Source organism: Oryza sativa, chromosome 6, assembly GCF_034140825.1.
Source record: "Oryza sativa Japonica Group chromosome 6, ASM3414082v1".
Taxonomy (NCBI): Eukaryota; Viridiplantae; Streptophyta; class Magnoliopsida; order Poales; family Poaceae; genus Oryza; species Oryza sativa.
In genome coordinates, this window is record NC_089040.1 from 1,342,565 (window position 1) to 1,412,853 (window position 70,289).

General features: G+C 45.0%; 4 protein-coding genes and 1 long non-coding RNA gene across 13 annotated transcripts; 2 read left to right on the forward strand and 3 right to left on the reverse strand.

Moving 5' to 3' along the window:
* Positions 1 to 1,564: 1,564 nt before the first annotated feature.
* Positions 1,565 to 22,933, reverse strand: LOC107276359 (uncharacterized). Of its 8 annotated transcripts, XM_066311430.1 has the most exons (15): positions 22,350 to 22,933; positions 22,132 to 22,277; positions 20,864 to 21,921; positions 20,732 to 20,785; positions 20,522 to 20,561; positions 4,438 to 4,471; positions 4,283 to 4,357; positions 4,068 to 4,208; positions 3,889 to 3,983; positions 3,617 to 3,689; positions 2,745 to 3,511; positions 2,496 to 2,667; positions 2,332 to 2,418; positions 1,936 to 2,245; positions 1,565 to 1,841 (listed from the first exon to the last, which is right to left on the reverse strand). In XM_066311430.1, exons 6-14 carry the CDS (start codon positions 4,462 to 4,464, stop codon positions 2,216 to 2,218), a joined length of 1,467 nt encoding a protein of 488 aa, XP_066167527.1. In that variant the 5' UTR covers positions 4,465 to 4,471; positions 20,522 to 20,561; positions 20,732 to 20,785; positions 20,864 to 21,921; positions 22,132 to 22,277; positions 22,350 to 22,933; the 3' UTR covers positions 1,565 to 1,841; positions 1,936 to 2,215. The 8 variants fall into 8 exon arrangements, with proteins under 8 accessions (XP_066167527.1, XP_066167528.1, XP_066167529.1 ...); XM_066311431.1 differs by having other exon boundaries at positions 22,132 to 22,933; XM_066311432.1 differs by lacking the exons at positions 22,132 to 22,277; positions 22,350 to 22,933 and having other exon boundaries at positions 20,732 to 20,794; positions 20,864 to 21,180; positions 21,438 to 21,605.
* Positions 5,135 to 6,302, reverse strand: LOC136356891 (uncharacterized). Its single transcript, XM_066311435.1, has 2 exons — positions 5,651 to 6,302; positions 5,135 to 5,351 (listed from the first exon to the last, which is right to left on the reverse strand). The coding sequence occupies exon 1, from the start codon at positions 6,265 to 6,267 to the stop codon at positions 5,785 to 5,787; it is 483 nt and encodes a 160-aa protein (XP_066167532.1). The 5' UTR covers positions 6,268 to 6,302; the 3' UTR covers positions 5,135 to 5,351; positions 5,651 to 5,784.
* On the forward strand, positions 10,671 to 13,548 carry LOC9270251 (uncharacterized). 2 transcript variants are annotated; one of them, XM_015788157.3, is made up of 9 exons: positions 10,671 to 10,823; positions 10,900 to 11,040; positions 11,125 to 11,219; positions 11,419 to 11,491; positions 11,597 to 12,363; positions 12,441 to 12,612; positions 12,690 to 12,776; positions 12,863 to 13,172; positions 13,267 to 13,548. In XM_015788157.3, the coding sequence occupies exons 1-8, from the start codon at positions 10,704 to 10,706 to the stop codon at positions 12,890 to 12,892; spliced, it is 1,485 nt and encodes a 494-aa protein (XP_015643643.1). In that variant the 5' UTR covers positions 10,671 to 10,703; the 3' UTR covers positions 12,893 to 13,172; positions 13,267 to 13,548. The 2 variants fall into 2 exon arrangements, with proteins under 2 accessions (XP_015643643.1, XP_015643646.1); XM_015788160.3 differs by having other exon boundaries at positions 12,445 to 12,612.
* A 2,794-nt stretch (positions 22,934 to 25,727) lies between the features above and the next one.
* Positions 25,728 to 26,709, forward strand: LOC9268694 (uncharacterized). Its single transcript, XR_001546668.3, has 2 exons — positions 25,728 to 25,931; positions 26,043 to 26,709. It is a non-coding gene; the product is annotated as an uncharacterized lncRNA (long non-coding RNA).
* A 5,575-nt stretch (positions 26,710 to 32,284) lies between these two features.
* Positions 32,285 to 33,820, reverse strand: LOC4339955 (uncharacterized). Its single transcript, XM_015787345.3, has 2 exons — positions 33,514 to 33,820; positions 32,285 to 33,059 (listed from the first exon to the last, which is right to left on the reverse strand). Exons 1-2 carry the CDS (start codon positions 33,751 to 33,753, stop codon positions 32,415 to 32,417), a joined length of 885 nt encoding a protein of 294 aa, XP_015642831.1. The 5' UTR covers positions 33,754 to 33,820; the 3' UTR covers positions 32,285 to 32,414.
* Between the last annotated feature and the right edge of the window lie 36,469 nt (positions 33,821 to 70,289).

A 70,289-nucleotide genomic window follows, 5' to 3' on the forward strand; every position in this document is an offset into this window, starting at 1 on the left:
ATCTGGGTAACTAGACAAGGATAAATCTCCCAATCTACGGAAGGATAAGTCTCTGTCCTACACAAGGATAAATCTAGTAACTTAGAAGGATAAGTGGAGGTCCTGGTGAAGGATAACTCTTGTAAACTTAGAAGGATAATCTGGGTAACTAGACAAGGATAAATCTCCCAACCTACAGAAGGATAAGTCTGTGTCCTACACAAGGATAAATCTAGTAACTTAGAAGGATAAGTGGAGGTCCTGGTGAAGGACAACTCTTGTAAACTTAGAAGGATAATCTGGGTAACTAGACAAGGATAAATCTCCCAACCTACGGAAGGATAAGTCTGTGTCCTACACAAGGATAAATCTAGTAACTTAGAAGGATAAGTGGAGGTCCTGGTGAAGGATAACTCTTGTAAACTTAGAAGGATAATCTGGGTAACTAGACAAGGATAAATCTCCCAACCTACGGAAGGATAAGTCTGTGTCCTACACAAGGATAAATCTAGTAACTTAGAAGGATAAGTGGGAGTCCTCCTGAAAGATAATCGTAGTAAATTTCCAACTATGACGAAGAAGGATAATTCGGGCCACTGCAGAAGGCTAAATCTAATAATCTACGCAAGGATAAGTCTGTGTGCTAGGAAAGGAATAAGTGGGAGTCCTACAGAAGGATAAGTTGGAGTCGTACAGAAGGATAATTTCAATGACTGCAGAAGGATAAATATAGTAATCTTCCAACTCTGTCGACGAAGGATAATTCGGGTCACTAAGGAAGGATAAATCTTCCAACCAACCCAAGGATAAGTCTGTGTCCTACAAAAGGATAAATCTAGTAACTTAGAAGGATAAGTAGAGGTCCTCGTGAAGGATAAATCTTGTAAACTTAGAAGGATAATTTGGGTAACTAGACAAGGATAAATCTCCCAACCTACGAAAGGATAAGGCTGTGTCCTACACAAGGATAAATCTGGTAAACTTAGAAGGATAAGTGGGAGTCCTCCTGAAACATAATCGTAGTGGGAGTCCCATCACCGTTCCTATTGACCAAGCGAAAGTCGGTTTTGCCTCCTGAAACATAATCGTAGTGGATTTGCCTATCTCTGAATCAGAGATGCAGATGCTGGTAGCCCGGTTGTTTAGGGTTCTGGCCATAAACTTTCTGTTATCTTTCTAAACAATTTCACGCATTTTGTAATTTTCGTATACCAAGTTTTTTCTATCTATCGTTTAATAAAACTAGCGTCTAAGCTTTTGGCGGGCTTAGAGCAAAACAGGCCAAAAAACAATGCAAAATGCTCTCAGCTCAGGTCTAGTTATCCTTGTTTGTTATCCTACATCCAACTTATCCGTCTCAAGTTATCCTTCATCCAGTTATCCTTGTCTTCAGTTATCCGCATCCAGTTATCCTTGTCTGCCGTTATCCTTCACAAGCCCCAACAGCGATGATAAGTATATAAGCCATCACAGGTCGCATAATAGAGCTCACAAGGTCAGGTAATATAAGAACCAACAGCGATGATAATAATAAGTATATAAGCCATCACAGGTCGCATAATAGAGCTCACAAGGTCAGGTAATATAAGAACCAACAGCGATGATAATAATAAGTATATAAGCCATCACAGGTTCACGGTAGTATTTACCACAAATACCAACAGTTAAATAGCTGTACACATTGTTGGCAAAAAAGACCACAGTTCACATAGCAAAATACTAAGTGCTAAGATAGAAATTCATCTAGATAGCTATTCGAGCAATGCTAAAATTCCATCAGGCACATCTGCAGTGTTTTCCTTGTGCTGGATAAGGCATGTCAAAATCCCTCGACTGTAAGATTTAATGTATTGATCCCGCATCTGCAAATTGGAAAAAAAAACAGAGACAAATGAAGTTATAGACAGTATTTTCAGAACTCCATAACAGGTTAAAAGGGAAGTTCCGTCACCGGACCTTTTCATCCCAAGTCAGCTTGTTGAGCACTCCTGCCACACCTATGAAATGTTCAAGAAAATACATGGCTGCGAACACACTGTCATTGGGCTGTACACAAGACGGAAAAAATGACAGAGATTTTTCATCAAATGACACTGTTTTGTAGTTGCAGTCTCCTAAGACTTTGTTTAATTTCTTTCCCAAATCCAAAGCGAAATTTTTAATTTCGTCGCCACCGTTGTTGCAAAGAATACCGATCTGTTTCATATTCTTCAGTTGGAAACAGACCACAATCCATTCACCAGAGAAATAAGACAGGGCAGTATATCTGCAAAAACAATGTGTATGTAACACATCTTGGTTTTTGGAAATTAACAGTTCAAAAAAAAAACATGTATTGATGCACAAACTTACAAATCGATGAGGAAACTCCACTGCTGATTTCTTTTCGTTGGATCCACCGAGTGCATCTTTAATCTTTTTCTTCATACCTCCTTTGCCCTGCACTTAGGGGAAAATTAAGTACAAGATATTCTGTTATAGTTCTTAAATTTGCTGGGAAAGCAATGTTTTTTTACCTTGTATAGTGGTGGGACAAAGATCCTGCTGTCATCAGGATACGTATTGTTCTCCAGGTATTTAATAAATAATGAGATAATATCCCCGGCACACTCAACTTTCTGGAACGACTGTTCTATTTCAGAACCAGTCATTGCGATAGCTCCGAAATTCAATATTACTTGTTCCTTACTTTTCCAATTGGAAACATGACACATCAGTATAGCAAGTTTTACAGTTATATAATCATAAAGTTTCGAGATACATACCAATCAGTGGCAAGCTCATAAACCTCTTTAACTATCGCATCATCAGGCCACTCGCGTCTAGTAGTCTTTATAGCAGTCCTGGTAGTTGCAATTCGGCACCTCTTGCCCAGTTGAATTAAGTCATTATCCAAGCTTGACCTGCTCTTCTCTTTCCTTTTCTTCTCTTTCTTCTTTCTAGAATAATAAACTATGTCTTTATCGAGGGCATGGGATGGATTTTGTTCTCTGCGTGGTGGGGATGATGGCACCCCTTTTTCACCTTCATCCACCTCGTTGCCTCCAGCCTCATCATCGCTTGTCCTTGAGCGTTCATTGTCTGTTCTTGTATCCAGGGAACTTCCCTCACTGGATCTGTTGGCCTTCCCTTGAGCTTGGGCATCGTCCAGCTTCTGGTTACCATCGCTTGTCCTCGCATGATTCGCCTGGTTGCCTGCCTCGGCATTTTCTGCTATTCCCACACTGGATCTGTCAGCCTCCTCTTGGGGTTGGGCATCTTCCAGATTCTTGTTACCATCGCTTGTCCCTGGTGAGGATGGTGGCAGAGGGCCATCATTACGCCCATCTTCATGACTCATGGGGGATACTGTCAGATTTGGGCGTGGAGGGGAATTTCGCAAATCTGAAGGGGGTGGTGACAAACATATGGTGTCGTCCAAAATGTGATATTCATCTTGAGCTATGACCTCGTCACTTACATCCTTAGGATTGTTGTTAGGATTCTCATATATGTCCTTCACAAGTTTTTTGCGATACATTAATACATCATTCTGCATTTCTTTGGGCATAAAAAAGGAACAAACATGAGTTATGAATTGTCTAGGACTTTTAAAAGTAGCCAAAACTGTTAGTTGAATAAAAGGCGTTACACTAACCTCATTGATGTCATCTATTTTCATTCTACCAAATCGTTCCATATACAGCAGCATATAGAATCCACAATCGGATCTGCAATAATCATTTGCATAGTTAAGAATTTCGATCATTGACCATTTAATGCAAGGGAACTGACAGCATCGGTTATAAGTGAAGGATAACCCAGCATAGGAAAACTTGACAACAGAATCATATGATAATTTCTAAGGTAATTTCATATGAAAATTATTAAGTGAGGAAAGATAAGCTCTAAGTGAAGATGAAGAATTACCCATTCGTTTGGCTCTTAAGGTTTGGTGTTTTAGTGCTGAATGAAGAAAAATCAATATGTCCCCCCTTCGCAAAATATTTTTCCAACGCCGATAGCTGAAAGAATGCAATAAGGTGAGCTTCCATATGCACCCTTTGTAGAACATTTTATAAGTTGAAAAGTCATCTTCTTAATCTTACCACAGTTTCCGTCGCACTTCTAGTGCCCCGTGATGGAAGGGAATCCAGTATATACCTTATTCCATTCTCAATGTCCACCACGAGCAAGTACCAATGTAAACCAGAACCATCCAAAGCTCGAACGAGGATAGGGACAAATATCTGGAAAAAAATAAACTTTGTTTAATTCATGGCTTAATGCAAGAAACGAAACAGGATGGCAGAAAAGCACAAACCTGCTTCTTTTTGGCTAGGTTAGACAACTCCTTTTCCACATAGCCTCTGATTTGGGTTAAACCCAACAGTTCATTCTGGACACAATAGAAGATATGGTGAACGTTGACAATATAAAACATGTATAGACATTACATGTGCTTAAATTGATACTTACCACAGTTACCATTTTTGGAGCTACCATTGTTTTCCTGTAGTTTTTTTACAAGTTTCAGGCAATATACATCAGGTATGGGTAAATACAGTTTATGATCACTAAGAACATCTGAAGGATAAATGTTAAACCAGTGGAATGATCAGCATGGCTCAGAGAAATGGCTTCTCAAAGACAGACATAGATATTCCCCTATGTGGAATGATCTAGCTGCTGACTCTCTAGCAAAAATGATCAGCATGGCTCAGAGAAATGGCTTCTCAAAGACAGACATAGATATTCCCCTATGTGGAATGATCTAGTGAAAGTTAAACCGGTATACCTGCAGGGGATGGGAGGAAGACTTGCTTCTGGCAAGATAAATGGTGTGCAAAAACTTCGCTGGCTGAAAACTTCCCTGAGTCATTGCCTCTATCTATCCTTGGAATCAATCCCGATCCCGAAATAAATCCACCCCAGCCGAACAAGGCCTAAATGAGCTGGTGGCTAAATGCGACGGAAGAAGCATGAAGATGGGAGAGGAAGGGGAACAGAAAAAAGGCACCTTATGTCCGCGGGTTTTCCACCGCCGCCGGGGGTCGATAGTGCTGGAGCAGACGACTGAGCAGTGGGAGGAGGCTGATGAGCGAGCTAGCGCCACTGCCGCCGCAGCCTCCCGGCTGCCGACTATCTTTCTTGGTGCCATCGGATGCTGAACTAGTGCTCCCTAGTAAATAAGACGCACCTGCGAGCAGCGGCGCAGGCGGCGCGAGGCAGGCGGAGGCGCAGGCGCAGGCGGCGCGAGGCAGGCGGAGACAGGCGCAGGCGGAGGCGCAGGCGGCGCGGATTCGGTGGCGGAGACAGGCCATTCAAGCCGGAGTCCGCCGCAGCCATCGTAGTCTGTGCCGCCCCGGCCCAGCCGCAGTGATAAAACATTGCTGATAAAATGAGTTTTACAGAAAGGCCCATCAAGTTTCCAAATCCGGTTTTTGGCACTGGCAATACCGATGTAAAATTTGGTAGTACTCCACCCCACCCTAAAAAAAATGTACTCATGATGTGGCTACAACAAACTACAACAAACTGGCACACGGTGAGTACTGCAGCGAGATGCGGCGGCGGAGGCGACTGCACCGACGGGAGCAGCTGTTGCAAGGTATAACGGCGGGGCACCGGCGGCCCTTGCTCGCCGTCGCCTCCAGCCACAAAAGCAGAGTGAGGGAGAGGGAGAAAAAACCTTGCGTTTCTTGGTCTGGCACTCAGAGTACAATCTGGTTTTGCGAGCCCGCCTCTCCGGTTGCCGCCGAGTCGCCATGTATACAGGATTGGTGGGTGCATTAGCAGCCAGGAACAATTGTGATGTGACTAGGGTCAAAGGCAGTACATTGTCTTCCACGATACGAATAGTCCGGCCTTCGTTTTGCATTTGCACTCCACTTCGTTTTCGTGGTCCAATGGATGCTTGTGGCACCGTACAGGCGGGGGACCTTGCCTGTTCTCCAGAGTGCGCCGCGGCTGCGAGGCCCTCCCCGGCGACGGGTACCCTGCCGGCGTCGACCGCAGCTCGGAGCGGTTCCCCGGCGACCGGTCGGCCAGAGAGCGCCGCGGCTGCGACGACCCCCCCGGCGACCGGTCATCCCCTGCAGGCGTCGACAGTATGTGCCCCCCCGGTGACAAGTAGAACGGCGCCTGGCTCGGGCCTACCGTCGACCGCGGCTGGAAGGCGTGCCACGCTGGCGATGACGACGACCCCTCCTGGAAGGCCGCCCACGACGACCCCTCGAAGGCCGCCCACGGCGACAGGTCATCCCCCGCCGGCGGCGACCGCGGCTGGAAGGGGCCCCCATGCGACATCGCTCGAACCAGATCTGAGGAATGAGGAGACGCTCGAACCCTTTTTTTTTCAGTTTTTTGTTTTCTCTCGAACCCTAGGAGCCCACCGGCGTGAGCGAAAAGGCCAGCCCGCTAGCCCCTCGAAGGTCGCCCACGTTTGAATGCGTTTTGTTTGTTTATTTGTTACTAGCAATAACGAAAATTTTGCTTCTTTAAATGCCCACGTTGCAACTGAACATATAATTCACTACTCGATTGTATATTTTTTGTAAAATTTATCTGAGTCAATTTAGCAGCATGGCACTGTGCGTGTCGCACAAGTTCAGTACTCTATTCATGATATTCAGTATTTCTAATATTCGCGGTTGACTTTAGGAAACTTCTTTTATTTGTCACTTGTCGTTGGTAATAATAAGGTCGACCAGGCGTAGTGTCGTATGATTAATCACCTTGCTCGAGTTGTGACTCGCTAGCACCTAAAGGTAGAACGAGAAGATCGCGGGGGGCGGGGTGTGGTCGGAATATGACTTCCTACGCACTCGCACTAGTGCCAGCCGCTGCCCTTTGCGTCACTTAAGCCAGGCGTCCACACGCACTACGCAAGTTGCTCCGTGCCTTCGTTTGTCCGCAGTTCGCCATCACGGGACCAAGGTCACGAATCTGCCGGCTCGCCCCATCCTCTGTCCTTCGCGGCCAGCTCCGCCTTCTGCCACCAAGCCGTCCCACCGATTGCGCCTAGCGGGGTGAGGTCGGAATATGACTTCCTACGCCGTAAGTCTGACGTCCCCACCCACCTCTCACACCGCGTGCATCTGCTTGCGCTTTTATCGTGGACCTCCCACGATAAACCCAAAGTGTGCGTGAGCTATAAATCCACCTACCTCTCTCACATTTGCTCAAACCACCAGATTGTCACCCTGTTTACCCTCCTCCGTTTTACCTGTCACAACTGTTACAACCTATTTACAATCACTCGTATTAGTTTTTTTTTTTTTGAGATTACACTGGCACGACCAGCCCAAACAACTTTGGCACAGTCCAAGCGCGGCCCAGGACGCAAAATGCTCAACTCAGGCCTCCCTCAACTCAGGTCAGCTCAGGCGGGTTGCTTCGGGTCGTCCCCGGCGAGAGCACCGGATGTCTTGCGGCTGCCGGCGTCCCCGCAACCCGTCGCCGCCCTCGCAACCCGCCGCCGCCGCCGGGCTTCCCTGCCTCCCCCGGCCCCCTTTCTAAGTCAGGCCATGAGCAGAGCACAGCACGGGAGCAACGAGGCGAGCGGCTGCTACGGCGTTGGCGCGCGGCTGCCAGCTAGGCACCTGCGGCGCGGGCTGGCCAGACGCGCGGCTGCGGCGGCGCAGCAGGCCGATGGCCACCGGCGAGGGCACGGGCCTCGGCTGCGGCAGTGTTCTTTTTTTTTACACGCGTTTTTTTTACATTGTCGTTTTTTTTTGCGAAACAGAAAACCATTCCGATTCCATTTAAACAAAACCGCCAGTTCCCCACCCAAAATTTCGAAGCTTCCTCACCTCTTTGCTTCCTCACCTTCTTGCCAGAAGCCTCACCCGACGATCCTCACCCGACGCTCCGTGCCCCGACGTTCCTCCACGATTACCTCCGGCTCTCCTTCCCCGAGCGCACGGGAAACTGTGATCACTTTGGTAAGTCAAGATTTGGTTTATCCTTCGACTGTGTTCATCCTTCGAATGTGTTTATCCTTTTTCTGATGTGTTTAGGGTCTAGGCGTCTGATGTGAGGATAATCGGGGATGGCGTCTGTTTATCCTTATCTATTTATCCTTCCCCTGGTTATCCTTCGTCTGTGGTTATCCGGGCTTAGGGTTCAGGGTCTAGGCGTCTGTTTATCCTTTATCTATTTATTCTTCCCCTGGTGTTCCTTCGTCTGTGGCGGCTGGTCAGTACTTGCTTGCATCTGAATAGGAACTGGCACAAACACAAGGACTTATGTTGAGCTTCTCAAATCCATGTATTCATGCATTTATCCACGAGTTCATCCTTATTGCTTTCTGTCTTGACATTTATCTTGGATTGTGCAGAGAATCAATGGGCCCTTCTGGGAGGGAGGGATCTGGAGAGGAGGTGAATTTAGAGGTTGCAAATATGGGCGAGGCTGCTTCTACTGAAGAGGGGGATGTTGATGCTATCAAAGAAGACGAGGCTGCTTCTACTGAAGAGGGGGATGCTGATGCTACCAAAGAGGGGGAGGCTTCTACTGCAGAGGTTGAAATGAAGGATCCCAAGATTCATACGCGGTCCAGTCCGAACAGCGTCATTTTAGCAGCTCAGGAACTGTCATCAGATGCACGGAACGTGGTTATAACAGCAGGCTTTGAGCAGTTACTGTATATGTCCTTAGAGGGTTTTGGTAACAGAGAGATATTGAGGTTTCTTATGAACAATACACATACAGAACAAACATCTGAAGGTGTTGAGATTAAGATTGAAGGATCTAAGTTACCCCCCATCACGGAGAATGTGGTGGCACATGTTGTTGGTGTTCCTGAAGGTTCTGGTGAGAGCCTTGAATTTGAGCAGGACACTAAGAAGCAAGGAGAAATCAAGAAAGCTGTTCACAATTTGTTGAAGCTCCCTGACAGTGTTGATGATTGTGAGCCCATTGCAGATGAAAAGAAAAGGGATAGAAAACATAAAACTATTATGAATGGCAAGATTGGCGTTGATTATTTACGTGATGTGATGGAAGAAGCCAAGGAGACCAAAGATGTTGAGCTGGAAGTTAAGTGCTTCTTCTTCATCGCATTCCATACACTGCTGCTCCCAAAAAAGGATGGTTATCTCACTCTACACCAGATGCAAGCGGGTATGAACCTTGCAAGGATACAAAGAATTAATTGGCGCAAGGTTCTTCTCAACCATTTAAAAGATGGTGTTAAATCATGGTGGAAATCGCAAGCCAAATCAACCAAGCCTGGTGCCAAATCAACCAAGCCTGGTGGTGTCGCGTCTGTATACATAAGTGGTCCTGTGACTGTGCTTCTTGTAAGTATCTTTAAAACCATTATTTTTTCATCATTAATAGTAAATTTATCTAACGGTAAACTTATGCCTACAGTTATATTACTTGGACTTCCTAAAGTCAAAATCCGAAAGCGATGTCTCTCAGACGCCAAGAATTTGTTACTACGGCGAATCTATGGTGACCGATTTGGTGCAGGAAACTATGCAAAAGGATGGCAAGAGGTTTGACAACCTCAAGGTAAGAATCTGATTTTTAAGCATTATGCCATTGTTCCTGTAATGTTACAGTCAAACACACTTAATCCATGCCCCATTTTCAGTTTCGCACAACCGAAGAGACCTGTTATTCAAGAAGCTATAATGAATGTGAGAAGGTGAAGGTGCAGAAAGTGTCTGGAAAGCAGAAAGTATGTAAGAATATTGGTTCTAAAATCAACATATCATTGTTCCTATATAATACATACACTTGAATACACTATCCCTGCTCCTTTTCAGAAAAATAAGCGCACTCGTCTTGGCAAAAACAAAGGCGAAAAAGGGGATAAAGAAGAAAAGGGCACGCATGTCAACCCCGCGGTAAGAAGAAAGGAAGTTGTGAAAAGATATGGTGAGAGAGCTGAGAAAGACAGTGGTGCCAAGAACGACATGGTTGCGCACATTCCTGCATTAGAGGATTTTGTTAAATCTTCTTTGGAGCACATGCCTCGTTATCTGCACAGCGACGCTATCAAGACTGTAAAGCAAAATCATTCGTCGATTGTAGAGATGTATGAGAAGATCATGAAGACTCAGTCACAGATGCCCTCGAAAATGGAAAGCTTGGTAGACAGGTTAGTCTCTCATGAGCAATACCAGTTATATTTGGTCCTTAAAGTTCCAAAACCATTTTAGGCTCCTCTCTGATTTCTGTTGTTCAACCCACGAGCACACTTCCATCTCTCCAGTGCCATGTCTTGATTAGTTTCTTCAGTGGATAAGGAATAGGTCCTCCCAGAGCTTTGCCATATCGGGGGACTGATTGGAGAGAGAGTATGTTGGCTGGGTCTGGGTTGGCAAGAATGAAGTGTGGGGCAGTAGTGAGAATGGGTCAGATCTGACTAAGCATGCCGTGAGGGATTATCCTTTTCGGTTTTTTCCCCTTTACTATAACACAGTTTTCTTAATAAAGGCTTGGTTTTTTTTCAGATATAAAGATTTGGATGAGTTCTATTCAAAACACATTATGTCAAAAGCCGATTGGGAACAGAAACATTTCGGCAATAAGGCTGCGGTGGATATTAATGGCATTACCATTGCAGAACATGATTTTGTAAAAAGCATGAAACTGAATGGATGGATAAGTAACTTCATTGTGGACGTGCAATGCTCCATATGGAGGGAGGAGGAAGAATGGAAAGACAAAATAATCCTTAGTCAATCTGCTGTGGTAAGTATCAATTTAAGCACATGTAATGTCTATACATGTTTTATATTGTCAACGTTCACCATATCTTCTATTGTGTCCAGAATGAACTGTTGGGTTTAACCCAAATCAGAGGCTATGTGGAAAAGGAGTTGTCTAACCTAGCCAAAAAGAAGCAGGTTTGTGCTTTTCTGCCATCCTGTTTCGTTTCTTGCATTAAGCCATGAATTAAACAAAGTTTTTTTTTTTTTCCAGATATTTGTCCCTATCCTCGTTCGAGCTTTGGATGGTTCTGGTTTACATTGGTACTTGCTCGTGGTGGACATTGAGAATGGAATAAGGTATATACTGGATTCCCTTCCATCACGGGGCACTAGAAGTGCGACGGAAACTGTGGTAAGATTAAGAAGATGACTTTTCAACTTATAAAATGTTCTACAAAGGGTGCATATGGAAGCTCACCTTATTGCATTCTTTCAGCTATCGGCGTTGGAAAAATATTTTGCGAAGGGGGGACATATTGATTTTTCTTCATTCAGCACTAAAACACCAAACCTTAAGAGCCAAACGAATGGGTAATTCTTCATCTTCACTTAGAGCTTATCTTTCCTCACTTAATAATTTTCATATGAAATTACCTTAGAAATTATCATATGATTCTGTTGTCAAGTTTTCCTATGCTGGGTTATCCTTCACTTATAACCGATGCTGTCAGTTCCCTTGCATTAAATGGTCAATGATCGAAATTCTTAACTATGCAAATGATTATTGCAGATCCGATTGTGGATTCTATATGCTGCTGTATATGGAACGATTTGGTAGAATGAAAATAGATGACATCAATGAGGTTAGTGTAACGCCTTTTATTCAACTAACAGTTTTGGCTACTTTTAAAAGTCCTAGACAATTCATAACTCATGTTTGTTCCTTTTTTATGCCCAAAGAAATGCAGAATGATGTATTAATGTATCGCAAAAAACTTGTGAAGGACATATATGAGAATCCTAACAACAATCCTAAGGATGTAAGTGACGAGGTCATAGCTCAAGATGAATATCACATTTTGGACGACACCATATGTTTGTCACCACCCCCTTCAGATTTGCGAAATTCCCCTCCACGCCCAAATCTGACAGTATCCCCCATGAGTCATGAAGATGGGCGTAATGATGGCCCTCTGCCACCATCCTCACCAGGGACAAGCGATGGTAACAAGAATCTGGAAGATGCCCAACCCCAAGAGGAGGCTGACAGATCCAGTGTGGGAATAGCAGAAAATGCCGAGGCAGGCAACCAGGCGAATCATGCGAGGACAAGCGATGGTAACCAGAAGCTGGACGATGCCCAAGCTCAAGGGAAGGCCAACAGATCCAGTGAGGGAAGTTCCCTGGATACAAGAACAGACAATGAACGCTCAAGGACAAGCGATGATGAGGCTGGAGGCAACGAGGTGGATGAAGGTGAAAAAGGGGTGCCATCATCCCCACCACGCAGAGAACAAAATCCATCCCATGCCCTCGATAAAGACATAGTTTATTATTCTAGAAAGAAGAAAGAGAAGAAAAGGAAAGAGAAGAGCAGGTCAAGCTTGGATAATGACTTAATTCAACTGGGCAAGAGGTGCCGAATTGCAACTACCAGGACTGCTATAAAGACTACTAGACGCGAGTGGCCTGATGATGCGATAGTTAAAGAGGTTTATGAGCTTGCCACTGATTGGTATGTATCTCGAAACTTTATGATTATATAACTGTAAAACTTGCTATACTGATGTGTCATGTTTCCAATTGGAAAAGTAAGGAACAAGTAATATTGAATTTCGGAGCTATCGCAATGACTGGTTCTGAAATAGAACAGTCGTTCCAGAAAGTTGAGTGTGCCGGGGATATTATCTCATTATTTATTAAATACCTGGAGAACAATACGTATCCTGATGACAGCAGGATCTTTGTCCCACCACTATACAAGGTAAAAAAACATTGCTTTCCCAGCAAATTTAAGAACTATAACAGAATATCTTGTACTTAATTTTCCCCTAAGTGCAGGGCAAAGGAGGTATGAAGAAAAAGATTAAAGATGCACTCGGTGGATCCAACGAAAAGAAATCAGCAGTGGAGTTTCCTCATCGATTTGTAAGTTTGTGCATCAATACATGTTTTTTTTTTGAACTGTTAATTTCCAAAAACCAAGATGTGTTACATACACATTGTTTTTGCAGATATACTGCCCTGTCTTATTTCTCTGGTGAATGGATTGTGGTCTGTTTCCAACTGAAGAATATGAAACAGATCGGTATTCTTTGCAACAACGGTGGCGACGAAATTAAAAATTTCGCTTTGGATTTGGGAAAGAAATTAAACAAAGTCTTAGGAGACTGCAACTACAAAACAGTGTCATTTGATGAAAAATCTCTGTCATTTTTTCCGTCTTGTGTACAGCCCAATGACAGTGTGTTCGCAGCCATGTATTTTCTTGAACATTTCATAGGTGTGGCAGGAGTGCTCAACAAGCTGACTTGGGATGAAAAGGTCCGGTGACGGAACTTCCCTTTTAACCTGTTATGGAGTTCTGAAAATACTGTCTATAACTTCATTTGTCTCTGTTTTTTTTTCCAATTTGCAGATGCGGGATCAATACATTAAATCTTACAGTCGAGGGATTTTGACATGCCTTATCCAGCACAAGGAAAACACTGCAGATGTGCCTGATGGAATTTTAGCATTGCTCGAATAGCTATCTAGATGAATTTCTATCTTAGCACTTAGTATTTTGCTATGTGAACTGTGGTCTTTTTTGCCAACAATGTGTACAGCTATTTAACTGTTGGTATTTGTGGTAAATACTACCGTGAACCTGTGATGGCTTATATACTTATTATTATCATCGCTGTTGGTTCTTATATTACCTGACCTTGTGAGCTCTATTATGCGACCTGTGATGGCTTATATACTTATTATTATCATCGCTGTTGGTTCTTATATTACCTGACCTTGTGAGCTCTATTATGCGACCTGTGATGGCTTATATACTTATCATCGCTGTTGGGGCTTGTGAAGGATAACGGCAGACAAGGATAACTGGATGCGGATAACTGAAGACAAGGATAACTGGATGAAGGATAACTTGAGACGGATAAGTTGGATGTAGGATAACAAACAAGGATAACTAGACCTGAGCTGAGAGCATTTTGCATTGTTTTTTGGCCTGTTTTGCTCTAAGCCCGCCAAAAGCTTAGACGCTAGTTTTATTAAACGATAGATAGAAAAAACTTGGTATACGAAAATTACAAAATGCGTGAAATTGTTTAGAAAGATAACAGAAAGTTTATGGCCAGAACCCTAAACAACCGGGCTACCAGCATCTGCATCTCTGATTCAGAGATAGGCAAATCCACTACGATTATGTTTCAGGAGGCAAAACCGACTTTCGCTTGGTCAATAGGAACGGTGATGGGACTACCACTACGATTATGTTTCAGGAGGACTCCCACTTATCCTTCTAAGTTTACCAGATTTATCCTTGTGTAGGACACAGCCTTATCCTTTCGTAGGTTGGGAGATTTATCCTTGTCTAGTTACCCAAATTATCCTTCTAAGTTTACAAGATTTATCCTTCACGAGGACCTCTACTTATCCTTCTAAGTTACTAGATTTATCCTTTTGTAGGACACAGACTTATCCTTGGGTTGGTTGGAAGATTTATCCTTCCTTAGTGACCCGAATTATCCTTCGTCGACAGAGTTGGAAGATTACTATATTTATCCTTCTGCAGTCATTGAAATTATCCTTCTGTACGACTCCAACTTATCCTTCTGTAGGACTCCCACTTATTCCTTTCCTAGCACACAGACTTATCCTTGCGTAGATTATTAGATTTAGCCTTCTGCAGTGGCCCGAATTATCCTTCTTCGTCATAGTTGGAAATTTACTACGATTATCTTTCAGGAGGACTCCCACTTATCCTTCTAAGTTACTAGATTTATCCTTGTGTAGGACACAGATTTATCCTTCCGTAGGTTGGGAGATTTATCCTTGTCTAGTTACCCAGATTATCCTTCTAAGTTTACAAGAGTTATCCTTCACCAGGACCTCCACTTATCCTTCTAAGTTACTAGATTTATCCTTGTGTAGGACACAGACTTATCCTTCCTTAGGTTGGGAGATTTATCCTTGTCTAGTTACTCAGATTATCCTTCTAAGTTTACAAGAGTTATCCTTCACCAGGACCTCCACTTATCCTTCTAAGTTACTAGATTTATCCTTTTGTAGGACAGAGACTTATCCTTCCGTAGGTTGGGAGATTTATCCTTGTCTAGTTACCCAGATTATCCTTCTAAGTTTACAAGAGTTATCCTTCACCAGGACCTCCACTTATCCTTCTAAGTTACTAGATTTATCCTTTTGTAGGACACAGACTTATCCTTCCGTAGGTTGGGAGATTTATCCTTGTCTAGTTACCCAGATTATCCTTCTAAGTTTACAAGAGTTATCCTTCATCAGGACCTCCACTTATCCTTCTAAGTTACTAGATTTATCCTTTTGTAGGACAGAGACTTATCCTTCCGTAGGTTGGGAGATTTATCCTTGTCTAGTTACCCAGATTATCCTTCTAAGTTTACAAGAGTTATCCTTCACCAGGACCTCCACTTATCCTTCTAAGTTACTAGATTTATCCTTTTGTAGGACACAGACTTATCCTTCCGTAGGTTGGGAGATTTATCCTTGTCTAGTTACCCAGATTATCCTTCTAAGTTTACAAGAGTTGTCCTTCACCAGGACCTCCACTTATCCTTCTAAGTTACTAGATTTATCCTTGTGTAGGACACAGACTTATCCTTCCGTAGGTTGGGAGATTTATCCTTGTCTAGTTACCCAGATTATCCTTCTAAGTTTACAAGAGTTATCCTTCACCAGGACCTCCACTTATCCTTCTAAGTTATTAGATTTATCCTTGTGTAGGACACAGACTTATCCTTCCGTAGGTTGGGAGATTTATCCTTGTCTAGTTACCCAGATTATCCTTCTAAGTTTACAAGAGTTATCCTTCACCAGGACCTCCACTTATCCTTCTAAGTTACTAGATTTATCCTTGTGTAGGACACAGACTTATCCTTCCGTAGGTTGGGAGATTTATCCTTGTCTAGTTACCCAGATTATCCTTCTAAGTTTACAAGAGTTGTCCTTCACCAGGACCTCCACTTATCCTTCTAAGTTACTAGATTTATCCTTGTGTAGGACACAGACTTATCCTTCCGTAGGTTGGGAGATTTATCCTTGTCTAGTTACCCAGATTATCCTTCTAAGTTTACAAGAGTTGTCCTTCACCAGGACCTCCACTTATCCTTCTAAGTTACTAGATTTATCCTTGTGTAGGACACAGACTTATCCTTCCGTAGGTTGGGAGATTTATCCTTGTCTAGTTACCCAGATTATCCTTCTAAGTTTACAAGAGTTATCCTTCACCAGGACCTCCACTTATCCTTCTAAGTTATTAGATTTATCCTTGTGTAGGACACAGACTTATCCTTCCGTAGGTTGGGAGATTTATCCTTGTCTAGTTACCCAGATTATCCTTCTAAGTTTACAAGAGTTATCCTTCACCAGGACCTCCACTTATCCTTCTAAGTTACTAGATTTATCCTTTTGTAGGACAGAGACTTATCCTTCCGTAGGTTGGGAGATTTATCCTTGTCTAGTTACCTAGATTATCCTTCTAAGTTTACAAGAGTTATCCTTCACCAGGACCTCCACTTATCCTTCTAAGTTACTAGATTTATCCTTTTGTAGGACACAGACTTATCCTTCCGTAGGTTGGGAGATTTATCCTTGTCTAGTTACCCAGATTATCCTTCTAAGTTTACAAGAGTTGTCCTTCACCAGGACCTCCACTTATCCTTCTAAGTTACTAGATTTATCCTTGTGTAGGACACAGACTTATCCATCCGTAGGTTGGGAGATTTATCCTTGTCTAGTTACCCAGATTATCCTTCTATGTTTACAAGAGTTATCCTTCACCAGGACCTCCACTTATCCTTCTAAGTTACTAGATTTATCCTTTTGTAGGACAGAGACTTATCATTGAAGGATTCTCTAAGATAGCCCGACCCATGACGGAACTACTCAAGAAGGAGAAGAAGTTTACTTGGACTGAGGCTTGTGAGAGAAGCTTCCAGGAACTAAAAAGAAGACTGACCACTGCCCCAGTACTGACATTACCCGATATTCAACGGGACTTCATCATTTATTGTGATGCATCCCGCCAAGGACTAGGATGCGTCCTCATGCAGGATGGAAAAGTAGTGGCTTATGCTTCCCGACAGTTTAAGCCTCACGAGTAGAATTATCCAACCCATGATTTGGAATTTGCAGCTGTAGTGCATGCACTTAAAATTTGGAGACACTACTTGATCGGCAATAAATGTGAGATTTATACGGACCATAAGAGCCTGAAATACATCTTCACCCAATCAGATTTGAACTTAAGGCAAAGGAGGTGGTTAGAACTGGTCAAGGATTATAATGTGGAAATACATTACCACCCTGGTAAAGCTAATGTGGTAGCAGATGCCTTAAGCCAAAAGCCCTTTGAGCCTAAGGATGCCCATCTACAGGAAGAAATGGCACGATTGAATGTGCACATCATCCCTCAAAGTTCCAGCCATAAGCTGAGTGTTCGACCCACTCTGGAGGATCATATCAGAAAAGCCCAAAGTTCGGATAAGGATCTAATGAAAATCCGAACATATACTGGAGAAGATAAAGCACCGGACTTTAGAGTGGACGATAAGGATACCCTATGGCATAAAGATAGAATATGCGTACCAAAGGAAGGAGACTTCTGACAGATCATCATGAACGAAGCACATAACTCAGCATATTCCATCCACCCAGGATCTACCAAGATGTATATGGATATAAAGCAGAAATATTGGTGGAATGGGATGAAAGCCGACATTGCGCAGTTTGTCGCTCATTGAGATACTTGTCAAAGGATTAAAGCGGAACATCGGAAGCTAGCTGGATTATTACAACCTCTACCCATCCCAGTGTGGAAATGGGATGAGATTGGTATGGACTTTGTAGTTGGCTTACCCAGGACGCAGAAAGGACATGATTCCATATGGGTAATTGTGGATCAGCTCACTAAATCGGCTCATTTTATACCCGTGCGAACTAATTATGGTGGAGAGAAGCTAGCCAAGCTCTATGTGGAAAACATAGTAACGTTGCATGGTGTGCCCAGCAGAATTGTTTCAGATCGAGGAACTCAGTTCACCTCTAGGTTTTGGAAGAGCTTGCATAAAGCTATGGGCACCAAATTGGATTTCAGCTCCGCCTATCACCCACAAACCGATGGCCAAACCGAAAGAGTAAACCAGATTATGGAGGATATGTTAAGAGCATGCGTCCTTACTTATGGCAAGGACTGGGAGCAGAGTTTACCCTATGCAGAATTCTCATACAACAACGGTTATCAAGCAAGCTTGGGCATGTCGCCATTTGAAGCCCTCTATGGGAGGAAGTGCAGGACTCCTCTGATGTGGTCGGAAGTTGGAGAGCGTGCACTAGTTGGACCCGCATTCATAAAGGAAGCGGAAGAAAGGGTAGCTGAAATCAGAGAGAAGTTGAAAGCCGCCCAGTCTCGTCAGAAAAGCTACGCGGACAAGAAGAGACGAGAAGTAAGCTTTGAGCCGGGAGACTTTGTCTATCTTAAGGTTTCGCCTATTCGAGGGACTCGAAGGTTTCAGATACAAGGAAAATTGGCACCTCGTTACATTGGACCATATCAAGTATTGAAAAAGGTTGGAGCGGTAGCATACCTCCTGGAGCTACCAGAAGGAATGTCGGACATATACCCAGTATTCCATGTATCCCAGCTAAGGAAATGTTTGAGGATATCTCCGATCCCTCTGAACATCATGGATCCACTGGAGCTGGCTTGCCTCTACCAGTTCGATGACATCGATGGCTTTTTGCCGTGGTTTGATCATCACTGATATGATGCCTATCATCGTAGCTCGATGACTAAATAGTTCAGAGTTTAGAGGCAGCACTAGTTCAGGATTAACTCGATAATAACTAGTTCAGTCTGTCATGTTTGTGTGTCCTGCTTCAGTTGTCTTTATGTGTCACTGTGGAATTGACAGTATCTGTTGTCTAGGGCTGAGGGATGCTGTTTCTGAACACTGCACGTGTTTCTTCAGCCATGTTCATCTTTACTGACAATGCATTTGGGAAATAAATCTTTTATGCCAACCAGATAAAATGGGCACCAGCACTCGCCCCCGCGCCGCCGTCCCAGGTATAGGTGGCCAAACGGGCGGCACGGCCCGGTCCGGCACGGGCACGGGTCCGGCACGGCCCGTTTCGGCACGGCCCGTTAGGCACGGCTGATGAAACGGGCCGTGCCGTGCCAGCCCACGTGCCGTTACTAGATTTATCCTTTTGTAGGACACAGACTTATCCTTGGGTTGGTTGGCAGATTTATCCTTCCTTAGTGACCCGAATTATCCTTCGTCGACAGAGTTGGAAGATTACTATATTTATCCTTCTGCAGTCATTGAAATTATCCTTCTGTACGACTCCAACTTATCCTTCTGTAGGACTCCCACTTATTCCTTTCCTAGCACACAGACTTATCCTTGCGTAGATTATTAGATTTAGCCTTCTGCAGTGGCCCGAATTATCCTTCTTCGTCATAGTTGGAAATTTACTACGATTATCTTTCAGGAGGACTCCCACTTATCCTTCTAAGTTACTAGATTTATCCTTGTGTAGGACACAGACTTATCCTTCCGTAGGTTGGGAGATTTATCCTTGTCTAGTTACCCAGATTATCCTTCTAAGTTTACAAGAGTTATCCTTCACCAGGACCTCCACTTATCCTTCTAAGTTACTAGATTTATCCTTGTGTAGGACACAGACTTATCCTTCCTTAGGTTGGGAGATTTATCCTTGTCTAGTTACTCAGATTATCCTTCTAAGTTTACAAGAGTTATCCTTCACCAGGACCTCCACTTATCCTTCTAAGTTACTAGATTTATCCTTGTGTAGGACATAGACTTATCCTTCCGTAGGTTGGGAGATTTATCCTTCTAAGTTACTAGATTTATCCTTGTGTAGGACACAGACGTTTCGGCCCGGCCCATTTGGACACCTATAGTCCCAGGGAGAGATAATAAAAGCCGAAGTCATCCTGGTCAACGGGAGTCAGCAGGGTGGCCTGGAGGACGACGGACGGCCTGGAGGTGCGCCTCCTTCCTTCCTTCCCCCCTCCCTCCGACGGCACTCCCCTCCGGCGGATTGAGGCCAGATTGAGGCTAGAACAACTCGAACGACCAGATTGAGGCGGCACTCCCCTCGGGCGCCGGCCACCCCCGTCCCCCCCCCCCCCCCCCCCCGCGCGGTTCTGTCGTATCTAGGGCTAGAGTTGATATGTTCGCAGCCGTGCCGGCGGCGGCGCACCGGCATTAGTATTACAGATGTCTAGGATTCACGCTCCCAGGAGGTGAGGACTTATTGTTCAATCAGGTAAGATCATATTTCAGTTCTAGCCCTTTGGTCCCTTGGATTAGGATTATTGACACTGTGCATTGCTGTTTCAGGGGTCTTCTTTTTTCTCAAGCTCGGCAGAAACACTCAATGAGATGTCAAAAACAATTCTTTCCCTGCGCAACAATAATATATTCTACAATTTAACTGAATAATAGTTTTGTGGTGTACTAATTGGTGGGATAGAACAGAGCAGTGAATACTGTCTAACAACACAACTAAAATGAGCATACATAGGGAGGAAAAAATGGACAACATTTAATACATCCCAATGAATTACTTGAGGAAAATGCAAGAATATAAAGCAGTGGCAGATGGAGTGTTACCAAAGAGGACCACTCAGCTAGAAGCCTGGAAGCCTTGAACCTGAAGTATACAAAACAGGATAAGAATTAGCAGTTAAAACTTCATGACAAGCAATAGCATCACTCGAAAAATAAAGGCACAAAAAAACTGAAGCAATCGAGAGAACTTTTGGAAGCATAAAGTGCTCCATGTCATTGTTAAGCGTACAGAATCATGATTTATCCACTTACCATAATATCCCAAAGTCAGGAGTGAACGTCTTTGTATGCAAGAAGGTGGTACTCCTGCACAGGCTAGCAAGCTTAACAATTAAAATTGCCAAAAACAAACAAAAAAAAAACGATCGAGTGGCACAACCTTACCTTAATCTTCGCAATGCACATTTGTCAACCAACACTGGCAAGCAGCCCACACGGCGCAAGCGCCCAGCCAGGAGCGGCCAGCGCAGGCGAGAGTACCTGGCAGGACAGCAATGAACAGATGCAGGGGCAGACCTGGCTGGTTGGGTGCGCAATGAACAGATGCGGGTGGCGGCTTTGATGACAAGGGTTATCCAAACTGCTTGGACTACTGACGTCTATAGGTTGATGTAGAGGTAATTTTAACTATTGACGAAGACATTAAGAACAGAATACTAAAGCCTCAACCTACAACCATCGCTCTTAATTCCAACAAACACCTGCCCACCAAAAGAAGTCAATTTTGATTCAAATGGTTATTGTTCCACAACCATGGTTATGGTCACCTCATGCCTAACCTATACAAAAAGCTAGAAATTTTGCAAAATAAGACAACATAGCAAAGAAGGGCATCATATATAGATTATAAATGGGAATATGTAGAAGAAATTCCATGGTAGGAGTTTTTAGTTTCATGACGGCCTAATAACAATAAGCGTTGACAAAGGTAATGTCAAAGGGAAAAATTAGAACTAACCTTGTGGTTGCATAGTTGTGTATTTTGCACAACCCATTAGTGTTTCATGGCTGATCTTGTTTGCTTTAGGTAAATTGCTTTCCAGGTTTCGTAAGATGCAACCTATTATGAACCAATATGCATAGTACTTTGCAAAATGAATACCAAGTCACTGTGACATTCAGTAGAAGAGTAAAAAAATAGGATTATAATCTTAGATCCTATCACTCTGTAGAAAATGAAGTAAAAGTAATGCATAAAGTATAAGGTACATTGCATGCAAATTTTTGTACCAATCTAGTCATAAACTCCCTTCATGGTCCACACAAGAATTGAACAATAGCTCCCAGGAGTAGTTTACACGAAAGAGAAATATAATACTATGCACAAAAGGTCAGGAAAGGCACCGAGGAGACAAGAATTCCAGGTTTAACCATCTGGTCTTTATTTTGTGACGTGGCCAACAACCATCTCAAGCGTGGTATAATTAATGTATCATCACACCCTGCATTGGTTCGATTGTAGAATCGTCAGTAGATAAAATGGTAAACACGCCATCTAAATCCTCAAAACTAAATCATTATAAATGATTGTAAGAAATAAGATAGAGGGGAAAGTATCCGAGAGAGTTTGATAAATTCCATCAAGAAAACTGCAGCAGCAGCCACCAGCAGGAGTAGATGAGGGGAGGATGAGGTGAGGCAGCAGTGCGCACGGCGGTAAATAGGGTGCGGGGTAGGTCACCACCGGTGGAGGTGGGGAACAATGGCAATCATCAAGGCTTTGGCCTCCTGCGTGTCTTCTCCCATTGCTGCTGAGCTGCTACTGTCGCCACCAATGAGCTCAACATAGCCAACGACCCTGGATCAGAGAAAGAGGGAAAGTGTAAAAAAAGAAGCGTGGGTGAGCAGGGCCATCACCTGTGGAGCTCACCGCTGGGGAACACCATCCGGCGTCGACACTGCTAGCGCTTGCCCTCCACTTCGGGTGACCAGATCTGGCAGCAAGGAGGTCGTGGCTGCCGGATTGGGCACCCACGGCCTCCCCTTCGAGCGGGCGTCAGCGTCGGCGTAGCAAGGAGTGAACGGCATCCACAACATCCCCTTCGAGCGGTGAACGGCAGCGGCGTAGAGAGGAGAGCAGGAGGCAGCAACGGCGGCGCATCGCACAGGAGAGGGCGAGAGAGATGAAAGGGGGCGATGCAGAAAAGCTAACCATCTTCCCCTCCTCTCCTTGCCCTCCCTACCCCTCGGGCGAGCTCTCCTCCTCCCTTCTCGCACTGCCTCTCGGCGGTCGCCGGAGGACGGAGGCGGCGAGGTGTTGCATCCAGCCGGTGGTGAACGTGCACCCGCTCGCCAGCCGCATGGTCGACACCAAGGAGCCCAAGATGGAGGACACGGTGGAGCACGGCAGCAGCGAAGAGGACCGGAAAAGGAGCAGGGGAAAAGGGGATCGACGCGCGCGGGCGAAGAAAACCCTAGGTGTTGTTGACCACGGTGGTGGCGAACAGAAGCAGCAGAAAAGGGATCGATGCGGGACAGCGGGAGAAGAAACCAATCTCGAGCTGCTCACGGTCACGGTCACGGTCACGGGAGGGTAGAAGCGGAAGAGATATTGGATCCTTGACACACGTTAGATTGGACGGTGCAGATGGCATCGATCAACTGTTAAGAGAACAGTAGAACAGTAATACAGTACCTGGGGGCAAAAGTTGTAGGCAAAAACAATAGGTTTCATATGATAACAGGAATCGTTCTTCTTTTAATAGACTATAATAACAGGAATCGTTACTTCTTATTTATGTTTCCTGATCAATTAGGAAGTCATATACTCCTATTTGCTGATTTTTTTTTCTTTTTACTTGCCTGAATACCAATGCAGAGAACTAAGTATATTTACAGACGGTGGCATACGGGAGAAGAGGATTTCCTTTGTTGTTGTGCTATAATATTTAAAGTATGTTTTTTATAACAAGATAACCGTGATAGATTTCGAATGACCAAAAAGTTGCAATGTTATTTTAGACACTTGGTTATGTAATTAACAATGCAATAACTCTATAATTTACAACTCTTTTTTACATTAATCTTGAATATATCTTATTCTTCTAAAACATATTTTTTGATTACTTCCGTGTACCGCATCGATCGATCGCGCACATGTTCCTGCTTATCGGATCCCACCAGACCCATTTTGAATTTTCTAAAAAGAAATACTGGAATATTTGATTATCCCTTGATGATCGGATCTGGCATCGGTGTAGCACTGCTCCCATATATATTCCTGTTATATCCAGCAGGCGGCAGGGGCGACATGCTCATCGGAGATTCGGCGTACGTGCTGACAGACGATCCACCCCATCGGAGAAGCGTAGATGGCGGCATCACGGCCGGCGCATTCCTTCGACCTGTTGGCGCGCTTCACCGGCAGGCACAACATGCTTCAACTCACGGGCACGGCGACTTCCTCGTTCCCAGCAGGCGGCAGAAGATTGATTTCCCTAGACCTATGGCCTATTCGTACGTCGCTTGCTGGAAGCGAATCGTCATCAGAGACGGCAGCCCCTGTAAGGTCGTCCTCTTCCCTTCAGCTATGGTGTCCATCCAACAGGTTTTGTCCCAGCTGATGAAATCTGACAACGCATCAACGCCGGCGTCCGGTAAAAACACGTACGTACGTGATGCATCTGTTAATTGAACTCCTTTTTTCTGCTTGTTCGTGCTGCCTTTTACGTATAGTATATACTGCCTTTCTGGTTTTATTTCCTTGAAAGATTAAGCACCTGATTTATTTTGTATGCAGATGGTGGCCGATGGCAGAATATATCGATGTGCACTGCAGCGCGTCGACTCGAACGATTCATGAATTTCAGTGAATGCCATGGCATCACTGCTGCTCCACGGCTGCCCATCTGTTGGTGGTGACGTCGACAGCCACGGCACATAGGTGATCGATGTTGTCAGGCAACAAGAAATCATTTTAAAATCGATGTAGGAGTATTATGTTTCGTTCTTGTTCTCCTGGTTTTGATCAGGAAAAGAAGTACTGATGCTGTTCATTCAGTATACGGCTAGTGATGTTGTTTGTAAATCTCAATCAGCAAATTGATATATACTTCTGTTCACAGTCATACTCAGTGTGTTCTGATTCATAACTATATATCAACCCTATACCTACCACTAACTTAAAAAGCAGTATATACCGATACTAACTGAAAATAAGTATATACCGGTTAACTTTTGAAACAGCATATGCTGCTACTAAATAAAACTAGTATATACCGATACTAACTTAAAAAACAGCATATGCTACTACTAACTGAAAAATAGTATATACTGCAATGAACTTTTAAAATAGTATGTACTGCAACTAAATATAGCCAGTATATACCTATACTAACTTAGAAAATAGCATATACTACTACTAACTGATAAATAGTATAACCGTAAATTTAAAAATAGTATATACTGCTAGTAAAAAAAACAGTATATACCAATACTAAAAAAAATAATGGTACTACTATTTGAAAAAAGAGGAAAGTTAGATAGGTACATTGTCAATTTTGAAACCAAATGCATGGCCTCGTTCAATCGTGCACCAAATCTGTGCAGTTGTGCATTGACAAGACAATATAGTGTATACTGTTACTAAGTAAAGAATAGTATATACTGAAAACAAAATAGTATATACTACTACTAAATAAAATAGAGTATATAGTGATAAAACAAATACTAATAGTTAGTGAAAAGAGTATATACTTCTACTAACTAAGAAAGTAGTATATCTGAAATTTTTAACGTGGCAAATCCTCACCGGCTGGTGTGCATGCATTCAAAAGTTTGAAAATAGAATACCGGCCGAAAATGCATGCAGAAATTCGAATATCCAACCATTCCTCATTAGCCGGTGCCATTATTTTCTTTTTAACCCAACTATCCAATATCAACAAATGGATATCCAACAAGAAGGGGAGTACATACACTTGTTATATATATATATATATATATATATATATATATATATATATATATAGAGAGAGAGAGAGAGAGAGAGAGAGAGAGAGAGAGAGAGAGAGAGAGAGAGATGCCGTTTGGCTCTTTGGAGCAGATGCTCCGACATTAGGAGCCGTCGATGGTGTGCTGCGATCCGTGCACAATGGCCAGGACGGAACGGGCGCGTAGCTCTGTGGATGAAGAAACATGGGCAGCAAGCCAGCAAGGCTGACGGTACTGTGAGGATTAGAGGACGATTTTACCATAATACCCCCATACTAGTAGCATATACATGCACTCTCTTTCTGTCACCAATGATTCCTCACGTCCATTTGCTCATTTTCTCACTGCTTTAATCAGAGCAGCCATTTGCAGTCGAGAGCATCAGCAGGCGCGGATAATGGCTTCAGCCGCTCTTCCTCATCCCAGGCGTCTCGCCTGATGGTCATCGGCGTGGGGAACGAGACCAGCAGCCGCCCGTGTTTGAGATCCGAACAGAAGATTTCTCAAGTGTACAAAAAAGGTTAGTATGCATTCTCTATTTTCCTTGATAGAGTTTTTTTTTCTTTTGTGTTTCTCATGTTGTTGCCCCCATGTTTCTTTTGCCCTTCACATTTTGTTAAAATTTTTCCAGGAGAAGCCGGCATGTAAGGTTTAGATATGGAAAGACATCTTGCAAGAGTATGCCGACGAGCTCCAGAACTACAGCATGTCGAGGCAGTACAGCATGAATCTTTTTCCTTTTTTTACGTGGACAGAAGATCTTATTCGGTGTTGTTTATGTTTTGACCCTCTCCCAACATGCTTGTTTTTCACTTTTTTTTTTTTTTGCAAGACACTTCTGCGTGCAAGGTTTGGATATAGGAAGACATTTTGCGAGACTATGTCAACGAGCTGCTAAAGTACAACATCGGATGCCCCCATAATCCCTTCAGAGCAGTTATCGATTCTTTGAAGGTTGTGGAGGAGAAAAATCGCCAGCTTGTTCTTCTTCAAGATGAAATCGAAAGATGCCACCGTTTGCTTCAACAGAAATTCGACGACACCGAAGTCCTGGTTGAGCCTCTCGCGTCATGAGGGCTCGTTCGAGAAGGATATTCTCTATGTTTATTATTGTTGTAGTCTCATTTCTTGTAACCAAAAACCTTATATTTGGTTCCTAGTTTATTGTAATTATTTGTTACTAATAACTTCTTAGCGTCCAGTGTAGTATCATGGTAATCGCCGTGTTACTAGGGGGCGACAATCGTATTGTGGCAGATATAAGCCAAGTTAATTAAGGTGCAAATTTGATGTGTTAATAGCAGTGTGCAGTGTGCTCAGAATTTTTGGACAACTACAGCATTTCGTGTGGTACAGGGTTAATTTGGGAGGAGTACATTAAGGGCCGCTTTCATTTGGAGAAAAAACAAAGAATTTTTAGAGGGTTTTAATCCTATAAAAGAAAATTATATGAAAGCCTTTGAAACAAAGTATTGAAAAGTATTGAATCCTATTTAATATTTTAAAATTTCTTTGTAATAGATAATCCTAGTGAATTTTAGAGGAAAGTTAGCAAGAAGTTTAACCTATTGAAAAATTTTCTCAGAGTCTATGGAAGCCATCGTTTGGCTTATTTTAAGCATAAACGAAACGGCATATTTGCAAACAGAAAACAATTTGTAAATAAAACTTTTATATATGTGTTGTTAGCGATAAAAAGTAAAGGATGAAAAAAAACTACGATGAAAAAACCCTAAAATCAACTTCAAATTCAAGATTAAAAATTTAAATTTTAGCTTAAAAATTTAAATTTTAGCTTATAAGCATAAGCATGAGCCAAAAATAGCAGCTTTATCTTTCTCTTTCTCTGTTTTTAACGGGTCCTCAAAAGGATGGGCATATTGGTTCTACGCCGTGGGACTGGGATAGCGTGCTCCTGCATGCACACTTGGTGCATTCTTTTTTTTTTTCCTTCTCTGAATCTGAACGATCGAGAATGACCGGACGAGGGCAGTGACATGCATTAGTTTTTTTTTTTTTTTGATCTTTTTTGAATCTGGGCTGTGTTTAGATATAAAGTTTAGATGCAAACTTCAGTCCTTTTTCATCACATCAACATGTTATACACACATAATTTTTCAGTCACATCATCTCTAATTTCAACTAAAATTCAAATTTTACGCTGAACTAAACACAGCCCTGAAAGATTGACGGTGACCGGACGGGCAGAGAGAGGTCTGCACTGGCACTGGCGCAGACGCCGCATAGGCCTTCACTGCATGCCTGCAATGCTAGCTGCAACGCCCGCAGCGGATGAACGAGGGCTCGTCCAATGCCATTTTCAACCTTATCATTTTATTTAAAGTTATAAAAAAATTAATTATATTTAGTCTGTTGTCAAATTTTAATAAGCACATATGAAATCTTGCCAAAATTTGACAACCTTATCAAAATTTTGGCAACCTTTCCAAAATTTTGGCATTACCAAATTTTGGGTGTGTTTAAATGGGGTTGAAATTGAAATAATATGATAGAAAAGTTAAAAGTTTGTGTGTAGAAAAGTTTGATGTGACCAAAAAGTTAGAAGTTCGAAGAAAAAACTTGGGGTCTGTTCAGTGTTTGCCAAAATCAACCTTACCAATTGTTGGTAAAGTCAAATTTTGGTAATACCAAAATTTTGGCAAGTTGGAAATGTAAAGGTAATGTTTAGCTTGTTACCTTACTAAATATTGGCATAATTTTGTGAGGAGAAGTTTCTAGAATCTTGCCAAATTTTATAGGCATTACTAATATTTGGTAGTAAACCAAATAAAACTAAATTTTAGCAACTTGCCAAATAATAGAATGGTTCGAAATGACAACAATCTAAGCAGCCCCTTTGGATCTAAACACGGCCTTTGGGAAGATTTATTTTAGCATTAATTAAAGTTAACAACCCCTGAGTCTACACGCAAGAGCAGATGCATTGAAGCCAAGCTTTTTTGTCATCTTACTCCACACACAGGCTCACATAAATCAGGGTTGCGTTTTAGGGAAGAGGTCGTTCAATAATTTGTAAGAGCAAGTTTAATAGTACAGTCCAACTACTGACTCCAATTTATCTATATATAATCTAATAGCTCATTTATACAATAGTTACATACTACACTATTAATATCTGGTCCCACCTGTCATACACACACTGCGTCTTGGAGTCCGTGCTATAGCTGACTACAAATCTGTAACCCGCTGCTCTCCTCTCTTCTTATTTATCTCCTTAAAATATGTTTGCACCTGCTATTGTACCTGCTCTAATGGTAGCGGTTAGTACATGTTAGGCCCTTTTCAGACAAACAGAAACTACTCCCTCTGTTTCTGAATGTTTAATGCCATTGATATTTTTAAACATGTTTGACAATTCGTCTTATTCAAAAATATTATGAAATATGTAAAACTATATGTATATATAGAAGTATATTTAACACTGAAACTAAGTTTAAAAATATTTTAGTGTTAAATATACTTCTATGTATACATATAGTTTTACATATTTCACAATATTTTTTGAATATTAATTCTTTTCCTATCATTTGTTTCCGTGTTAAATATACTTTTATGTATACATATAGTTTTACATATTTCACAATATTTTTTGAATAACACGAACGGTCAAACATATTTATAAAAATCAACGGCGTCAAGTATTTAGAAATGAAGGGAGTATAATACTTCATACGTCCTCCGTTCCAAAATACTCATCGTTTTGAATTTTTATTTGTAACGTTTGATCATTTATCCTATTCAAAAGATTATGAATATATTATTTTTATTTATCAAAAATATGATAAGTATAATTTTATTTTCTTTTAAAGTTACACTAATTTTTAAAATAAGATGAGTCGTCAAATGTTAGAAGAAAAAAAAACATCTAAATTAAAACGGAGGTAGTACAACTTGTAAAACTGCACTAAAATCAAAAAAACATTTTTTTCCAACCCGCCGCGCAAAAAATATTACATAATCGGTTTTAACCAAATCTAGGAGTGGGCAGAAAAAGACCGAACCAAAAAGACCGAGACCGAGAAATTCGGTCCTAGGCAACCAAATTGTCAATTTGGTTAATCTTCTCGGTTAACGAATAGACAAAAAGACCGAATGAAAAAATATTCTAAATGCAACCTACAATCCACTAAGTTTAATAGGATTAAACTCTAATTTTCACATCCCTACTACTTCTAGGCTTGTAATCTAATAAGAGTCTTTACTCATACATGCTTACGAATTCTTTTTGTGATTTTTGTGTTAAAAATTTCCATTATTTCTTTGCATATATAAATATGTTGTTGAATTTCGGTCAGGACCGAGACCGAGACCGAGACCAAATTCATCGGTCCTGACATTTTTCTGTTGAAATCGATCTTCACTTTTCAAAGACCGAAAGACCGAAGACCGATACCAAAATATTTTATCAGACCGAATGCACACCCCTATTTAAACCCCTCTCACAAAAACATTTGTGAGAAAAACACTTTCAATTATACTACTCCCTCCGTCCCTAAATATAAGGGTTTTTGGTTGAATGTGATACATTCTAATATAACGAATCTAGACAAGAAACATGTTCAAATTCGTTGTACTAGAATGTGTTACATCCAACCAAAATTTTTTATATTTAGGGACGGAGGGAGTATCTCCATCGTTTGGCATATTCATATGCTTATAAGCCAAAATTTGAATTTTCAACGTTAAATTTAGAGTTGATTTTAGGATTTTTTTCATCGAAGTTTATTTTTAGGCCTTTACTTTTAGATCGCTAAGAACACATATATAAAAATTTTATTCACAAATTTATTTTTATTTGCAAATATGCCATTTAGAAATATGACAAACGATGAGGCCTATCAAAACGAGCAGATAGTGTTGTACTAGCAAGCAGCCTGTTTTTCGGTGATATGAATGCGCGCATTCATTTGGTTGGAGCAAGACGCTGTGTGGTTTTAAATTTCTGAGCAGCTGCTCTGCCCATGCCCATCTTAATGCAAATCGATGCGCCGGGATCGTACTTCGTACTACTCCGTCACTGCCGCGGGCCGTCCCATGCGTTCGTCAGTCAAACCTCGCGCACAAGAGCGGTCGTCCATCGACGTTTTTTGTCAGGGCCAAAAAAAAACGTTGTCCCCTTTTTTAACCTTTTTTTTTTCTGCCAACATGCACGGATAGAAATCCAACGCTCCACGGGTGCCAGGGTAGATTTATAGTCAGCCAAACCGGAAAGCAAGCGGGCCCTGCGCGCCCTGCCCCGTAATGGCTTCTCCCGTTCAGATAACCACCACCGACCCCCACTTGCACGTGTCCTCTGTACGAGTTAGGAGCATATGCTATATACACACACACATAGATAGATAGATACATACATACATACATACATACATACATAACGCAGAGCAAAAGTATATATGTAACCCGATGCAAGGTGAACTGAAACACAAGTACATATATACTACATTTTAACCGATACGAAATTATTAGGAAAAAACATATACATATAGGCTATATATAATATAGCAGTGTGTGTATAGACGAAGTGTCCGTGCGTTGCAACGGGAAGAAAATTAAGGAAAAACTCGCTGGTGGATCCGGCCATCTGGAGCATAGGGATGCGAGCCGCCATCCAGCTCGAAGGTGAAGCAAGGAGAGCGCAGCCGATCGGTGGCACTGAAGATGGTAGATGTTTTTTTTTTATGATTTCGGGTGTGTTAGGTCTTGGATACGACTCATATGTTCTGCTTGTTGTTGTGCTCTTTTTTGAGGATTTGTGTTTTGTCACACCCTGATTTTCATTTCAGGGATTTGTAAATTATTTATAAAATTTGTATTAAATTTCATTAATTTACAAGTGAAGTTTAATATGAGAAATAAAATGTCATAATTAAAACATGGCTATATTTAATCATTATTAAATTCTCCATGATTAATTATACTCTTTGAAATTTTCCAATCATTAATTTTAATAATACAAAGAACATTTTAGTAATTATTTAAATAATTATTAATGATTAAATGATCTAGATAAATATTTTTAAAATACTTTGAGTGTCCAACTATTTTCATGATATTTTTTGAAATTATTTGAGCACTGGAATTGTTTTTGAAAATTCAAAGATCATTTTAGTGATTAATTTAAATAGAAAAATAATTAAAATCCTTCCTCTTTCTTGGACCAATTCCAGTGAAGTTTGTTTTCCTTCCCTCTGTCTCCAGAAGACTTGCCTCCTCTCTGCTTTCTTCCTTTCCCCTTCGGCCCAGCAGCACAGAAAGTCTAGGAAGCATCCCTCAGTCCCTCCTCTCTCTGTCGCCGCGGGCCCACGTGCCAGGGTCATCTTCCTCCTCCTCCTCCAGACCGAACCCCCCTGCCCGACAAAACTGCCGCTGCCTCTCCTTCCAATCCGCCTCCCCTTTGCTCCCCTTTCCAAATTGGATGCGAAAATGGTTCCCCTCAATCTCCTCTACCCTTTTCGTTGAGAAAGCCCCATCCCATCTTGTGCTAAATCCTGCGAATTTCGGCTTTAGTTTTCATCTTGACGAACTCGGCTTAGTTTTGTCCGAATCCTGTCGTTACTGAGCCGGATTCTCCCGATTGACGGACGAAAATAAGGTGTGACGAAAGAAAAGTTACCAATCTTTTAATTATTATATACTATATATTATTATTATTATATATTATATTATTATATAAGATATAAGATATAAGATATATATCAGCTTTGCGCACATTATTGTACGTAGGTAGGTACGCGCAGACCGTTAATTAGTAGTTACGGAATGTTGGTCACGCTCAGTAGCGGAGATAGCGCCCGGCGACCCTGGGCAGGTGCCCGGACTCCGTCCAAGGCACGCACTAATTACCATGCATGCTTAGCTAGTCATGTGTAGGAGTAGTTCATTTATTATTTGATTACCGTGCTTTACACAAAAGCAAAACAAGTACTTGAGGATTCTCAATTTTACTCGAGTCATTTTGTATGGAATTATTTGTACGTACTTGTTATCCACCGATTTGCACAGGCATAGATTCGCCACTGGTCACGCTTGTCGCGTTAGCCCTATTGGTTTGGTTGCCAGGGACAACGGAAGAACCTATGCTTTTGCAGCCGACATCGTCGGTGTCTTGCAGGGCACTGTAGCCATAGCCGATGGTGATGGGCCAGCAGTAGAATGTGTGTGCCGGACCATTATTAGAAGGAGACTGAGCATTAGAAGGAGCCGGAGCCGGAGCCGGAGACGGAGGCGGAGGCGGAGGCGGAGGCGAAGGCGAATTCGGATTAGTCGAGGGGGTGATGATGTGCACCATGACCAACACGTGGAAGACGTCCTCTTGTTTGAGCCGGTGCTCTATGTACTCCATGATCTGGCTGCTGTTTGTGATGGTCACCGTCATCGCCTCCGTGTGCGACGTATCCTTGAGCAACGTGAAGCCGTTGTTGAGTTTGAACCAGACGATGGTATCGTTGATCTTCGCCGGCATCTGGCCGGATGCCCACGACGCCGGTGACAGCGTCATGTCCACTAGGCCGATGGTGATGTCTGAGCAGTTGATGATCTTGTCTTTATGCCCGCGCTGGCTGGAGTAGCTTGCGGTTAGGGAGACGGCGAGTTGTGCTGTGCTGGGGCGGCTTTGGACGAACCCTCCCTTCCAGCACGGAAAACAGAAAAGAGCATTAGCACATAATTAATTAAGTATTAGTTAAAACTAACTTTTAATATGATTTTTTTAAAGCAACTTTCTCATAATTTTTTTTTCAAAAAACACACTTTAGCAGTTTGAAAAGCGTGCGCGCGAAAAACGAGAGAGAAGAGTTGGGAACATGTACAAACGAAGGCAGCCTAAATCAGGATTCATTTTATATATATATATATATATATATATATATATATATATATATATATATATATATATATATATATATATATATATATATATATATATATATATTGTGACTTGTTTTTATCATCAACGAAATTACTTACAATATGATCAACTTGTACTTTTATATACTTATTATACTAAATTTTTAAATAAGATAAATATTCAAAAGTTACTGGAAGTCAGAGGTAGTGTGTATATATATATAATTCATACGTACTAAAATCGCCGCCAGCGACGTCGTCGCTGTCGGTAATACTTCCGAGCCATAGTCATCATACACAGTGATGTAGCCCCGGTCGATGGAGAGCTGAATCTCCTCCGGGCGACTGACCATGGCGATCACCATGACGATCACCGCGAAGGTGACCGCGCCCACCGCTAAGGCCACCACAAACCGCACCGCCACAAGGAACGGCACCGTCGTGCCGCGCCCGGCGGCGTCGTCTTCCATTCCCATGATCACGATCGATCGATCACCTAGCTATACCTAATATAATAATGCATATGTATGTGTAATTCCATCCATCCATCCGGTTCTTATATATATATATATATATATACTACTCCATGTGCAAGCGTCTGCACTGTATGCTAGTATATATTCTTAGCCCTCCATTGACGAAAGAGACATTTTTTTTTAAAAAAAAAGACTCGATCGGCGTCATTTAGTAATAATTGATTAATAGTACTATAATCTTGACTCACACGCCGGGTAACATATACTCAAGGAATCAATCGTACAAATCAAAGTCGATCTAGCTGGAACGTACTGTTCCAAAGTCCTCTGGGAATCCTGCAAAAGAAAAAGGAAAATGCTAAATCAAATTGGGACCAAAACATTTCTTACGGATTAATTTCTAACCTTAGAATCAATCTTTCAACCAAGCCTCATGCATGCCCGGCCCCTCCAGTGAGCAGCGACCCTTTTTTTCGAGAATACGCACAAGACCTGCGTATCTTTGTATTAAGTAAGGGGGGAGTTTCAACAATACAAGAGCGAAAAATTTAAAAGGGAAAAATAACATAAAAGGAAAAACAAAGGAAAATAGCACATTGAGGGGCTATATCTCGCGGCACTAGTGTGGCGACCGGGGCCGCGCGGCGTGCTAGCTCAGCAGCCCGCCTTCCTGCCAGAGGGCCGCTTCCTCCCCCTCCAGCTTTGCGACCTCGACCCAGGATTTGCTCTCGTTGTTGAAAACTCGGTGATTCCGCTCCTTCTAGATATTCCATGCCGTGAGGGTCACAATTGCATCGAACCCTCGTTGCTTTCTTTTTTCGATATTCGCTCTGCAGTTACACCACCAAGCCACGAAGGAATGCTGCGCAAATGGGAGCAGGTTCGGCCTCCCAATGACCCAAAGGATGAGCCACCAAAGCTGTCGGGATTTAGGGCAGTCAATGAGGATGTGATCCATGGATTCATCGCATTGGCTGCAAAGGACGCAGCTGGCCGGGTGTGGCAACCCTCTGCTCCGCAACCGATCGGCTGTCCAGCAGCTGCGACGGATGGCGAGCCAGGCGAAGTATCAGCAGCGAGGGGGCGCCTTACTCTTCCAGACCGGTTCCTCGGGGAATGTTTGCCGACCATGGAAGAGTGCAAGGTAGGCAGATTTGGCGGAGTATCGTCCCGAGCTTTCCCATTTCCAAACGAAGCTGTCAGGACGGTCCGGACACGGGACGGCGCGCGTGATTAGCGGCCAGATCCTGAGGTATTGGATCACGGCGTCCACTCCAATTCCCCCCCTGATGTCATTGATCCAAGTATGGTTTGCCAGGGCCTCCATCACGGTTCTCTTGTTGCGAACCAGTGGTGGGATAAGGGCGTAGACTGCCGGGGCCAGGCTTCGCACGCTGAGTGAGCAGCGACCCTCAATGAACGGACTCTAGCGACCGGCGATGGAGTTAGGATTTCAGTGTCAGGATTGGAGAGGGGGTCGAAGGAAGGAGTTCCCCTGAGGGATGACCATGGGAGGTGGTCGAACGGGCAGACGCTGCCAGCCTGCCACCACCAAAGCCATGAGGTCGGGAGCCGGTGGTGATCCGGCGTTGGCAACGGAGAAGTTGGGATCTCTAGCAATGAGGCATCTCTAGCAATGAGGCTGTCAAAAAAAAAATCAAATAATTAGTATAAGGTGAGATTTTCTATCACATGTTGTATAGACAGTAGTCTCGAAGGAAGGAAAAGGACCTGCCTGCGAACTAAATGAAATCGGCTAAATATATTTCCTTTGTTCCGAAGACGAATTCTTGAAGGATCGATGTCCTTTCGTTTTTTTACATGTCACCTAAATAGTTATAAAATTTTTTGACAATGCAAATTATTATGAAAAATATCACTTCACAAACATGCAAGGTTAAATTCAACTTCTATAAGTTGCAACAAAAAACAAAAGGAACAAATTAAACTAAAAATTTAGTTGAAAGTTCATTAATTTATAGTTATATTTGTTACCGTACGTAAAGTTGAATTTGAACTTGTATGTATTATTGTGGAGTGGTATATTTTATAATAATCTATCTTATAAATTTTTTATAATTATTTATTACTCCTTCCGTTTCATGTTATAAGACGTTTTGACTTTGGTCAAATTCAAACAATTTTAAATTTAATTAAGTTTATAGATAAATATAGTAATATTTATAGTACCAAATTAGTTTCATTAAATCAATAATGAAATATATTTTCATAATAAATTTGTCTTGGGTTGAAAATATTATTAATTTTTTTCTACATAGTCAAACTTAAAGCAATTTAACTTTGATCAAAGTCAAAACGTTTTGTAACCTGAAACGGAGGAACCGTTTCAGCGTAGGTGATCACAAGCAAGAAATAAATGGAAAGATGATATTACCTTTCCCCTTTGTGTCCTTTGTTAGCTGGGAGTATCGATGGATGGTGTAGTAATCATGCAATGCATGGTACGTACAATCTCCCCTTTGTTCCTTTTTGTTAGCTGGGGAGTATCGATGGGTGGTGCAGTAATCATGGTGCTTGCATGCATGCGATCGACAAATCACACACTCGAGAGGAGTTGAATTAATTAATTTCACAATCGGCCTAATTAAGGTGGTGTTTGGATCCAAGGACTTAGCTTTAGTTCTTGTATTTAGACACTAATTTAGAGTATTAAATATAGACTACTTAAAAAACTAATTATATAAATGAAAGCTAATTCGTGGGACAAATATTTTAAGCCTAATTAATCCATAATTAGAGAATGTTTACTGTAGCATCACATAGGCTAATCATGGATTAATTAGACTCAATAGATTCGTCTCGCGAATTAGTCCAAGATTATGGATGGGTTTTATTAATAGTCTACGTTTAATATTTATAATTAGTTTCTAAACATCCAATATGATAGGGATTTAAAAGTTTTAGTCCCATCTAAATAGGGTTTAAGACCTAGATATCATATCCTATCCTATATATGTAGCGCTAGCAGTCATCAGTTGAGGGAGTTGTAGTAGGAGTACGTATCCAGTACTGGAGTATAATTAAATATATATGGCTTGGAGTAGGAGGAGTACGAGCTGCGGCGGTGCATGTCGGCGGTGGGGCGGAGGAAAGGTGAGCGGCAAGCAGTTGGTGATGGCAGCGATGATCGGGACGCTGGCCCTGCTCGCCGTGGCCTGCTCCGTGACCGTGGTCCTCAGCCCCGCGCACCTCGTCTTCGGCGCCCTCGTGAGGGAGGACCACTACTACTACAACAGGACGGCGCCGGAGCGGCAGATCAACGTCACCATCACCGCCAACAACACCAGCAAGCACGCCAAGGTGCGGTACCTGTCCATGAAGACCGAGGTGTGGCTGGACGACAAGGACTGGGTTCCGGTGGACCTGGGCACCGACAACAAGACCTCCAATCAATTCCGCACGTGGTGGCAGCCGCCGGACAGCTCCACGCAGCTCACGGCGGGGGTCAACGTCCTGGAGACGTATGGGCTGCCTCGATCATCATCGGCTCCGCCTCCGCCTCCAGGTAGCAGCAACGACAACAAGGACTACACGGTTGTGATCAAAACCCAGGTGCAGTTCAGGTACGGCCCTGCTCACACAAGGCTCTACAGCATCATCGTCACCTGCCCCTGCAACACCAACTTAACACGGTACTACTACGACAGTAAAACTGATGTGGGCCACCTTTACTTCATCAACGACGTCTGTACCTATTAGCTAGTGTCATCCATGTTTCAAGAAAAGTTTAATTTTACGCTCCGTTATCCGTGTTTAATTGCTGAGTCGGTTTTAATTTTATATTTTGGTTTTAATTAATTTTCTACTATATATTATAAAAAATTAAAGATGTTTCCACGGTCCGTCATTCGTGTTTTAGTCGTTTTTAATTTTTAATTTTGGTTTTAATTAATTTTCGTAATTGTTGTCTACTCACGAGAAAAAAAATCGTCCGTGTTGTTTATTCGCGAGAAAAAGCCGGATCGGACTAAAAGAAGGAAACGTCATACGCGTGAACTACACAAAAATCAGAGAAAACAATCATGTTAAGGATTCGAACACAGCTCTATAAATGGCCATAAGGCCCGAGGCCCGACGGCCCGGCCCAAGGCTTGATATTTTGGTCCGGCCCAAGCACGGTATGGCCCGACTAGGGGTTGGGCCCGTGCTGGCCCGGCCCAACCAACGGGTCGTTCCTGGGCCTCCCCACCGACACGCTGGGTTGGCCCGGCACGGTCGGGCCGGCATGGCACGATGGGCCGGCACAACCAGGCCCGGTACAAGAGTATGGGGAAGCATAACAGACTTAATTTTAACCATCTGTAAGGCACGAGGGAGTACAAATAGACATATTATATGTCACGGCCCAAAAAATAGGGATGTAAAATAGACTTATTTTAGTTATATATATATATATGTCACATCCCAAAGAGGAGGGAGGAAAATAGACTAATTAAAAAAAGACACGATGGACCACTGTGCCTTCGGGTCGGCACGGCACGGCCCGACTGCTGGTGGGCCATGCCTGGGCCTGAGGCGCGGCACGTGGGCCGGCACGGCACAGCCCGAAACGCCACTCGGGCCGTGCTGGCCCGATAGCCATTGGGCCGTGCCTAGCCCGTGCCTGGGCCGGGCCATGTCGGGCGGGCTTTTGACCATCTACACACAGCTCTCCCTGGTATATGCTGCTACCTGCTCTCATCTAGCCACTAGACCCGTTGTTGTTTGTAGGGGTGAAAACGGTACATAATTTTTCCGGATTCCGGACCTATTTTCGGAAACGGAATTAGCCGGTCGGAATTTTTTCGGAATTTCTCGGAAACGGAATCGAAAACGGAAATATTTTCTCGGAAACGGAATCGAATATGATAATCGCAGTTTCCGTCGGAACTCGGAATCGGTCGGAAACATTCCGGAAAATTTGTCGGAATTTCCGAAGTTAAAAAGGCCCATCCAATCAATAGTCCATCATCCCTCCCCAAGTCCCCAGCCGGCCCAACCCAAGTTGCTAACCCTAGAGAAGAGAGTGGAGAGAGAGAGAAGTCAGACAGATCGGGAGGGAGGCCGAGAGCGGCGCATCGCCATCCAGAGGTGGCGGCGGAGCGGCGCTTCCAGAGTGCGCCACCACCCACCGCTGGCCTACCATCCTCGCTTCCTCGGCTCCTCGCTACCTCGCCCCCGCCGTCTCGCATCTCGCGCCGCCCTTCCTCTCTCGCTCCGTCCTCGCCCCCACCATCTCGCGGCGCTGTCCTGCTGCCTCTCGCCTTTTCACCGCCGCCACCACCACCGATGAGGCGACGACGACGCCACAGCCACACCACCGACGCCGGCCATACCGACACGACGCGACACCGACGACGAGACCACAGGCCACAGCCACACCACACCAACGACATCTCAAGCCCCACTGGTTTCCTCACCGCCACCGATGCCGAGCCGACGCCGACGCCTCCAGCAGCCTAGCGGCGACAGTAAGCAGGTGTTCCTCAACCTCCACCTCTATCTATCACTCTTTGTTAGTTGTTACTGTGTAAATGATTGATTTGTTTGTACTAAGGAGCTTGGTTATACTGTGTAAATGATTGATTTGTTTGTACTAAGGAGCTTGGTTCTGTTAATTTTGAAGAAGAGAACTATGTAGTATGTACTGATGGTGGAGTGAAAGCACTGAATAATAGTCTATACTCTATACCTTATACCATAGTATCTTGCTGTAATTTTTTTAGAATATTTGTTATGCAAATTATATGAAGTTATAGAAGAATATATTTTACTGTGAGGCTCAGTTTGAGAGGTTTATGTATTCCGATAAATTTTCGTTACCGTATCCGAGCCGGTTCGTTTTCGCTCCGTTTTCGGTTTTGATAATATTCGTTTCCGTTTTCATTTCCGGGTTTCCGATTCCGAAAAAAATATAAAAACGAAAACAATAAAGTTTGTTTCTGTCCATTTCCGTCCGTACCGTTTTCACCCCTAGGTATTTGTGCCATATAAGGAAATTGACTGCTTTTTAACCAGCAACTGAACCGGGTGAACTGATGGCCATTCTGCTCGACCGGCAAACGAGTTACTTCACCGGTTCGATGGACGGTCCAAGTTTTTATACTAGAGCATCGTCATTTATCTCTATCTATATCTATATATATACTACTTAAAAAATTCAAAAGTTTTTTTTGCCGTCCATCTAAAATAAAAAAAAGAGCAAGTCCGATTGTATGGTAAAAAGGGCGGAAAAAAGCGCGGCAAAAAAAATCCCATTTCTATCCGTTTTCGTCGTTTGTATATCTCTTCTCTATCTCTAATCTAATTTAACTATTTAAAAGAGAGGTTTCCATCATACGTTAAAAAAGAAAAAATGTGCAAGAAAATAAATACGGTTTACAAAAAAACGCGTAAGAAAACAAAGAAAAAGAACACGCGAGGAAAAAATGTCAAAAAGCACAAAAAAACGCGCTAGAAACGAAAGGTTTCCATCGTCCGTAAAAAATAAAAAAAACGCACAAGAAAAAAGATTTCCATCGTCCGTAAAAAAGAAAATAAAAAACATGCAAGAAAAAACTATTATGAAAAAACGTGCCATTTTTAAAAATTGTTTGAAAAAAATGCGCATGAAAAAAATAAGCTGTTGTGAAAAAATGTTAGAAAAAAAGCTAAATTGATGGAAGCTTGGGCCGGATAGAATCCATCGATTTGTTTTTTCCATCTCCTACACCGCTTTTGTTTCGTCATCTGTTCTCCTGTATTTAAGACCCTTCACGTCTCTGTAGGCAATTATCATATTATTCTTGTTAAGTATAGCTACTATTCTTGATAACATATTATATGGAAATAATATTAAAAAATAAACATATTTTAAATTGTTACTCTCTCCGTTTCAGGTTATAAGACATTTTGACTTTGATCAAAGTCAAACTGCTTCAAGTTTGACAAAATTTGTAGAAAAAATTAATAACATTTTCAACCCAAGACAAGTTTATTATGAAAATATATTTAATTATTAATTTAATGAAACTAATTTAGTATTATAAAAATTGGAAAGGCAAGCGATTGTGTAATACTATCTTCCTATAGTTGGTACCCACTAAAAAGCATTTACTCCCATAAAGCACGACATGCAAGAAAACCACATCATCAATAATTTTAAGCCATCGGATCGCATTAGTATAGAGTCATTAGCCATTGAATCAAGAAGCTAGCTACTCATCCATTCACCTCCCTTTAGCTCATAATCATGCCTGACATTGTTATCCATTCTGCACATCCAAATCCTTAAATATAATATTAATATTTTTTTTCTAAATACAACTCTAATTATTAAATAAGACGTAAGCTTTGTTTTATTAAACAATTGGATAACATACAATAATTAGGTATCATTAATCCAAACTCATTTTTAAAACATGCTTGAGATAAAGCAGAGAAGTGCTACACTATCTAATTGTGACGATATCCAGATTGTGCATGAAAATAATTTTCATATTGTCGTCGGGTGATACCCGTAGAACGGATATAGAGAGTATTGGGGTACGCTGGTACAAGGGTCTACGTAGTACGACATCAAGCAAACAGAAGACGAAGATTATACTGGTTCAGGCCCCTTGATAGGTAATAGCCCTAATCCAGTTGGTATGGGATTATATGATGGAAAATCACAGGTTACAAAGGGAACAAAGGAACTCGATGAAACCGACGAGATCGTAATCGAGTTAATTCGACTAGACCTCTCGGCGATCTGGCTTCCACGGGCTCCAACTTCGTAGGCTGTGGTGGTGTTGGCTATATGCGATTCGATCTCTTAGGTCCTCCCAGGGGGTCCTTTTTATACCGCAGGTCAAGCAGTCTCCAAGCAGGACTCGGAGACGTCGAACCGCACACGGTACGTTGACAACCTAGTCTTGTCTGAGTAGGTCTCTTTACATCTGCCAATTCCGCGAAGGATTTCCTTAACTCATACAGAGTATGTCCATGTATGCACGGGCATGCCATATCGACATGTGACATACATCGAAGGGTAAGGGGTATCCCTAACCCGTAACCCTGATAGTAGCCCCCGACTTCTGCTTAAATGAACTCATGTGACCAATCGCGACTTCTGATGTCGAAGCTGTTGTCGTTCTCGGTGTGCGAACCGTAGAGACAGGACACAATCGACAACACCATGTGAAGTCCAACAGTCATGAGTGAATTTAAACTGAAGTCTGAAAAACTACCGCGCGTAACGGACCTAGAAATTTCCGGCGGTAATCTCTCTCTCCTTTCCTTGGAATTCGCACCGTCGGAAATGCGTCTATTTAAGAGGATTTTGAGGATCCATTTTGAAGTCCGCCCATTGTGCAAAAAAGCTCTCCAGCCTCCAGGCGTTCCTCGTCTCCTCTGCTCCTGCAAAGCCCTAGCTTGTTCATCTCGGCCCCTTCTCCGGCGATCTCTGGTAGCGATGGATCTCGGCAAGTCTACCTCCATGTCACATCCTGAAAATTCAAAATTTATAAATTGTTGTTTAAATGGAATTTTTAGAATTAATTTTAAAAAGTCTTGAAAAGAAGATCAAAATTTTAATTAATAAATTCCAATATAAAATGAGGCCAGATAAAATTTCATTAAATACTTTGCTTAATTCTATAATTCCTAGATTTTTCTGGGATTTATTTGAGCTAAGGAAGTATTTTTAATAAATGGAATTGCATTTAAGAAATAATTTTAATTGAAAAAGGTTTTAAAAAGTCTCTTTTGGCTTTGGGCCGAAAGTCGGCCCAAAATCCCTTCTCTCTCTTCTCGGCCCAGCTGGCCCAGTCCGCAGCCGCGCGCGCGCGCGTTCGGCCGCTGACAGGTGGGGTCCACCTGTCAGACCCTTCGTCTTCCTTCGGCCGCCGCCGCCCGAAACCCTAGTTTCGCGCCGCCGCCGTTTCCTTTCCAAATCCGGCCGTTCCTTTCCTTCTCCGGCCGAATTGTTTGAGGGGAAACAATCTCCGGGATCTCCTCTACCTTTTCTCCTTTGGAATCTTCGGCTAAATCGGTTTGGAAGTTCGTGGATTCGAGTTCGATTCGGATCGGCTTTCCTCTCTCCAAGCCGAGCTTTCCTTCGCCGTTGCCGCCGCCGTGGGCCTTCGCCGTCGCCTCCGAGCCCCTTTAAAAGGACCCCCGGTGTCTCCTCTACCCGCCGCCACCTTCGCCTTCGCCTCTCGTCGCCCGTAGAGCTCTAGCGCCGTGTGCCCTAGCTTTGCCGTCGTCGCCGCCGCTCCAGCCGTGCGCCGCCGTCGTTTCAGACGTCGCCGTCGCTCGGGAAGACCACCGTCGTGCTCGCCAAGTCGTCGCCGTCCTCGTCCGCCCCTTCGCCGTCGCCGGAGATCATCGGAGTAGCGTCGCCGTCGTCAACCCGAAGGTTCCCGCCGCTTCTTCTTCGTCGCCGTCGCCGTCCGTTGGTCTTCCGCCGTCGTTTTGGTCGCCGGTGAGTTCGCCGTGCCGTCCGCTACCCGTTGGTGCTCTCCGTTTGCGTCCTAGCGCCGCCGTTCGCCGGCGAGCGTGCGCCGTTCGAGCCGTCTCCTCCGCCGAGCCGCCGCCGCTGTCGGTGACGTCATCGCTGACGTCATCAGGGTCGTCCGTCGTGCGCCGGTCGTGGACCGTTCGATCTCGGCCGTCCGTTTTGGTTTGGATCAATCTCGGCCGTCCGTTCGCGTGAACCGTCGCCCGTGCGCCCGGTCCACCGAAACCCTAGCCCGCTGACGCAATAAATCCCCTTTTCCTTTTCAAAAATAATTCATTATTGCGTCATAATTCAATTTAAACCGATTTAAGTGTTTTAATCCGATTTAATCTTTAAAAATTCATAACTAATTCATCTTAGCTCCGATTTAGTTGGTTCAAGTCTCTAAATTTTTCTAAAATTGAGATCTACACATTAAAAATATCCACATGTACTGTTCATGCTTGTTTATGTGCTGTTTTGGTGATTTTTCTCTTTTCTGCTTAGATTCCGTCGTTTCCGGAGAGTCCGTTTTCGCCGGAGAAGAGTTTGAAGAGTTCCAAGGCCAGCAAGGCAAGTCACACAGATCCCAAACAACCCTTTGAGCATGTTGAACCCGTTTAAAGCTATTGTTTTGTTTCAACTTATGCATTGTTTTCGAATGTCATTGGGTGGTGAACCTTTCCCATTTAATTATTGGCCGAAGATGACTTTATTTTCCTATGGGTTATAATTTGACTAGCATGGACCTTATATATTGGATTGGTTCAGCTAGATGTTATTTATAGTTGCTTAGCCATGCTTAGAAACATTAGCACACAATTGGGATAACTAATATTTCACTATCACTTATGGTTTAATGATAGTTCATGATGGTTAATCGTGATTAGTTAATTAATTAATGTGCCAACTAAAACCTGGTAATGGTGGGTTGTGAGCACATGGTTTTGATGGTCGTGCTCATGACAATTAAGGACCGGTTCACGAGTTTCGGTTGTGAAACATTAACCGTGCCAACCACAAGCCAGCATGGGCAACGGCTTTATCTTTTGTATAGCATGGTTCATTGCGGGGCACCAGACTGAGAAGTGGCGGAGATAAGCCCACGGGGGTCGCTGGGGAGTCCATGCCTCTGGTTTTTTAGGGGGTGATTATGATCCAGGAAGGTGCGCTGCAGTGGATTGTGTTGTACGAGGGGTATTGTCACAACTCCTTTCCGAGGTAGATAAAATTTTGTTAAATACTGAAATTAAATTGGGCTAGATAAAATTTTGTTAAACAGTCGATTTTGGTTTTTATTACCAAATAAACAGTACATAAAATTTAAATTTAAGCAATTCGACTGGAAGACAAGAAGAACAGGATGGACACTCGTAAGAGAGGAAGGATTGTTTTCCAGGAGGCACAAGGTAGTAGCCAGAGGCAGCGTATCAAGCCACTCCAAATTGGTGAATCTTCTTCCGCTGGTCAAGGACAGTTGCAACAGTTGAACATCAGTGGTGAGATCAAATCAGAGACTACTGAAAGCAATGAAGATAACATCGAGCAAGCTAATCAGCCGGTGCCAGTTCAGCAGGATCAGTCTCAAGAGAATAACAGTAGTGGAAGGAAGCAGCAGGTATGTTTTAATTGTTACAAGCCAGGTCACTTTGCAAGAGAGTGTCCGAAGCCGAAGCATCAGCAGCCGCAAGGTCAAGTCAACAACATTGTCGTCACAGGAGCCAATGCAGTGCCAGTTGCGTCTTCAAGACTTGCGTTTTCAAGTGTTACAACTCAGCCACCAGTTTCAAGGCAGCAGTAGTTTTCTTGAAAGCCTTAGAATAATTATCGGAGTTATGGAATAATAAGATAGACTGCAGTCTACCTATGCCCTTTTCTTTCTAGCCGTTCCGAATCTCGGGACGAGATTCTTTGTAAGGGGGTAGTTTGTCACATCCTGATTTTCGTTTCAGGATTTATAAATTATTTAATAAATTAATAATAGAATTTATATTAAATAATCTTTAATTTACAAGTGAAGTAAAATGTGGGAAATAAAATTTCCTAAATCTAAAGCATGGATGGATTTAATTTTTATTAAATTCTCCATGATTAAGTCAACTCTCTGAAATTTTCTCGGATTTTTCAGAGCTCAATTCCTAAATGATACAAAGAACAGTTCAGTAATTATTTGATCAATAATGATCTAATTATAATTGTTAAGTGCTTTTCTTGTTTAAAATCCTTAAATTATAAATTGTTGTTTAAAAGGAATTATTAGAAATGATTTTAAAAGCCTAGAAGAGAAGATCTAATTTTAATTTGTTAAATCTCAATATAAAATTAGGCTAGATAAAATTTTGTTAAATACTTTGCTTAATTCTATAATTCCTAGATTTTTCTGGGATTTATTTGAGCTAAGGAAGTATTTTTAATAAATGGAATTGCATTTCATGAATAATTTAAATTGAAAAAGGTTTTAAAAGTCTTCTTTTGGCTTTGGGCCGAAAGCCGGCCCAAAACCCTTCTCTCTCTCTTTCCCTCGGCCCAGCCGGCCCAGTCCGCCGAGCCGCCGCTCTTCTCTCTCTCGCTGTCGCTGACAGGTGGGGCCCGCCTGTCAGGCTTGTCTTCAACCTCGCGTCGGCCGCCGCCCGAAACCCTAGCCGAGCCGCGCCGCCGCCGCTTTCCAATTCCGTCGCTCCTTTCCATCTCCGGCCGAAGTGTTTGAGGGCAAATGATCCTTGAGATCTCCTCTTCCTTTTCTCTTTTGGAAACATCGGCTAAATCGGTTTGGAAACCGGTGGATTCGAGTTTGAATCGGATTCCTTTTTTTTCCCTCCAACCCGATCTTTCCTTCTCGTCGCCGGTCGCCGTGGGCCTCCGTCGCCGCCTTCCAACCCCTTTATAAGGACCCCCGAGCTCTCCTCTACCCGCCGCCTCTCTCGCCTTCGGCCGCCGTCGCGTCTAGTGCCGCCTCAGCGTAGCCCTAGTCGCCGCCGTCTTTGCCGTCGGTTCAGCCGCGCCGCGCCGCCGTTGCAGCCGCCGTCGTCGGTCGCCGTCGCCACCATCGGGTTCGCAAGGTCGTCGCCGTCCTCGTCCACCGCTTCGCCGCCGCCGAAGACCGCCGGAGCGCCGTCGCCGTCGTCGACCCGATCTTCGCCGCCGCTTCTTCCTCGTCGCCGGCGCCGTCCTTTGCTCCTCCGCCGACGTTTTGGTCATCGGTGAGTTCGCCGCGCCGTGATCTACGTCTTGGTGCCCTCCGTTTGTGCCGTAGAGCCGCCGTTCGCCGGCGAGCGTGCGCCGTTCGAGCCGTCTCCTCCGCCGAGCCGCCGCCGCTGTCGCTGACGTCGTCGCTGACGTCATCGTCGCCCTCTCCCGTGAGCCGGTCGTGGACCGTTGGATCTCGGCCGTCCGTTTTGGATAGGGTTGATCTCGGCCGTCCGTTCCCGTGAACCGTCGCCCGTGCGCCCGGTCCACCGAAACCCTAGCCGCTGACGCAATAATCCTCCTTTTCCTTTTCAAAAATAATTCATTATTGTGTCATAATTCAATTAAAATCCATATAAAGGTTTTAATCCGATTTAATCATTAAAAATTCATAACTAATTCATTTGAACTCAGTTTAATGTGGTTCAAGTTGCAAAAGTTGTGTAAAATAAAGATCTACATATTAAAATTGTCCATAAATTGAATTAAATTTATTTAATTCTTTTTAAATGGGCTTTAAATAGATTTAATCTTGTAAAATTCATAATAAATTCATTTGAAGTCAGAATGAGGCCGTTCAAGTCTCATAATTCATCTAAAATTATGATCTACATGTTTGTTTACTTTTTATGTATTGTTTATTTGGTTTTTATTAGTCTTTTTCCTCGTTTTGCGTGTTAGCTTGTCGTTTCCGTCGTTGCGAAGGTTCGCGAGTGCGCCGGAAGTGTTCAAGAAGATTAATTGAAGACCGATTATTGCAAGGCAAGTCACACAGATCCTAAACACAATCCTTTGAGCATGTTGATCCTATATTTAAATTCTCCATTTATTTCAACTGTGCATTTATTTTCGAATGTCACTGGGTGGTGTGAACCTATTCCTTTGTTATGGCCTGTTTGCATTGATTACTTTATTCCTTGATACCTTGGGTTATTATAACTTGACTAGTTGAGCTTTATATATTGGTTCAACTAGATATTAGATATAATTGCTTAGCCATGCTTAGAAACATTAGCACACAATTGGGATAACTAATGTTTCACTATCACCTATGGTTACATTAAATGGTAGCTCACGATGGTTAATCGTGTGATGTTAATTAATTGATAATTAAAACCTGGTTAAGGTGGGTTGTGAGCATATGGTTTTGATGGTTGTGCTCATGACAATTAAGGACCGGTTCGCGAGCTACTGTTGTGAAACATTAACCGTGCCAACCACAAGCCAGCGTGGGCAACGGCTTTACCTTTTGTACAGCATGGTTCATTGCAGAGCACCAGGTTGAGAAGTGGCGGAGATAAGCCCACGGGGGTCGCTGGGGAGTCCATACCTCTGGTTTTTGAGGGGATGACTATGATCCGGGAATGGTGCACTGTGGTGAGTTGTGTTGTGCAAAGGGTATTGTCACAGCCTCTATTCGGGTACTTTCCAGTATCGCGACGCATGGTAGACTTGATGTTGAGGCTGTCTTGTGGGTACAGTGGTACACCTCTGGCCAGAGTAAAACTATTCGGATAGCCGTGCCCGCGGTTATGGGCGAGTTGAGCAATGTTTTTCGTGATTAGTCTCACACCTCTCACAATAATTATAGATGTTATAACTGGTAATAATTTGCTTAGCTCCTGGTTTGGAATGGATAATTCCTGGTTTGGAGATTAGATCTGTACAGCCGGGTATGGTTGTTCAGGATGGTTGGGCCTGTGCAGCATGGGTGTGCTGTTCAGTGTTGATTAAAATTCCTGATTAATTACTCCACTGTTTTACTTCTCTTAAATGTTTTGCTAAATGCTGCTTTTGCAAATGAGCCAATATTATGCCATCCTTTGGTATCCTTGTGCACTTGCATATTTGCTGTGTGGCTTGCTGAGTATGTCATATGCTCACCTTGCAATAATCAATCAACCTCAGTTGAAGAAAAAGGATCTATGAGGAGAAGACGTTTGGCTTATACCCCAGTTGAGCGGCCTATGGGAGTGGAGCCGGAGCTTCGCTAGATTTTATTTTCCGCTGCAGTTTTCTTCATGTTGAGGACTAAGTGCCTCTTAAGTAAGTATTTATTCGCTTTAGTTATTGATGAATCTGTATATTAAATTGTCAGTTTGTGTATCTCGGCTGATTCCTGGACGAGGATTTTATGCACAAATAAGTTCGGAAATTACTAGTGAATTTCCGGGCGTGACAGTTTAATGATAGTTCACGATGGTTAATCGTGATTAGTTAATTAATTAATGTGCCAACTAAAACCTGGTAATGGTGGGTTGTGAGCACATGGTTTTGATGGTCGTGCTCATGATAATTAAGGACCGGTTCACGAGTTTCGGTTGTGAAACATTAACCGTGCCAACCATAAGCCAGCATGGGCAACGGCTTTATCTTTTGTATAGCATGGTTCATTGCGGGGCACCAGACTGAGAAGTGGCGGAGATAAGCCCACGGGGGTCGCTGGGGAGTCCATGCCTCTGGTTTTTGAGGGGGTGATTATGATCCAGGAAGGTGCGCTGCAGTGGATTGTGTTGTACGAGGGGTATTGTCACAACTCCTTTCCGAGGTACCGTGGTGGTACTGAGGCACATGGTGACATGATGTGGGGTTGTGTCTTGTGGGTACAGTGGTACACCTCTGATCAGAGTAAAACTATTCGAATAGCCGCGCCCGCGGTTATGGGCGGGTCTAACAATGTCTTTCGTGATTAGTCTCACCCTTCTCACCCTAGTAAATGATGCTTTAATTGGTAATAATTTGATTAGCTCCTGGTTTGGAATGGTTAATTCCTGGTTTGGAGGTAGAACTGTGCAGCCGGGATGGTTGTTCAGAATGGTTGGGCCTATACAACAGGGTATGTTGTATAGTGTTGGATTAATTTGCTTAATTATTACTTAACTGTTTTATTAAATTCTCAAATGTTTGCTAAATGCTGCTTTTGCAAATGGAACCCTATTATGCCATCCTTTGTTATCCTGTGCACTTGCATATTTGCTGCGTGGCTTGCTGAGTATGTCATATACTCACCTTGCAATCATTCATCAGAGGAAGAGTTCTACAGTGAAGCTGATGGAGTGGAGGATTAGGTGTAGCCTTGGTCAAGCTGCCTGTGGAGTGGAGCCGTCCGCGCCGTTTATTTTATTTTCCGCTGCTTAGATCTTTATTGATTGAGAGGAACTATCTACCTCTGTAATGATATTTTATACGCTTATTAATTAGAGTAATAATTGTACTCTATTATCAATTTGTTATTGTGTGCCTCGGCTGATTCCTGGACGAGGGTTCACACACATGTAAGCGTTTGGAATTTTGGATAGAAATTCCAGGCGTGACAAGTTGGTATCAGAGCTACCTTTGACCCTAGGTTATGCCAAATGGTTACCCATAGAAGCTTTCTAAAAATATTGGAAAAGTAGAACTGTTCTCCTCCCTTTCTCTTTTAATTAAACCAAAATAATGGCACATGCACTTCATAATCTCTTTTAATGGTTCTCATTCAAAATTTATTCTAGTGTTATTAGTACTGTACATCTATTACTGTACTAATGGCTCATTTTTCCAGCAAAAGTTTTACAATGTTGTTTTATTTAATCTTGTTGCAATAAAATAAATTTAGCATGCTGATTTTATAACTTTCTTTTATTTCTTTTAAAAACCTGTTATTCAAAAGTATAAAATTTGTGATCTCGTTTCCAACTGTTTTAAATTATCTTGCAAGCTTGGTTTACTTTGATTTCTAAACTTTATTCAAATTAATCCAAAAACTTGTGCTATTAATTGGAAAGATGCCTTAACTCCCTCCTTTCACTTGTCTTTAGATGCCGCGCTACAAGCATGAGTACCTGTTTGGTGTTGAGGGTTTTGTTCAGGAGTTGCGTACGATGTCCTTTGTCATTGGATTTGGGACTGCCCCTTTTTATGCTCAGATTCCTCATGATCGTCATGAAGAAAAGTGCCGAGTCAAAGTCACCTTGAACAGCAATAGTGAAGATGTCCCCTCAGTGATGTTTGAAGCTGGAGGAAGGAACTACATCCATGCATGTCAGGAGGTGGCAAGGATAGCCATAGGAGAGCTCCGTGATCGCTACAGTGATCAGTTGGCCGACACCGAGTATCGCTACCATCCTCGTCAACCCCAGGGAAGTGACCGTGGCAGCTACCTAGAGATTGAAGGAATTGAGAATGATGCTACCACAAGGCATTTGGTTGAGATGTTGTGGGCTATGGATGAAAGTCGTGCGGAGACTGTGTTAGCAGCCCAAGATCGTGAAGATCGGAATCGTGGTAAGATTTGCAAGCTAGAAGACAAGGTGGATCGTTTGGAAAAGGAATTAGCCGCATTGAAGGGAGAAGCACCACCGCAGAAGGCCAGGATTCGTCTCACCGCAAGGAAGAGAGCTCTATTTGTCCCTCGCTATCAATTGGCGCCAAAGGTTCGTGTAGTGGAGAAAGAAGTTGCCCCAGCAGATCCTCCGGTCATTATCATAAGTAGTGATGAAGAAGAAGGGTCCAAGCGCAACCATTCCAAGATTGAGTGGGTAGCAACTCAAGATGATGAAGACGAGCCGAACGAGCCTACAATCAACCTTCAGTGCTCGGAAGAATTAGAGTGACTTGTTAAGTCGTTGTCTTAGATCGTTGTGTTAGTTTGCTTGTTCTAAGTTTTGCTTGTGTGTGTCTCGCATGTAATTTACATCAGTGGTGGGATGTAATTGCATGTGTTTGTTTGCTTTGAGTGTAAGGTAGTTGGTGAGTTTAGAGGAGTGAGAGTCTTCAGTTTTGTAATAATGAAACTCAGTTAAGATCAATAAAAGCTAAAGTAATTCTCTGTCCTAAGTAGTTTTCCCCCCCTTTTCTCTTCTTGCCCTGCCAGATGGTGAATACTCGCAGCAATGGGAATGGCCCCAACCACCCCAATAACAATAACAATGGAGAGAACCCAACTCTGGCCCAAGTTCTTGCTCAACAGACTCAGCTAATGAACATGATGATGCAGCAATTTCAGAATCAGCAGAACCAAGGAAATAACCATGTACCTCCCCAGAACAAGTTAGCAGAATTTCTTCGTGTGAGGCCGCCTGTTTTCTCTAGCACCACTAATCCTGTTGAAGCTGGTGATTGGCTGCATGCCATAGAGAAGAAGTTGGATTTGCTTCAATGCACTGATCAGGAGAAGGTCTCATTTGCATCACATCAGTTGCATGGCCCTGCATCTGAATGGTGGGATCACTTCCGCTTGAATAGGATTAATGCTGAACCTATCACTTGGCTTGAATTCGCCGCTGCTTTCCGGAAGACGCATATACCATCGGGAGTGGTGTCTCTTAAGAAGAAGGAGTTCAGGTCGCTTACTCAGGGATCTCGCTCTGTCACGGAGTATTTACATGAGTTCAATCGTCTTGCTCGTTATGCTCCGGAAGATGTGCGCAATGATGAAGAGCGCCAGGAGAAGTTTTTGGGAGGACTCAATGATGAGCTTTCTTATCCACTCATGGTTGGAGATTATCCTGATTTTCAGAAATTAGTGGATAAGGCTATTCGTCAGGAGGACAAGTACAATTTCATGGAGCAAAGGAAACGCCGGATTGCTCACTTCAAGGCACAACAGGGGAATAATTAGAAGCCGCGTCTTACTTTAGGACCCCAGTCCATGTCACAGGGAGGTTCTTCATCTGTTGTTCGTCCGCAACGTCAGTTCTTCAACAACAATGCTGGCAACAACATCCGCAATCAAGCTCCACGCCCCGTTGCAGCTCCAACCCAGCAACAGCCTACCAAGAGGGAGCAAGGCAGCAAGCCCGTGGTGTGTTTCAACTGTGGAGACCCAGGACATTATGCTGACAAGTGTCCGAAGCCCCGACGCGTGAAGGTTGTCCCTGCCCAAAATAACTCTGCTGTACCAGCATCAAAAGCCCGTGTCAATCACGTCGCTGCTGCAGAAGCTCAAGATGCTCCAGATGTGATTTTGGGTACGTTTCCTGTTAACTCAGTTCCTGCAACAGTGCTTTTCGATTCTGGTGCTACACATTCATTTTTATCAATGAGTTTTGCGGGAAATAATGGGATGGAAGTAGAAGATCTTAGACGTCCTTTGATGGTTAGTACCCCGAGTAATCAAGCACTCTCTTTGCAATGTAGCCCCTCTGTCAGAATAGAAATTCAAGGAATACCCTTTCTAGCCAATCTTATCTTGTTAGAATCCAAAGACCTTGATGTCATCCTAGGGATGGACTGGTTAGCCAGACATAGAGGAGTGATAGACTGTGCTAACAGAAAAGTAACTCTCACCAGTAATGATGGTCGAGTTGTAACTGTTCATGCATTGTCTTCGGAGTCTTTAAGGTCAAGACTGAACCAGATAACTTTGGAAGAGATTCCTATAGTTCGGGAATATCCCGATGTGTTCCCAGATGATTTACCTGGTATGCCGCCAAAAAGGGATATAGAGTTCAGAATAGATCTTGTACCTGGAACAACTCCGATCCATAAGAGACCTTATAGAATGGCAGCCAATGAGTTGGCAGAAGTCAAAAGGCAAGTAGATGATTTGCTTCAGAAAGGATACATCAGACCAAGTTCATCACCATGGGGAGCTCCAGTTATTTTTGTGGAAAAGAAAGACCATACCCAGAGGATGTGTGTGGACTATCGTGCATTAAACGATGTGACTATCAAGAATAAGTATCCGCTACCCCGAATTGATGATTTGTTTGATCAGCTTAAAGGTGCCACTGTTTTCTCCAAAATAGATCTTCGATCAGGGTATCACCAGTTGAGAATCAAAGAGGAAGATATACCCAAGACCGCTTTTACCACTAGGTATGGGTTGTTCGAATGTACTGTTATGTCTTTTGGACTTACCAATGCCCCCGCTTTCTTCATGAACTTGATGAATAAAGTATTTATGGAATACCTAGACAAGTTCGTGGTGGTCTTTATTGATGATATTCTTATCTACTCCCGAACCAAAGAAGAGCATGAAGAACATCTTCGCCTTGCTTTGGAGAAGCTACGAGAACATCAACTGTATGCTAAGTTTAGCAAGTGTGAATTTTGGTTGTCTGAAGTGAAGTTCCTTGGTCACGTCATCTCAGCAGGAGGAGTTGCCGTCGATCCTAGTAACGTGGAATCTGTAACCAACTGGAAACAACCAAAGACAGTTTCAGAGATTCGCAGTTTCCTTGGCCTCGCAGGATATTATCGGAGGTTTATAGAGAATTTTTCCAAGATTGCTAAGCCCATGACTCGATTGCTTCAGAAAGATGTGAAGTACAAGTGGTCAGAAGAATGTGAGCAAAGTTTTCAAGAGTTGAAAAGCCGCTTAATATCAGCTCCTATTTTGATTTTGCCTGATCCAAAGAAGGGTTTTCAAGTGTATTGCGATGCATCCAAATTTGGGTTAGGTTGTGTCCTGATGCAAGATGGGAAGGTGGTTGCCTATGCATCTCGTCAGTTACGTCCGCATGAGAAGAACTACCCTACTCATGATCTTGAGTTAGCTGCAGTAGTACATGCGTTTAAGATTTGGCGTCATTATCTTTTCGGTACTCGTACAGAGGTGTACACCGATCATAAGAGTTTAAAGTATATCTTTACTCAGCCGGATCTGAACATGAGACAAAGGAGATGGTTGGAATTAATTAAGGATTATGACATGGGAATTCATTATCACCCGGGAAAGGCTAATGTTGTAGCAGACGCTCTTAGTAGGAAAAGCTATTGCAATGCTACGGAAGGGCGACAGTTACCATTGGAATTATGCAAGGAATTTGAAAGATTAAATTTGGGAATTGTCAGTAGAGGTTTCGTTACAGCCTTAGAAGCGAAGCCCACTCTAATTGATCAAGTTAGAGAAGCCCAAATTAATGATCCTGATATTCAAGAGATCAAGAAGAATATGAGAAGAGGAAAAGCTATCGGTTTCTTGGAGGATGAGCAAGGAACTATATGGTTGGGCGAGAGAATCTGTGTCCCTGACAACAAAGATTTAAAGGATGCAATTCTGAAAGAAGCTCATGATACTTTATACTCCATTCACCCTGGTAGTACTAAGATGTACCAGGATCTCAAGGAAAGATTTTGGTGGGCAAGTATGAAGCGTGAAATCGCAGAGTACGTAGCAGTATGTGATGTTTGTCAGCGAGTCAAGGCAGAACATCAGAAACCTGCCGGTTTGCTGCAGCCTTTGAAGATTCCTGAATGGAAATGGGAAGAAATCGGTATGGATTTTATCACTGGTTTACCCAGAACGTCATCAGGCCATGATTCTATTTGGGTAATAGTCGATAGACTTACCAAAGTGGCTCATTTTATTCCGGTAAAGACAACTTATTCCGAAAGTCGGTTGGCAGAATTGTATATGGCAAGGATTGTGTGTTCGCATGGCGTCCCTAAGAAAATAGTGTCTGATCGAGGCAGTCAGTTTACTTCAAATTTTTGGAAGAAACTTCAGGAAGAGATGGGTTCTAAGCTGAACTTTAGCACTGCTTATCATCCACAGACAGACGGACAAACCGAAAGGGTGAATCAGATTTTGGAAGACATGTTGAGAGCTTGTGCTTTAGATTTCGGTGGAAATTGGGATAAGAATCTACCTTATGCAGAATTTTCGTACAACAACAGTTATCAAGCTAGTATACAGATGGCTCCTTACGAAGCACTGTATGGTCGGAAGTGCCGCACTCCGCTTTTGTGGGATCAAACGGGAGAACGTCAGGTTTTCGGGACTGATATCCTGAGGGAAGCAGAAGAAAAGGTAAAGATCATTCAAGAAAGATTGCGAGTGGCTCAGTCTCGTCATAAGAGTTATGCCGACAATCGCCGTAGAGATTTGAGTTTTGAAGAAGGAGATTATGTGTATCTTCGTGTCACGCCTTTTCGAGGAGTTCATCGTTTTCACACCAAAGGAAAATTAGCACCGCGTTTTGTGGGACCTTATAAGAACGTTAGTAGAAGAGGAGAGGTTGCTTATCAGTTAGAGTTACCTCAATCTTTGGCAGGAGTCCATAATGTGTTCCATGTGTCGCAATTAAAGAAGTGTTTAAGAGTACCTACCGAAGAAGCTAATCTTGAACAGATCGAAGTCCAAGAGGATCTGACCTATGTTGAGAAACCAATCCGTATCTTGGAAACAAATGAGAGAAGAACCAGGAATCGAGTTATCCGTTTTTGCAAAGTTCAATGGAGTAATCATTCGGAAGAAGAATCAACTTGGGAACGAGAAGATGAATTGAAGTCAGCTCATCCGCATCTATTCGCCAGTTCTTCCGAATCTCGAGGACGAGATTCTGTTTAAGGGGGGTAGGTTTGTCACATCCTGAAAATTCAAAATTTATAAATTGTTGTTTAAATGGAATTTTTAGAATTAATTTTAAAAAGTCTTGAAAAGAAGATCTAAATTTTAATTAATAAATTCCAATATAAAATGAGGCCAGATAAAATTTCATTAAATACTTTGCTTAATTCTATAATTCCTAGATTTTTCTGGGATTTATTTGAGCTAAGGAAGTATTTTTAATAAATGGAATTGCATTTAAGAAATAATTTTAATTGAAAAAGGTTTTAAAAAGTCTCTTTTGGCTTTGGGCCGAAAGTCGGCCCAAAATCCCTTCTCTCTCTTCTCGGCCCAGCCGGCCCAGTCCGCAGCCGCGCGCGCGCGTTCGGCCGCTGACAGGTGGGGTCCACCTGTCAGACCCTTCGTCTTCCTTCGGCCGCCGCCGCCCGAAACCCTAGTTTCGCGCCGCCGCCGTTTCCTTTCCAAATCCGGCCGTTCCTTTCCTTCTCCGGCCGAATTGTTTGAGGGGAAACAATCTCCGGGATCTCCTCTACCTTTTCTCCTTTGGAATCTTCGGCTAAATCGGTTTGGAAGTTCGTGGATTCGAGTTCGATTCGGATCGGCTTTCCTCTCTCCAAGCCGAGCTTTCCTTCGCCGTTGCCGCCGCCGTGGGCCTTCGCCGTCGCGTCCGAGCCCCTTTAAAAGGACCCCCAGTGTCTCCTCTACCCGCCGCCACCTTCGCCTTCGCCTCTCGTCGCCCGTAGAGCTCTAGCGCCGTGTGCCCTAGCTTTGCCGTCGTCGCCGCCGCTCCAGCCGTGCGCCGCCGTCGTTTCAGCCGTCGCCGTCGCTCGGGAAGACCACCGTCGTGCTCGCCAAGTCGTCGCCGTCCTCGTCCGCCCCTTCGCCGTCGCCGGAGATCATCGGAGTAGCGTCGCCGTCGTCAACCCGAAGGTTCCCGCCGCTTCTTCTTCGTCGCCGTCGCCGTCCGTTGGTCTTCCGCCGTCGTTTTGGTCGCCGGTGAGTTCGCCGTGCCGTCCGCTACCCGTTGGTGCTCTCCGTTTGCGTCCTAGCGCCGCCGTTCGCCGGCGAGCGTGCGCCGTTCGAGCCGTCTCCTCCGCCGAGCCGCCGCCGCTGTCGGTGACGTCATCGCTGACGTCATCAGGGTCGTCCGTCGTGAGCCGGTCGTGGACCGTTCGATCTCGGCCGTCCGTTTTGGTTTGGATCAATCTCGGCCGTCCGTTCGCGTGAACCGTCGCCCGTGCGCCCGGTCCACCGAAACCCTAGCCCGCTGACGCAATAAATCCCCTTTTCCTTTTCAAAAATAATTCATTATTGCGTCATAATTCAATTTAAACCGATTTAAGTGTTTTAATCCGATTTAATCTTTAAAAATTCATAACTAATTCATCTTAGCTCCGATTTAGTTGGTTCAAGTCTCTAAATTTTTCTAAAATTGAGATCTACACATTAAAAATATCCACATGTACTGTTCATGCTTGTTTATGTGCTGTTTTGGTGATTTTGCTCTTTTCTGCTTAGATTCCGTCGTTTCCGGAGAGTCCGTTTTCGCCGGAGAAGAGTTTGAAGAGTTCCAAGGCCAGCAAGGCAAGTCACACAGATCCCAAACAACCCTTTGAGCATGTTGAACCCGTTTAAAGCTATTGTTTTGTTTCAACTTATGCATTGTTTTCGAATGTCATTGGGTGGTGAACCTTTCCCATTTAATTATTGGCCGAAGATGACTTTATTTTCCTTTGGGTTATAATTTGACTAGCATGGACCTTATATATTGGATTGGTTCAGGTAGATGTTATTTATAGTTGCTTAGCCATGCTTAGAAACATTAGCACACAATTGGGATAACTAATATTTCACTATCACTTATGGTTTAATGATAGTTCACGATGGTTAATCGTGATTAGTTAATTAATTAATGTGCCAACTAAAACCTGGTAATGGTGGGTTGTGAGCACATGGTTTTGATGGTCGTGCTCATGACAATTAAGGACCGGTTCACGAGTTTCGGTTGTGAAACATTAACCGTGCCAACCACAAGCCAGCATGGGCAACGGCTTTATCTTTTGTATAGCATGGTTCATTGCGGGGCACCAGACTGAGAAGTGGCGGAGATAAGCCCACGGGGGTCGCTGGGGAGTCCATGCCTCTAGTTTTTGAGGGGGTGATTATGATCCAGGAAGGTGCGCTGCAGTGGATTGTGTTGTACGAGGGGTATTGTCACAACTCCTTTCCGAGGTACCGTGGTGGTACTGAGGCACATGGTGACATGATGTGGGGTTGTGTCTTGTGGGTACAGTGGTACACCTCTGATCAGAGTAAAACTATTCGAATAGCCGCGCCCGCGGTTATGGGCGGGTCTAACAATGTCTTTCGTGATTAGTCTCACCCTTCTCACCCTAGTAAATGATGCTTTAATTGGTAATAATTTGATTAGCTCCTGGTTTGGAATGGTTAATTCCTGGTTTGGAGGTAGAACTGTGCAGCCGGGATGGTTGTTCAGAATGGTTGGGCCTATACAACAGGGTATGTTGTATAGTGTTGGATTAATTTGCTTAATTATTACTTAACTGTTTTATTAAATTCTCAAATGTTTGCTAAATGCTGCTTTTGCAAATGGAACCCTATTATGCCATCCTTTGTTATCCTGTGCACTTGCATATTTGCTGCGTGGCTTGCTGAGTATGTCATATACTCACCTTGCAATCATTCATCAGAGGAAGAGTTCTACAGTGAAGCTGATGGAGTGGAGGATTAGGTGTAGCCTTGGTCAAGCTGCCTGTGGAGTGGAGCCGTCCGCGCCGTTTATTTTATTTTCCGCTGCTTAGATCTTTATTGATTGAGAGGAACTATCTACCTCTGTAATGATATTTTATACGCTTATTAATTAGAGTAATAATTGTACTCTATTATCAATTTGTTATTGTGTGCCTCGGCTGATTCCTGGACGAGGGTTCACACACATGTAAGCGTTTGGAATTTTGGATAGAAATTCCGGGCGTGACACTCCACCAGCGCGTCGCTTAAGAAGCTACAGGAGGATGGCACCCTCCCCGGCCGCGGAGCCATGGAAAGGGAACCAGGAGGTATTGAACCTGAACCTGTCCTGGGCCGTATGGTTGCGATCGAGGACTATATTCTCTATGGCTTTCTTCCTCCGCCTTCTGAATTTCTTCTCTTGGTCTTGAATTTCTACGGCCTTTCTCTGCTCCATTTGAACCCCGATTCCATTGCCTTCCTCAGCATCTTTTCACATCTTTGTGAGGCCTACATTGGGGTAGAGCCGTTTCTCGACCTCTTTCGCTTCTACTACGAGTTGCATTGGATGGAATCTACCAGGGTATCTGAATGTGTGGGTTTCTGACTTCGAGATGGCCTGAAGTCGCGATATATCCCCTTCCAGTGCCCTTCTTCTCGTAGCAAGTGGCGGGCAAGGTGGTTCTATCTTTAGATAGAGGATTCAGATCTGATCTTTGTTGTTCCTAAGGAACAACCAGAGCAAATCCCATCTTGGACCGCAAAACCTACCTTGACCCCTGCTCTTCAGTCGTTCATCGATGCCATTGATGACCTCCGAGCGCGAGGTTTGTCAGGGTATGAAGTCGCTGCCGACTTTATTAGTAGGCGGATCCAGCCGCTCCAAGCTCGTGCCCACCCAGCCTTTGACTACTCTGGGCCGGAGGACACGACCCGGGTTTCTCCTCGGGGTATTCTTGTTGTGTTTAATTTGATCCCCTTCTGCGCATGTTCTCCCTGATTTATCGAGTTCTGTTCTCGATCTGCAGGCTTGAGTGGCGCCACCGTGGAGCGCCGCGTCGGCCAATTAATGATCAGCGGCCCGACAACGGCAAGCGACGTCCCCGTGCCCCTTTGTGATAAGGAGGCGACCGAGCATGAAGCCGCAATCAACATGAGTGTACTCGGTAACCTCGCTATTTTTGCCTCCCGGGTCGGAAAATGATTTCATGTGGTGTAGGCTCTCCCTCTGACTGACGTCATTGGACCGCTCGCGTATCACCAGGCGGCGGCCTCATTGAAGGAGAGAATCGCTCGGGGGGCGCCCGATGTGGCCGTCGCCGCTGCTGCCACGACTAGTGGCAGCCGTGTCCCGAAAACGGGAAGGACATTCACCTCCGTGCTCGGCAGCCGCCGGAGAGCATCCTCCCCATCGGTAAGTCCCTTGGTTCGTTGATTTTGTATTCGAGAGATGTCACCCTCAACTCGCGCTTGATTTACCCAGGCCGTGGACGCGTCTTCGCCACCTCCGCGGCGGAGGAAGTTGGTGACGCTAGGCGAGAAGTAAGTAAGCGGAGGTCGAGATCCCCTCCTCGTTTATCTTCTGGCGGCTTGATTTGAGGATCTTCTGCAGGTCGGCGCAGGCAAGGGCGGCGCAGGCGAGAGCGGCGCAGGACAAGTCCGAAGGGGCCTCCTGTCACGTCCTGATAAATTCATCCCGAATTAAAAATCATTCGCTAAAAGGAATAATAGAATTAATTAAAAATTCGAAAAGAAATTGGCAAACATTAAAATACGTACAAGAAAAATTCAAATGTGGCCCGGAGAATTTTTGTTAAATTCTCCTTGGTCTAAAATGAGCCCTCAAATTTTACTTGAATTTTCAGAGCACCGGAAATATTTATAAAACAACAACAACATTTATCAAAGTTTAATAAAAAGAAAAATCTAAAAATAATCCTCTTCTTTCTTTTGGGCCAAATTTGGCCCAAAGTCCTCCCTCTCTTTCTCTCCCTCTCCTTCTCTCCCTCCTCCTCTTGGGCCTCTCCCCCTCTCGGCCCAGCTCCCTCCTCCCTCTCTCCCGGGCTGCCTTTTCCCCCCCCCCCTCTTCCCTCCCGGCCTGCTCGGCCCAGGCCGCCTTCCCCTCCTCTCCTCCTGGGCCGGCCGCCCGGCCCAACCCTAGCCGCGCCCCCGCCCGTGCAGCGCGCGTGCGCGCGCTGACGCCGCCGCCTGACCGGTGGGTCCCACGCGCCAGGCCGGGCGTCGTCCCCTTCCTCCCGCCCGGCCGTCCTCTCTCCCTCTCCCGTGAACCCTAGCTCGCTTCCTCCTCTAAATCCGCTCGATTCAAGCATGGGATTCCCAAATTGATTAGGGGGAATTAATCCCCTTTCCCTCCTCTCTCTTTCCCCCTTAATTCCCCCTTGAATGGCGCCCCCAATCGCCGGGAACGGACGCGCCAAGTCCGGCCGCCTTCCTTTGCCGCCGGCCGCCATTCCCGTCGCCGTTCCGCCCTCTCCCGTGCCCGGCTCCCTCCCCCATCCTATAAAATGCAACCCCCGCACTCCGTTCTATCGCTTTAGCCCCCTCCCGCGGTCTCCCGAGGTCCCTAGCCACCTCCCCGCCGTCGCCCTCTCTCTCCCACGCCGCCGGCGACCTCCAGCCGCCTGTGCCGCCTCGCCCGTGCGCCGGCCGGCCGCGCCATCGCCTCCTCCAGCGTCGCCGCCACCTCCTCCACGCCGGCCTGCCCTCCGTTTCGCGAGGTGACCCCCGGAGCTGCGTTTCCGCCGTCGCCCATCCATTTCCTCCGCGCCGGCCGCCTCCAGTCGCCTCCATCTCCCTGCCTGAACGCCGGTCGACGTCGCCACCACCTCCCTCGGCTCCACGACGCCGCTCTCATCCCCGGCATCACCCCCTCCTCGCCCGAACTTCGCCGGAACACCGTCGCCCGCGCCGGTTTCTCCTTCCTCCTCGGCGGCATCTCCTCCGGCTGCCCCGGTCGCCGCGCCAGAGCGTCGGCCGACGTCGCCGTCTCCTCCCTCGGCGTCGCCGCATCGCCCTCCACCCCGGCCTGCCCTCGGTTTCGCCGGAACGTCGCCGCGAACCTCTCCGTCCGCCTCACCGGAGTTGTTCGGCCGCCCGTCCCTCCTCGCCCGTGCACCGGTCGGCCGCACCTCCACCACCATCTTCGGCATCGCAGCCGCGACGTCGTCCTCGGCCTCGCCTCCCCTTCGACCGAACCCCGCCGGTGTTCGTCGTCATCATCCCGTTCATCCTCGCCGGCTCGTCGTCTCGCGGCGCCGCCTCCGTCATCGTCATCGCTGCGGCGTGTTCCGCGTCGTCCCCGTGCAGCCACTGCCGGCTGCCCTCGTCGCCTCCTCGCCGGCCCCGGTCGTCATCGTTGTCGTCGTCCTCTCGTCGTTCCCGGTCGCCGTGGCGTTCGTCCCTCCGTCGAGCCGTTCTCGTCCGTCGTCCGCGTTCGTCAAGCGAGCCGCTGCAGCCCCGTCCTCGTCTCCGTCCTCGGCTCCGCGTCGTCAAGCCTCGTGCCGGCCGCATCTCGCCTTCGTCCAAGGATCGCCGCCGAAGCCGTCCCCTCGCCGTTCGTCTCCGTTGTGCCCGTCTGTCTCCGCCGCGCCCGTTCGTCGTTGTCGTTCCCACGCCTCGTCGCGTGGTGGTAAGGTTTCCTCCTCTCGCTGCCCCGTCCTCGTCCTTTCGGTGTCGCCCCGTACCCGTTGTGCGGTCGTCGACCCCGGTACCCGTATACCGGTGTCGGTAGTCGTTCACGTGTGCAGGTGGTGACCGTGTAGTGTCCGTGTTAGCGTGCCCGCTCGGTAGCCGCGTGGTTTCCACGTGTGCAGCCCGCGTGGTGTCTAGTGGAGTCCGTTTGTCAGCCACTCGCCTCGGTTGACACACGGGGTCCGCTTCCGTCGACCCGTGGACCGCCTCTGTGTACTCGGTCTACCGCGGTCCTTTAGGTTGACATGTGGGGTCCGCATGTCAACGGCGCAGCCTTCCTGTCTTTTCCAGGCTAGCGCTTACCCATGTTTTATAGTTGCAAAGCTTAATTATAATAATCCGCAAATCTCCATATAACAGCATTAAACTTCGGATGATCATATCTCGGTCATACGAACTCTGAATCGACCCGTTCAAGTCTCCTAATGTTTGTTATAACCTAAAGAACCCTGTGCTTTGTTTTTATGTATTGTTATTGCTTCTTTATAGGCTTGTAGCTTTGCTTGTGTGCTTCGCGTAGCTTTCGTCGTTCCGGAGGTTCCCGAAGCGTGGTTCGCGGTCGTCGCCGAAGGTTCGGAAGTCCGTTCTCTCTGAGCAAGGCAAGTCACATCATCCTTGAGCATATTGAATCCCAGTTTATAAAATTATTTTGATTTAAATTAATGCATTACCGCTTTATTTAAATTCCCGCGTTATCACTGTTTTATTTAGCCATGCCTATTTACCTTTGTTAAGACATTATTATTTGCTATTGTTACTATTACCTTGTTCACCCTAGAATAAACAAAACCCCAACTAGTGGACATTATATTCATGGTTCCACTAGTATGAATTTAGGTAGATGCTTCGTTGTTTAATAGGACAACATTAGGTGGTTTTTATAACTTTAGACTTTGGGAATTCTCATATCATTTGGACACTATGGAATTGTTGGTTTAATGTGGAATTGGACATACACCTCTCTTCCTCTTTCAAAACCCCTAAAACCTGTTTTCGGTGGGGTTTGGGTGCATGCCAGTTGTGGGAAGTAGCACCCCGGCCACTATAAGGATTAAGCTCGGGCCTCTGTTGCAAAGCACTACCGTACTTCCACATGTCTAGTGGGTAAGGCTTAGTTTGTGGCTCAGTCTGGTTATAAACAAAAGTACACGGATTGGAGATGGATGAAGTCGGGGGTCGATGGACATTCTCCAGGGCAAATGAAGGCTACACGAGCTGCGGCCCGGTAGTCGAGATGTCATGGCAGAGGGTTGGTGCCCTGCTGCTAGGGGCTCAGTCTCGCCTGCCTGTCCCGGGGGTTCCGGCCGTAGGCGGGATTGGGTCGGTACTCTTGTCTATGGCTAGGATGGGTTGGAAACTATGTCACGTCTTCCGTCTGTATACCGTGGTGGTATGTGGCACGTGGTAACACGTGAGGAAGATGTGTCTTGTGGGTAAAGATGTACACCTCTGATCAGAGTATAATCTATTCGAATAGCCGCGCCCTCGGTTATGGGCAAGCCGAGCAATGTACCCAAGTCAGTGTTATAATTCTTAAAATTTGCTCAACAACTAAGATGTGGAATGGTTGGCCTGGGTTGGCTTGGGACGAGCTAGGACCCAGGGTCGGGTTGCCAGTTCGGTCTGAATCATCGTAGGCCTTGGGTTAAGGCAGGTTCGTGAGGGTTCACGGCCTTGTTTAATAATACTGTGTAGCTCTAGGATCGTCTTGATAAAATAGCTTTGGGCAACCAAGTGACTTTTAAATGCTGTTTACTGCAAAACTGAACCCCTATATTATTATCTCCTTGTACTCCCTTGCATTATTCATGCATTCTCCGGTGTGTCTTGCTGAGTACTGTGGTTGTACTCATTCTTGCTCTATCTTTCTCCCCCCTTCAGTAAGAGAAGCTTTGGAGAAGATGTCTTAGGTGGAGTCCTGGCTTATACCCCAGTTGAGCGCCTGTGAAGATGGAGCCGTAGGCCCGCTAGTCCGCTGCTGTTTATTTTGATTGCCAGGCCTGAGGTGCCTTTGTAATAATGTAAATATTATCGATATAATAAAGATGTGTCTTTTATATCATGTTTGTATGGTGTACCCCGGCTTTTCCTGGGACGGGGATTAATACACTAGCGTTCGGGAAAAGGCAATTTTCCCGGTCGCGACAAGCTGGTATCAGAGCCATCTCGACTGTAGGATAAGCCAAGTGGATAAAACCTAAGGACATATTTTATAAATAAAACTATTTGCGAAAGTTCCCTTTTTCCTCCTTTCCCCTGTGCTGTTTGCAAAATATTTACTCTTTTCTTCCTTCTTCAAATTTCAACTAGTACTAGATGGTCAGCTTTGCAAAGAAGAAGATGTCGTCAGTTGTCTGCCGAAGCTCCAGAAGGCTGCAGGATCCGCTAGCGAAGCAAAGGAAGCAGTGAAGCCAGATGTGAAGCAGGAGTGAAGATCTTGGAGAACCCGTCGCAGAACCTAAGCCACCCTCTAGTGTTTCGTTTGTCGTGTGTTTCCTTGCTTGTGTGTGTAGCGCGTGGTTTGCATCAGTGGGTTGTGATGTAACCATGCTAGGTTGTTTGCTTAATCAACTTGCAGAATAAGTGAAACAAACAACACATCATTGAAAAGAGTTAGTTCCTTTAAGGTCTTGTCCCTAGTTCTGGTCTATTCTTTCCTTGTATGCTTCCCCTCTCAACCTCTACCTTGTGACAGATGGATAATACTGGTAACAAAGGCTATGGGAATGATGGATCCGATGACTCAAGAACCCAAGCCAATGGGAATGAGAAAAGCATCAACGAAACCTCACCAGAGCTAATCCAAGTTGTGGTTAACCAAACCAACATGTTGGCAACAGCCTTTCAACTATTACAGAATTGGAACAACCCAGCAGGGGCAACCAACGTTCAAGTGCCTACAGTCCAGCAACAGTGCAAGTTATCAGAATTTCTCAAAACTGAGCCTCCAACCTTTGCCATTGCCGTCGATCCTATGGAAGCCAGTGATTGGTTGCGCACAATCGAGAAGAAGCTAGGGTTGATTCAGTGCACCGACCAGGAGCGGGTTGGCTTCGCAACTCATCAGCTGGTTGGACCGGCTTCCGAGTGGTGGGATAACTACGAAGCATCACAGCCAGAAGGACATACCATCACCTGGAACGAGTTTTCATCTGTATTCAGGAGATCATATGTTCCCGCGGGAATGATCACACTAAGAAAACGAGAGTTTCGCTACCTGAAGCAAGGAGATTTGACCGTCACAGAGTACCTGCATGAGTTCTATCGTTTGGCTCACTATGCACCAGAAGATGTGGAAACGGATGAAGACAAACAAGAGAAGTTTCTCCAGGGGTTAAAAGATGAGCTTGCAGTGCAACTACTCCTAGAGGATTATGAAGATTTTGAGAAACTTGTGGACAAAGCCATGCAACTCGAAAGTGAGCATAATCGGATGACGAACTGCAAGAGAAGGATTGTCAACATCCCAGTATTTCCATGGGGTAACCAAAGACAGCGCACTGAGCCACTTCAGATCACCGGATCTTCTGTTGCGCATCAAGAGTTCCTACCCCAAGAAGATGGACACAATGCAGACAACAACATTAGCAATACTAATGCTGATGATACCACCAACAACCATGGTTCTTGCCCCATTCATGACCACTTAGATCAAGCGTGCAATGTCAACATCATTCACCAAGATATCGACGATAGTATCAATGAAGGCACCCAGAATGACAACCCTAGCAATTTTGACTCTGAGAAAGACTCCAATGGTGATAGCAACTATGGTACCACTGATGCCAATGTTAGCAAGGATTTCCAACCACCAATTCCAACTCCAGGTCAGAATGATCGTTCTCAGACGGACAACTCAGTAAAAAGGGCATTGATTTGTTACAACTGCAAAGAACCAGGTCATTTCTCCAGAGATTGTCCACAGCCGAAGCGTAACCTGCGTCATCACTCCGGCCATTATGCAAGAAGAAGACAAGTCACTCGCCTTGTGGTCACTGGAGCAAACGCCATACCTGTGAGGCCTTGTGTTAATCATAACCCATAGTAGAAACAATGTACCGATGTTAAGCACCTTTCCTTTTTGTTTAAGGCAGTGCCTTGTATTCATGTAATATGGGAGAAATGTGTAATAAAAACAAGTTCTATGAGGACTCTTTCAGAAGATGCTGATATGGGATTATGTGTATAATTGTTTACTGTCAAAGGAGACCTAGGGCCTCATTTCAGAGGAATTATGTTCTAACCTCGAGTTAATAACCAACCTGATGATGGAAAAGAAAATCAAGCGATCAACCAAAGAGACATTTGTTTGGACTAAGAGTTTCAGATGTGTCTTTTTCGGATCAAAGGCAAAGTTATCGACCCTTGCATCGAATAGCAGAAGTAGCTAGCACCCGGAGAGCAGGAAAGTTAATACGAGGCAGTTTGTGGCAAGTTAGAAGTGAATGACAAGCATGATATTCTTATGATGGCAAGCATGGTATCCTAGTAATGAAAAGCTAGTGTTGACGCATAACATGAAGTGGGTAAGTTGTATGAGGTTGACACCAAAGATATGAACTATGAGAAGTTCTGGATCTGAAGCCCCATCATCAAGTGCCACGACCCAGTCGAAGTCAGCTAAAGGTTCAACCAGGGACAAGTCAGGTGAAGAGAAGATTCCATCTGCAATAGGAGATCGAGCCAAGCGGTCCAGAGTGGAGAAGTTTTGCTGGGCAAGTACGTTCAAGAAGATGCAACGGAAGAAGTCAGATCATAGAAGAAGACCGCCCAACCTATCTTCATGCTAGCCTCCTCAAATCTCGGGGACGAGATTCTTGTAAGGGGGGTGGATTTGTCACGTCCTGATAAATTCATCCCGAATTAAAAATCATTCGCTAAAAGGAATAATAGAATTAATTAAAAATTCGAAAAGAAATTGGCAAACATTAAAATACGTACAAGAAAAATTCAAATGTGGCCCGGAGAATTTTTGTTAAATTCTCCTTGGTCTAAAATGAGCCCTCAAATTTTACTTGAATTTTCAGAGCACCGGAAATATTTATAAAACAACAACAACATTTATCAAAGTTTAATAAAAAGAAAAATCTAAAAATAATCCTCTTCTTTCTTTTGGGCCAAATTTGGCCCAAAGTCCTCCCTCTCTTTCTCTCCCTCTCCTTCTCTCCCTCCTCCTCTTGGGCCTCTCCCCCTCTCGGCCCAGCTCCCTCCTCCCTCTCTCCCGGGCTGCCTTTTCCCCCCCCTCTTCCCTCCCGGCCTGCTCGGCCCAGGCCGCCTTCCCCTCCTCTCCTCCTGGGCCGGCCGCCCGGCCCAACCCTAGCCGCGCCCCCGCCCGTGCAGCGCGCGTGCGCGCGCTGACGCCGCCGCCTGACCGGTGGGTCCCACGCGCCAGGCCGGGCGTCGTCCCCTTCCTCCCGCCCGGCCGTCCTCTCTCCCTCTCCCGTGAACCCTAGCTCGCTTCCTCCTCTAAATCCGCTCGATTCAAGCATGGGATTCCCAAATTGATTAGGGGGAATTAATCCCCTTTCCCTCCTCTCTCTTTCCCCCTTAATTCCCCCTTGAATGGCGCCCCCAATCGCCGGGAACGGACGCGCCAAGTCCGGCCGCCTTCCTTTGCCGCCGGCCGCCATTCCCGTCGCCGTTCCGCCCTCTCCCGTGCCCGGCTCCCTCCCCCATCCTATAAAATGCAACCCCCGCACTCCGTTCTATCGCTTTAGCCCTCTCCCGCGGTCTCCCGAGGTCCCTAGCCACCTCCCCGCCGTCGCCCTCTCTCTCCCACGCCGCCGGCGACCTCCAGCCGCCTGTGCCGCCTCGCCCGTGCGCCGGCCGGCCGCGCCATCGCCTCCTCCAGCGTCGCCGCCACCTCCTCCACGCCGGCCTGCCCTCCGTTTCGCGAGGTGACCCCCGGAGCTGCGTTTCCGCCGTCGCCCATCCATTTCCTCCGCGCCGGCCGCCTCCAGTCACCTCCATCTCCCTGCCTGAACGCCGGTCGACGTCGCCACCACCTCCCTCGGCTCCACGACGCCGCTCTCATCCCCGGCATCACCCCCTCCTCGCCCGAACTTCGCCGGAACACCGTCGCCCGCGCCGGTTTCTCCTTCCTCCTCGGCGGCATCTCCTCCGGCTGCCCCGGTCGCCGCGCCAGAGCGTCGGCCGACGTCGCCGTCTCCTCCCTCGGCGTCGCCGCATCGCCCTCCACCCCGGCCTGCCCTCGGTTTCGCCGGAACGTCGCCGCGAACCTCTCCGTCCGCCTCACCGGAGTTGTTCGGCCGCCCGTCCCTCCTCGCCCGTGCACCGGTCGGCCGCACCTCCACCACCATCTTCGGCATCGCAGCCGCGACGTCGTCCTCGGCCTCGCCTCCCCTTCGACCGAACCCCGCCGGTGTTCGTCGTCATCATCCCGTTCATCCTCACCGGCTCGTCGTCTCGCGGCGCCGCCTCCGTCATCGTCATCGCTGCGGCGTGTTCCGCGTCGTCCCCGTGCAGCCACTGCCGGCTGCCCTCGTCGCCTCCTCGCCGGCCCCGGTCGTCATCGTTGTCGTCGTCCTCTCGTCGTTCCCGGTCGCCGTGGCGTTCGTCCCTCCGTCGAGCCGTTCTCGTCCGTCGTCCGCGTTCGTCAAGCGAGCCGCTGCAGCCCCGTCCTCGTCTCCGTCCTCGGCTCCGCGTCGTCAAGCCTCGTGCCGGCCGCATCTCGCCTTCGTCCAAGGATCGCCGCCGAAGCCGTCCCCTCGCCGTTCGTCTCCGTTGTGCCCGTCTGTCTCCGCCGCGCCCGTTCGTCGTTGTCGTTCCCACGCCTCGTCGCGTGGTGGTAAGGTTTCCTCCTCTCGCTGCCCCGTCCTCGTCCTTTCGGTGTCGCCCCGTACCCGTTGTGCGGTCGTCGACCCCGGTACCCGTATACCGGTGTCGGTAGTCGTTCACGTGTGCAGGTGGTGACCGTGTAGTGTCCGTGTTAGCGTGCCCGCTCGGTAGCCGCGTGGTTTCCACGTGTGCAGCCCGCGTGGTGTCTAGTGGAGTCCGTTTGTCAGCCACTCGCCTCGGTTGACACACGGGGTCCGCTTCCGTCGACCCGTGGACCGCCTCTGTGTACTCGGTCTACCGCGGTCCTTTAGGTTGACATGTGGGGTCCGCATGTCAACGGCGCAGCCTTCCTGTCTTTTCCAGGCTAGCGCTTACCCATGTTTTATAGTTGCAAAGCTTAATTATAATAATCCGCAAATCTCCATATAACAGCATTAAACTTCGGATGATCATATCTCGGTCATACGAACTCTGAATCGACCCGTTCAAGTCTCCTAATGTTTGTTATAACCTAAAGAACCCTGTGCTTTGTTTTTATGTATTGTTATTGCTTCTTTATAGGCTTGTAGCTTTGCTTGTGTGCTTCGCGTAGCTTTCGTCGTTCCGGAGGTTCCCGAAGCGTGGTTCGCGGTCGTCGCCGAAGGTTCGGAAGTCCGTTCTCTCTGAGCAAGGCAAGTCACATCATCCTTGAGCATATTGAATCCCAGTTTATAAAATTATTTTGATTTAAATTAATGCATTACCGCTTTATTTAAATTCCCGCGTTATCACTGTTTTATTTAGCCATGCCTATTTACCTTTGTTAAGACATTATTATTTGCTATTGTTACTATTACCTTGTTCACCCTAGAATAAACAAAACCCCAACTAGTGGACATTATATTCATGGTTCCACTAGTATGAATTTAGGTAGATGCTTCGTTGTTTAATAGGACAACATTAGGTGGTTTTTATAACTTTAGACTTTGGGAATTCTCATATCATTTGGACACTATGGAATTGTTGGTTTAATGTGGAATTGGACATACACCTCTCTTCCTCTTTCAAAACCCCTAAAACCTGTTTTCGGTGGGGTTTGGGTGCATGCCAGTTGTGGGAAGTAGCACCCCGGCCACTATAAGGATTAAGCTCGGGCCTCTGTTGCAAAGCACTACCGTACTTCCACATGTCTAGTGGGTAAGGCTTAGTTTGTGGCTCAGTCTGGTTATAAACAAAAGTACACAGATTGGAGATGGATGAAGTCGGGGGTCGATGGACATTCTCCAGGGCAAATGAAGGCTACACGAGCTGCGGCCCGGTAGTCGAGATGTCATGGCAGAGGGTTGGTGCCCTGCTGCTAGGGGCTCAGTCTCG

Coding starts and splice junctions, on each gene's coding strand:
- LOC107276359 (XM_026026621.2), bottom strand. CDS start 4,402: ATGTTTTATATTGTCAACGTTCACCATATCTTCTATTGTGTCCAGAAT. Junction 3,690..3,888: donor CTTAAGAGCCAAACGAATGG/GTAATTCTTCAT, acceptor TGATTATTGCAG/ATCCGATTGTGGATTCTATA. Junction 2,246..2,331: donor TGGAGTTTCCTCATCGATTT/GTAAGTTTGTGC, acceptor TTGTTTTTGCAG/ATATACTGCCCTGTCTTATT.
- LOC136356891 (XM_066311435.1), bottom strand. CDS start 6,267: ATGTCGCATGGGGGCCCCTTCCAGCCGCGGTCGCCGCCGGCGGGGGAT.
- LOC9270251 (XM_015788157.3), top strand. CDS start 10,704: ATGTTTTATATTGTCAACGTTCACCATATCTTCTATTGTGTCCAGAAT. Junction 11,492..11,596: donor AAATAGATGACATCAATGAG/GTTAGTGTAACG, acceptor AAAGAAATGCAG/AATGATGTATTAATGTATCG. Junction 12,364..12,440: donor TATGAGCTTGCCACTGATTG/GTATGTATCTCG, acceptor CAATTGGAAAAG/TAAGGAACAAGTAATATTGA.
- LOC4339955 (XM_015787345.3), bottom strand. CDS start 33,753: ATGGGAATGGAAGACGACGCCGCCGGGCGCGGCACGACGGTGCCGTTC. Junction 33,060..33,513: donor CGTCGCTGGCGGCGATTTTA/GTACGTATGAAT, acceptor CCGTGCTGGAAG/GGAGGGTTCGTCCAAAGCCG.